The sequence below is a fragment of the Haliotis rubra genome, unplaced genomic scaffold (genome assembly GCF_003918875.1).
Source record: "Haliotis rubra isolate DU_JTF1 unplaced genomic scaffold, ASM391887v1 Scf109, whole genome shotgun sequence".
In the NCBI taxonomy this organism is placed as follows: domain Eukaryota; kingdom Metazoa; phylum Mollusca; class Gastropoda; order Lepetellida; family Haliotidae; genus Haliotis; species Haliotis rubra.
The window spans coordinates 622,580-694,668 of record NW_025764992.1 but is presented as its reverse complement, the minus strand read 5'-3'; the positions used below and the strand labels follow the sequence as shown (position 1 = coordinate 694,668).

At 39.7% G+C, this 72,089-nt stretch overlaps 4 protein-coding genes across 4 annotated transcripts; 2 read left to right on the top strand and 2 right to left on the bottom strand.

Moving 5' to 3' along the window:
• Positions 1-15,421: 15,421 nt before the first annotated feature.
• On the top strand, positions 15,422-47,607 carry LOC124282616 (anoctamin-1-like). Its single transcript, XM_046718644.1, has 24 exons — positions 15,422-15,580; positions 16,191-16,286; positions 21,349-21,376; positions 26,413-26,422; positions 28,360-28,387; positions 30,860-31,008; positions 31,914-32,032; positions 32,139-32,194; positions 32,700-32,803; positions 33,354-33,488; positions 33,864-34,024; positions 34,923-35,005; positions 35,144-35,215; positions 35,931-36,008; positions 36,475-36,684; positions 36,827-36,975; positions 37,891-37,945; positions 39,370-39,470; positions 39,563-39,699; positions 40,409-40,561; positions 40,975-41,027; positions 41,488-41,666; positions 42,135-42,243; positions 43,887-47,607. Exons 1-24 carry the CDS (start codon positions 15,422-15,424, stop codon positions 44,178-44,180), a joined length of 2,718 nt encoding a protein of 905 aa, XP_046574600.1. The 3' UTR covers positions 44,181-47,607.
• Positions 47,608-49,179: 1,572 nt separating this feature from the next.
• LOC124283069 (putative protein CRIPAK) lies at positions 49,180-50,025 on the bottom strand. Its single transcript, XM_046719089.1, has one exon. The coding sequence runs from the start codon at positions 50,023-50,025 to the stop codon at positions 49,180-49,182; it is 846 nt and encodes a 281-aa protein (XP_046575045.1).
• Positions 50,026-55,178: 5,153 nt separating this feature from the next.
• Positions 55,179-62,233, top strand: LOC124282607 (lambda-crystallin-like). Its single transcript, XM_046718633.1, has 6 exons — positions 55,179-55,399; positions 58,263-58,497; positions 58,869-59,030; positions 59,650-59,844; positions 61,264-61,369; positions 61,530-62,233. Exons 1-6 carry the CDS (start codon positions 55,359-55,361, stop codon positions 61,739-61,741), a joined length of 951 nt encoding a protein of 316 aa, XP_046574589.1. The 5' UTR covers positions 55,179-55,358; the 3' UTR covers positions 61,742-62,233.
• A 1,036-nt stretch (positions 62,234-63,269) lies between these two features.
• Positions 63,270-70,562, bottom strand: LOC124282598 (lambda-crystallin-like). Its single transcript, XM_046718622.1, has 6 exons — positions 70,494-70,562; positions 68,535-68,769; positions 67,568-67,729; positions 66,850-67,044; positions 64,056-64,161; positions 63,270-63,732 (listed from the first exon to the last, which is right to left on the bottom strand). The coding sequence occupies exons 1-6, from the start codon at positions 70,547-70,549 to the stop codon at positions 63,515-63,517; spliced, it is 972 nt and encodes a 323-aa protein (XP_046574578.1). The 5' UTR covers positions 70,550-70,562; the 3' UTR covers positions 63,270-63,514.
• Between the last annotated feature and the right edge of the window lie 1,527 nt (positions 70,563-72,089).

Below are 72,089 nucleotides of genomic sequence, written 5' to 3'. Positions count from 1 at the left end.
TTATGAATAAAAGACATACCGGGTACATTTCAAATAACCTTAAATTCTCTCTTCTCGTTGACCAACTTAAAAATCCAAAGGTGCATCGGAACAAATTTAAAAGTGTCAGGTGGCACTCTAAAAACTATATATTTTGGTAGCGAATTCCTGGTGTAAGGGCATTTATGCTTTCTTTTTTCAGCATCACAGTTGTATGAAGAGCTGGAAACTAACTGTTGCACATAAAAGGGATTAAGTTTTGGAACAAAAGAGAGAGGACTCATGGCAACGAGAGACGAAGAAATGCGACTACACATGCTTGATCAAGACGGTAAAGACATTTTGTAATAATATAACACTGTCACAAGTTGCAGTCTTTGATGCTTGGTATTTTAGCAGAAAAACCTTGAAGGCGGTTTTACTTGGAAACACCCCCTCTTGTCAAGTTTGTTATTCAACGCCAGATCTTTTTCTTTCTTTCACTGAGCTATCCAAACATGATCTCTGGAGCCGCAAACTATAAGGTTTCAAACAGGTTTATTTAATGTCAGTTTGACATTCAGGAAATGAATGAAATGATCTATGAGTAGGAAAAAAAAATTAAACCTTGAATATTGTGCACTTTTCTAGGGGGAGGGGTGTGTGGTTGATGATGATTTTGATTGAGTAGCATGTACAATGTAAATAACCCACCCTAAAATTTATGTACAATGACCCCCTGCATGTCAAGTACAAAATCAATGACGATAATTTTTAAGCACAGGGGAAATAACTTTAAAATTGCTAGTGTACTCCAGTACAGTGGCACATGTGAAATCACTTGCCCTGAAAATTTTTCCACTATACCGGCCATTTTCTTGTTGAATTTTTTAAATAAACAACATAATTAACATTAGAAAATCAACTGGATGCCGGTACAGTGTGATATACGAATTTGCTTGCCCGACAGAAAGAAACACTGGACTTGGACGTCGGGCAGTGGGTTATTTCCACCCCTGAAGCATAATAATTTAATATTTAATGTACAAAACTGATGACCCCACCTACCTCCCCAGAACAAAGTGGGTGACACCTCCTTCAAATCATCATCATTATCATCACCCCCCAAAACACCCCTCAAGTGCTAGAGAAAAGAACATGTGTTATGTTTACAAACAGATGTATAATCGGCATATAGTCTGGGGGTCAAATACCGAATATATCCGTTATGGAATTTCCTGATTCAGGCGTACTTAGGGCCTTAGTCGTCACTTTCTGAATCGGTCTCGGTGTCGAAATCAGTTGCCAGTCCTACTGCAATTTCCCGTTGTCAGTAGCCATCTTCAATGGTTTTAACATGTTTACAACATTCGGACCATTCCTTGGCACCGATTGCAGACATTCTCTCGTTTATGGCAACTCTTAGCTAAGTTTTTGTGAACTGCAAGTTTTGTTCGGCAACATAATTTTTTACATTGGCCCAAAGCAACTCAATTGGGTTCATATCTGCGTGATAAGGAGGAAGACGTAGTACCAACTGCCAGATGTATTGTGGTGTGAGCTGGCCATCGCGTGGGGTCGGCTTGTGTACGTTTTACATCCAACTGCCAGATGTCTTGTGGTGTGGGGTCGGCTTGTGTACGTTTTACATCCAACTGCCAGATGTATTGTGGTGTGAGCTGGCCATCGCATGGGGTCGGCTTGTGTACGTTTTACATCCAACTGCCAGATGTATTGTGGTGTGGGGTCGGCTTGTGTATGTTTTACATCCAACTGCCAGATGTCTTGTGGTGTGGGGTCGGCTTGCGAAGTTGGGTCGCGGGGGGTCAGCTTATGTGCAAAACATACCATTTGACACTGATTTCAAGGGTCAAGTGAGGGGGTCGGCTTATCTATGGGGTCGGCTTATCTACGGTAATATACGGTACATCATGGCCATGTTGTTTCAACATAGTGTCTACTCTATATAGACAGGGCCCAATTTGTTGGATTTTGCCAAACACAACAGTTCGGCTTTGAGCATTTTATCGTCAAATGCAATATTGTGCCTTTGTAACCAAGCTTTCATGTCATCTTTTCTGTTAGCCGTTGTTGGACATTTGTCCACTTGCTTGCTGTGGTGTGGCGCATTATCCATAACAATGACGGAGTGGGATGGAATGTGTGGGATCAATTTTTCCTGCAGCCATTTGGAAAAATTATCAAAATTCATCTCGTCATGATAATCTGCTGATTTGAGCTTTGAGTCAAATACAAGAAATTCGTTTGGTACAAAACCGTTTTCGGACCCTGCATGAACAACAATAAGCCGAGGTCCGTAACCGAACAGAGGCTGAAACCCCATTTATCACAACCTAACCATCAAGCTGCCAACATTTTGGGACAATGTGGTGTACATGCAACCATGTTTCATCGATAAAGATGATTGTTCGATTTTCATCTCGACATTTTTTTATTGCACGTAAGTATTGCATGCGCTTTGCAACAATGTCTTTTCGTTTCATTAAAACCTTACGATTTGACTGCGTTTTTCGCCACCTAAACCTCATGTCTTTCAGATTTTTTTGAAAACTTTCCTTTGAACCCTGGCTTCTTGCCATATGATATATCATATCTGGAGTAGGCAGTTGCTTTTGTACTCCATATAAACTTTGTACAAATTGATGGACTGCACACCGGTCAAAATCATCAAAGTTTGTGCTTGGAAGTTTGGGGTTGGTGGAACTTGGTTGGACTAATAAAAGTAGGCCTACTCGCACCCCTATCACCTTCCGTCTTTAATACGTTTTATAGTTGCCTTGGAAAGACCAGTAGCAAGGCTACTTTTGGACATAGTGTCTACTTTGGTTGCACACGTCTTTTCCATATAAATAATAACATTGTAGGCTAAGTCCCTTGCCTGAGAATGAACAATTTGCGCATGCTTCCCTATCTTGAACATGTTAAACTAATTAAAATCTGCAAACATTAAAAAATTGACTCGTGTTGAGATGATGTCTTGCTGAACTAAATTGCTCTACAAGACACATGTTAAACAGAAGCGGTATTGAGTTCACGCCACAGTCAGCATGGATTGCACTTGCTTAATCCCCAATCTACCTGTAGCAACCAAGTGTATTCGTCTAGATTCCCTGCCCTGCCTACTTGTCACAAACGTGCGCAGACTCATCTAATACGAGTCAAGCAGTAAGTGTCTCAGTTCATGTGAATTCGACAGAAATCATAGATGTCAAGGAAATGTTTATGAGGTTTGTTTAACGAGTAATTACAAAATTACAAAATGTTATGAGAAACTGTAAAACTGTAAACAATCCTTTTTATTCCATTTTTATCTGATTTTTTTTTTACAAAATGACTTTTTGCTCAACATTATCTTTTGAATGTTATACACTGAAATAGACAGAAATTTCTGGTTAGTAGACAACATATGATATATTTGCAGATATATGCATCACATTTTAATGTTAAATCATTTGTTTTCACAGATTCCTTTTCATAGGTCAGCACACTTTTATGTTGCTATAATGCAAGACAAAAATAGATTCTAGGCGTATATTGCTTTTAGAATTAACCTTATGAGCTGTGCCATAGATTGAAAAGACTTACGTGTTATGTTACACACTGCGAGGAAGTATGCTGGCAGGTTCAACAATGGTGACTGGTCACCTTTTCCTTTTGAGATACGTGATGCTTTCTCTGGATTTGTTGTGGTTTTAGTTTTAAATATTTTAAGTGGACTGTATATTTGCTTTGATGACTATAAAGTATTTACTACATGTTTACAACATTATTTACTGTTTGAATATGTGGTCATGTCAGTAACTTCAGTAATTTTTGTACCTGAGAAATAAGATTAGATTTCACCTTGTTCATAACATATAAAGTATGTAACTATCTGTTGTAAGTGCCCTTTGGCATGTATTTTCTTTCAATTTTGAGAGGTACATAGTTTGGAATTTTTCTCTTTGGACACTGACAACACCAGGTGTCTACCTATCAGTGCACCATATCTTTCAGATTTGAGAGTACATGAGAAAGAATTCTTGTATTTCATGTGATCACGTGACCATTACTTCCAAGAAAACATGTTAAACTCAGTGCATAGTCATTGATAGTAATTGTCTAGTAAATTTAGACTGATAGCGATTGCTTTGCTTATGTACTGGGTAAGGCTTGTGCATTGGTAATATTGATTCTGAATTGTATCACTGAGCATGACAGATGTCACAGAGTACACCCTTACATTCAGTCCAACCTGCCTCTCACGATGAAGGCCATATTCAAAATCGTTGTTGTCAGCTTATATCATGAAAATTCAATTTCAGCAGGGTTTGCATGTGGGATATCTGATGTTTGGGTCTGGGTCTCCACACAATAGTGTTCAGCCTTATTCATGTGGGATATTATTGGTTTGGGTCTTCTTGTCCTCATTATACAGTCAACTTTTGTAGTACATGTGGGATATCTTTAGTTTGGGTCTGATTCTCCTTTCATAAGGGTTCTTATTTATGTACTGCATGTGGGATATCTGTAGTTTAGGTCTGGCTCTCTAATAGAATAAGGATCAGTGTCATTCATGTAGGATATTATTGGATTGCATCTCACTGTCCTCATTATTCAGTCAACTTTAGTACTAGTAGTACATGTGGGATATCTGTAGTTTCGGTCTGACTCGCTTATAATATTGTTCATTTTTAATACATATCACCAGCAGTAACTGCCTATTTTCCTTCCTTAAGTGGCATTTAGAAGCTGGTATGATGAAGTGGAACATTTTTTATGGATAGACAACTTCTTTGTTGCAGTAGTTGCGACGTTTCGGTGAAGATCCTAACACCGTCATCCAGCAAATGACATTGCGTCATTTGCTGGATAACGGTGTTAGGATCTACACCGAAACGTCGCAACTACTGCAACAAAGAAGTTGTCTATCCATAAAAAGTGTTCCACTTTGCCTATTTTCCGTATTTAATCTCATACCTCTTGCTTAAAAGTTGACATTCTCGTCATGCATTTCCAGAAGCGAAGTTACTTTGAAACATATATTCTCGTTCCAAATCAGTTTTAGAAATAGTATCCTCAATGTATCATACATGGCAGCAATATTGGTTCTGCATTTGTGCATCTAAGTAATTCTTTCAAGTAGATTATTTAAATATATCATTGAATTTGTAACAAAATACAATATATTATTGAATATTGATATAATAACAATGAATAAGGAGTTCTTCTGACTTTTGTTATTTGTTACATTTTTCTTTCAAATCTGGTTTGAACATAATCTCTTCTAAACTATCAGTTGGGATGTTATCTAACAAATTCTGACAACCATGTCTCCACCCCTAACCTGTTACAGTGACATTGGGCCATTTTCATAATTTTATTAGGTTTGAAACATTTTCATGTGCTATTACCCTAATTGAAAAAATAAGATATTCAAGAAATTTTGAATGACAGTCAATAGAAGTCTGAGTTATGTGGAATAACCCTCCACACAATAAAAGTACCAAGGTGCCTTTTCACTTTAGTTTGTGCCTTGAAGCATAATCATACTTCTTTTTCTGTTCGTACGTGATGTGGTTACACTCTAGTTAGGACATATATTTGTGCTGTCATGTGTGCTAGCATGGCTAATGTGGGCTTTTCCAAGGTTTCTACAAACAGTGTCATCAGTGTTCAGAGTTACCTACATGCCTGGCATTGTTTGCTACTCACTCGCGTAGGCAGCCAACTCATTGATCTCACCGTTCCACCCTGTGAATTGACTCCACTACCTGTCACGGTCTGAGATTGGAGCAGTCCACTGGCTAATAAAGGGGTAATAGCCAGTTGTGAGGTGTGTTCTGGATGACCTAGTTGTGAGTCTGTCAACATTGTAGCATCAAGACCGGTCATGCGCAGTGGGCACAGCTTCCACTACAGGTAACAGTGAACCGGGGTTTGAATACAGATGTAAAGTTGATACAGATACACTGTCAGACCACACTACATTTATTGTCTTCACGCTTCATGGACCACACAGGTCAGGATATGATGTAACAAAGTGCCAGACACACCACCTGGGAGTGCCACACCCATCTGACTGCATGGTCACTATAGAGTAGTTTCACTGAAACTACTAGACCGACCATTCAGCATGGCCACTGAAGACAACAGTGTCCACCTGCAGAACTTCTCACGGCTTAATGAACCTGCACAGGGAAGATGTGAGTTTACTGAGTGGTATTACCTGCAGAAATCATGGAAATGACACGAGGGGTCAAGTCAGCTTGTCATACTGATCACTTCACTCTGGCGATTGATCATAACATATTAAAAAAGTATCTATAGAATAGTTATATCTTCTTTGAAGACAAAACTTTGTTGAGACATGATATTTTTCTTCTTGTCATTAGTGATGTGATGTATGTAGGAGAAAGAGGTTGAGATACTGCCCTGAGAGTGAGATGTAGATTTGTTTCCGTGTAAACATTCCTTGTGTAACTCTATTATGGGAAAGTATGTCAGATTTGTATACATTATTATTGCAAAAGCTCCACAGCTCTACACGCATGTATGCACTTTAAAGTTTGTACAGTAACACTTCAATTACTGTATTCATATTCATTTTGCTGGCATTGAATGAAAATAAATACATAAAATAGAGCACAGTTTCAAATCTGAACCTAATCAATTACTTCTTCTGTATTTAAAAATAGACTTTCAATTTGTTGTTACCTTGGTTACTGTGTGAAATTGACTGTTCAGTTTGGTTTGAAAATATAGCTGTTTAATTAAGATAATATTGCCACTGAAAATCTGTTACATAATAGATATTCTTTATCCTGTGACCTCGGTGAACTGTCTCAAAATAAACACTATTCATCATGGAATCCTTGTCATAATCCTTAATATGTTACAAGCTGACATCCAAGATTGAAATACTATTGAAAAAACATTATCCCTCATAAATTTCACACTGGTCCTTTCTTTGTGCAATCCTGTTTTTTTACATTATCTGCCTGTACCCACTGTAAAAGCAGTGATATCTTGCAGCTGTGATTATTGTGTTGACCTCGTCACTCCTAGACAATGTCTGACACATTTGGAAATATGTGATAGGACTATCGCTGTCTTGCAATAAACATCAAATGGGGTGCTGTATGCTCATTACTAGACTTGCATAAGTTTGTAAGGTAATGATTAATAATTTAAATGATCATTTCTAAAACATATATAAATAACAGACTGGGCTACTTGTCCGCTTATCTAGACTTACCTCTTTAAAGGATAGAATTACTATACATCCATGGGTTTAGCACTCACTACTGCCTTAGAGCAAGCTCATTCCAACTGCTTCTTTGTAATACCCAACATGGGAAATTAGAATGGCATAATATTTTGCTTTCCCAGAAAGGTGGGTTAGCCTAGTGGTAAAGGCGTTTGCTTGTCCCGTCGAAGGCCCAATTTCGATTCCCCACATGAGCATATTGTGGAAGCCCATTTCTGGTGTCCCTTGCTGTGATATTGCTGGAATATTGCTAAAACGGGGTCAAACTAAACTCACTCACTCACCAAGTTTGCCAAGATTGTGTTTCTAGGTTTGTCATAACCATACCCATGCTTGTGGGTTTTCCACAAAGTTGGAAACATCCGAGACCTGTATGACAGACACTGCTGACATTCACGTTCGTGATCATGTAAACAAGGCGTTGATCGGTTTGATTTTCTGATGTGTGCTTGACTTGTTATACTTAATCTGGTTCAGGTTTTCATTATTTTGAATCAAACTAGAAAGATACACTTTGGGAAGATAAGTTTATTTAAAATAATATTATAGTGTTTTCATACATTGCTCTAATTGCATATGTTTACAGTTATGAAAATGTAATTACTTTTTGCAAAATTCCCTTGTACCTTTGAGACTTGTTTTAGTTTTGTTCTCTTTAGTCCCAGCGACTTCATTTGGTTGAATTTGACTGCATATTGACAAGAAACATTACATTGCAGTTTCTGCTTTGGGACGAGACGGAATGCCCCAGGATGATGATGACGATGATGCTGACGGCCAGTCTGTGGATCCAACACGTCAGAAGCCCAAGGTACAGTATACTGTTTGTCACATCTGCTGGAATAAACCACAAATTTCAAATTAGGGAAGTGCCTTTGTTCTTTCAAAAAAACTTTCTTCTTTTTCTTTTGAAAAGGCAAAAAAATCTTCTAAAAAATGTAAAACTGAAAATGGTTGTGAATGTGCCTGTATAGACCCATGGAATCATAGGAACTTAATTCAGGGTCAGTGATCTGTGCTTTTGTTGATCATTTCATTGATATGTTACATAATCATGATCCTATCCTGTGATCCAAAATAGTTCAGTTTCAGAAAGCTTATGTTAGTTGAAGGTGGATCACATAACCTCTACTATTTGCTGGTTTTCTGTTGAAACCATACAGAACACTTCCTGTTATTTTTTCACGACTGTGTTGCCCATAGCTGCATCACTCTGGACTGTCCTCCCACATAGAGCCAGCACACTATGATGTGACTGAAATAGTGTTCATTAAGCCTGACTCACGGTTGAGTCATTTGTCATTTCGTTGTTGGTTGACACATATCTATCTCTCAAAATAATTATGTGGATGGTTGATATATATTTAATATACATCCCCATTTCTAGTGTTCCCTGCTGTGATATTGCTGGTATATTGCTAAAAGCAGCGTAAAACTAAACTCACTGACTCACTATATATAAATCAGTCTGAATAATTTTGTATTTGAATAGTTCATTTGACCTCTTAAGTATTTTTTATCATGTTACAAGTACGCACATAACTTCATGTGAACTGCAGAGGTTTGGTTAATGCCTTTCATCATAAAACAGTTCATATTGGTTCTTGGCATTAAGTGTGTCATTCAATATATCCGGTGTCCATCACTGATTCAGTAAAGAACCTGTATCTTGGGCAAATAAGTTGTTGTTTAGACTTAATATTGTGTTGATATGAATGCGGGTGTTTAGTGAGAACTTTGACTGTCCAGTGTTTCAGTGAAGAAAGTCTTCCATCTGATGGCACACGTGTAAGATTTTGTCCATGCTGATTAACATTTAAGTCTGTGATGTTAGACACCAGAGTCTAGTAAAATTATGTTTAGTCAGCTCAATTAATAATAGTAGATATTATAACACTTTATATATATTCACGAAAATGATGTGAATAGCAGATTTTGGGCTTGTAGTCTCAAACTATTTTGGCACAGACAGGCTTTATTAAACAGTTCTTCCCAGATTGGGGTATAATTGGGCAACTTAGGTTTTCCTTAATGAACAGCATTAGCCTAATGGTTAAAGCATTAGATGATTCGTCATGACGAAGACCCTGGTTCAATTCCCCACATGGATACAATGTGTGACGCCCATTTCTGGTGTCACCTGCCATAATATTGTTGGAATATTGCTAAAACAAAATTCACTCACTCATTCACTCACTTAAATGAACAGTAGTCAAGCTACATTTTTTGTAACTTAGGGTCAATGATTACTGTATTGATTTCCTTGCCGATTGAATCCCCTGGCATATGTAGTGAGAATGATTGCTTGTTGTCTTTGCTTGAATACCCAAACAGTCTGTAACTCTAGCCATTAGTTCGAAGCCACAGTTTAGTAAACGTTTTTCTGGTTTAGCTAGCTTGGCACGAGAGTGACAAAATGATGCATTTCAGTAAATGTTTTCGGAATGTACATATGATATATATGTTTCTGAATCATACAGAATATGATGTCGGTAAAGATTTAGGAAGTGATGCTTTGATACCCTGTGTTGTGTCTGAATTAGTATCCCCTATGTTAGAACAGGGCGGTGGGGTAGCCTAGTGGTTCGCTCGCCATGCTGAAGACCTGGGTTTGATTCCCCACATGGGTACAATGTGTGAAGCCCATTTCTGGTGTCCCCTGCCGTGATATTGCTTGAATATTGCTAAAAGTGGTGTAAAACCAAACTCTCCACTCCTGTGTTGTGTCTGAATATTAGTATCACCTATGTTTGCTGTTTTTTTTCACAGACATACCTGGAAGTAAGTAGTGTTTCCTGGGGATTTGGTCTGTGGCCTGGCGTGTGTGTGTTTGTCCTCTCGCAATGAGAACAGTTTGAATGTGATATAAAGCATGTTCTGTATGATCAGGACTAATGAGGTGCAGCTTGCATTCAGCTCATATCTTTGTTTTCAGGCATATTGACAGTTTTGTCATTGTACTATGACTGTGATTGTTAGTCCAGGAAATGAACAGGCAATTTAATACACAGTTGAGGTCTTACTGGTTTCACCTGGGTGAACAAATGTCATATATGAGGGGTGACTTAAACGTTCTGAAAGTATGACATTGGCGGATCCAGGTGGTTCAGGGGGTTCGACCCCCTCCCCTTGATGAAATGACTAAAGACCACATTGAAGTTAATGTTTTGCATTGGCAGAGCCAATGGGATCCGGGCACACCTGAAATTGTTGGTCAAAATGTGTGGACCTTGAGGGAATATTATTGAGCAGTGATTAAGAACACCGTCATTGAAGTTCATCAAAGATAGGCTCAGAACTTTTTGCTATCCCTCACATGTTTTGAGGATCAGAGTGCTTTTTCTTTGTGTTTTGCAGATCAGTTTTCCTTCTAATCCCCATTTGTCAGTGTCCATTCATTGTGATGGCAGTCAGCAACCTTAATTACTAGTTTTAAGCGCATACCAAAATATCAGGCCTAACTGAAAATGATGTTAGTGATATTAGATAATAAGTATAACTATAATTTGTGAGATTTCATACTAATGTATTTTCAGTGCACTGCACCATTATTAGTTTGTTACAAAATATCAGTTTTTTCACGAATGCTATTCTCAGCTCCCGAACTAGACTAATGCTTACCGGTAGTCTCTGAATATATATAAGTTCAATAATAACAAACATGCCCATTTAAATTGAAAAGGAGCCCCAGGGAGACCCAGTGTTCACGAATAGCGTCTGACCCTCTGACAAATCCAGCAGATTTGCCAACGGTCTGATAGAACTGTACAACCCGCCGGCCCCAGTGTCTGACTGTATATTTCACAATGACTTTGACTGAAGTTGTTATATGTGACATGTGACACTTGTTTGCTGTTAATAAATCTTATGTTTGTTAATAATTTCAATGCCAATTATAAGAAATGTTAAATCTGAAATGTGTGTTTAATTTTATTCTGTGGGTCCTGTGAATTTTCAATGGGTCAGACAGACATCTGAAACTTACAGGACCCAATGTCCTGTTACCTTGAAACACCATTCGTGAACACTGGAGACCAGAGATTCAGAACCTGAACCTGGGGAAATCTAGACCTGCTTTATTGAGGGCTTTAGCATTGCAGAGAGGGCTAGGCAGTAGGGAAAATAATGTGGTTCAGGGACTGTGAGACAGACTACTCCCGAACGAGTATACAGGTATATGATGTTCAACATTTCAGGGCTAACAGATAAGCTTGGTTAATATCTTTTAACATTGCTTGCAGACTGAAACTGTCACTGATGTCCATATTAATTATCATAAACAGCTTTGGAACATATCAAGAAAGCATCATGGGCCACTCAGGCTAGTAGTAGAAAACATGATAAACATGAATAGCCTTTCCTTAATTGTTCGTAACTCCTAGTTGTTACAAGTACCGTACTTGTAAAGTATAAATTGAAATGTATGAACAGAAAAGATATATATTGCATCCCGATGTATGCATAGTAATACTCACTGTACCTAATTCTTGACAAAAAAATATAAAGTTCCTGTTATAAATGTTACTTTTACACCTTTCAATATGGTATACTATGTCATTCCATCACAGTACCCATGAAGGTCTGGGTCAGAATTGATGTTCAGTAACCGATGCTTGTTGAAAGAGGCAACTAACGGGATTGGGTGGTCAGGCTCACTGACTTGGTCGACGCATGTCATCGTATCCCAATTGCGTAGATCGATCACTGTATTGTCTGGTCCAGACTCGATTATTTACAGACCCTCGCCATAAAGCTGGAATATTGCTGAGTGCGGCGTAAAACTAAACTCACTCGCTCATTACTTCTCAGCACAGTTGTACTATGAGTACCCTTTAATTTAGTACTGGGTAAATAGAGGCCCTCTTCATCCCAAGTTTTGTAGGACAAGATAAAACCATCCAATTGTGTTTATTGACCTAGGACTTAAACACATTATGGATGGGCAAGTGGCTCTCAACATTCCACTAGTCTTGAACCTTTGACAAGCCCACTTACTAGCAGGCAAGCGTGAAGTCTAGTTTAATGGGTACTAGGACAAATGGGACTGCTCACTCAAACACGAGGTATTGAATAAATCTGTGGGAGAAAATAGGCTTCAGTTTAGTCACTTCTTGCATTGAAGGAGACAAGTTTCCACATTTTGTAATAATTAGACATTAAGACATTTTTTCCTGTTCTCATCTTTTGCTTCCAAGGCCATGTCAGAGCACATTGCTCTGTAGAGTGCAGGAAGGAAAATATTACTTCATGTTTATGTGCCTCCTACATATTCCATGCAGTGTATTATCACATGTTGATTTGAGATATAAGTGAAATGTTGCTGTTCTACATACGTCAGGTCACAGGTACCTGACAGATAATTGGCTGATAGTGAATATGTCTTAACTTACATATCCAATAGTTAGTCACGTCATTTATCCTTCTAAACAGTTGTCACTAAACAGAACAGATGCTGTGAACTCAGTTGGTTTCATAAATACGAAAAGAACCTGACCCAGATGGCACACAGGAAATAAACATATGAAACATGTATACTTTTCTTCATCTTTTCATAATCACATGCTACAAAGCCTTGCATACAAGATTACCATCACGTAATGATGTGAGGAATTGTCTGTGACATTTTAGACGTGACATTGAATTGTCATGACATAGAATTATTTTTTCAAGCCTTATCTAGGAAGGTACATCCATATCCTACATACATAATGTCGTTTCACAATTATATGTGACCAGTTCTAGGTGCCTTTGGCTTCCTGGGCCCTGTCATATAAAACGCTCCTGACCCATGTACCAGTAGGCTGTCGAGAGCAAAGTAAAGAAAAGAGCTTCACATCAACAGCTTTATAAGTACATACTTCATATATTTTATGACATGTAAGTAGATACAACACTGTTCTACATATACAGTGGTATTTCATGATACATGATGTTTGATATGACAAATCTGCTGGAGCCAGGTTGGACTGCACACGTTACATTAGGTGACTGAGGTAACGTTTGGAGTAGAAAGGGAAAATGGCCTCAGTTAAACATTAGGTATGTGTTTTAAGCAGTGTCTTTTCACATTTCAGATTTAGGAATATATAGCATTGTTCTTTCATGAAACATTTTATAGTGAGATTCATATTTATGAGATTATTTCTGACATTGACTGCCCAGGCCAAGGGCATTGTATACTTGCACTATGGCCCAGTAATTTTGAGAATCCTCACCAACATGTTTGTGAAATAGGTGACATATTGTTACCTTCTATTCTAAACTGAGGTACACAAATATGACCCTACTGTTACATTTAGCTTCATAAGCTCTACATGACAAAAGTAACAGAAAAATGAGCCATGGAACTAGTCTATTGTTTTGAAAATGGTACTGTGACATATATCCACTTGTGACATATTTGAGTAACCAAATCATTGTATTAAAAATATCTGTAAATTTATGTGAGACTGAACAGTTATGCAGCCTTTCTAATGGTAAAGTACCATTCTTATCAGAGATATTTTGTTAAAACACTACTTGTATTTATGTGTAGAAATTCCATACACATAATTAACAATCAATATGGATACTCAGTGTGCTTGTGACATCAGTCTTCCAACTGTGATTGAATGTAAGCAGTTGTGTGCATCATGTACTTAAGTGTTTTAACATCTGACATGTAATATTGTTTCCACTAGTGCCAAACCTGACAACACCCTATTACTGCTACATGTTCTGTGATTCGATCATGTATTAATCGGACATGGAATCTGTATGACTCCAGTGGTAAAAACTGTTAGGAAATTGGATGTGGCATGCCAGCAAGTCCTACAGCTTGTGTATTTTATTATTGGCCTTGGGTCTCCAACAAACCAGTTCTTGTCATGTGAGACAAATAATGGCATCAGGAGGTCAGACTTGCCGACCTGGGTGATGCATGTTATTACATCCCAGTTGTATAAATCGATGCTCAGCATGTCAATCTTTGGATTGTCACTGCCACTTGATCATGTTGATTATTTATGAGAAACAGTCACAAGAACTGGAATATTGAAGTGCAGCATTAAAGAATGAACAAGCATTTCATAACACTCAGGAATTCCATAGCAATAAATGTTCACAGTACCTTGATTTTCAAATATTTTGAAGTAATTTTCTGCCGAACATGTACCGGGTAGTTATTAAATGTAGATTGCAAATTTGTCATTTTATTCATCTAATCAAATCTTGAACCAAACACACCAGTCTGCTACTATAGTCACTTGTGAGTCTTGAAATAACGTTCTGTTGAGTATGCTCAGCTATTACCAATATGTTTAACGCTGAATACAATACAATAATTTATGATAAAACTAAAAGACTGGGTCTGGCAGGTAGACTCACAATGATGTTGTACTGCCTGTGTTAGTTGGTCAGCATTAGGGAGTTCTCTTTATTCTATATTTATATTTTGGGTAGATAAATAATGAAATGTAATGCTTGACCATAATAAGTGCCAGAAGAAATTTTATTTTCTTGAGATAGACATTTTACCTTAATTTTGTTGCACTCAAAGTTTTTGTATCTTTTGACATATTATGTTTTATGCTTTAAAGAATAGTTTGGGTAAGCTGCCAGCTTACAGAATGCACCTTGCTTGTTTTTGTCTATCCGTATTTATGATATAAAATTTGCTCACACAGTAAGATAATATACAGAATCGTCGGGTTCATGTTGATTGATTGTTTTCACTCCAGTTTGTTCAAGACTTGTCTGCATGGTGTGTGTGTTTTGTTTGATCTTGTTTACATTTTTCTCACCTCTTGCACGTTTTTAAATCTACAGCATGATTGATTCTTTAGATAATAAATTCTGATTATGATTTTATTCATAAGGCTATGTTTCATTTAATTTTGTTTGTTTGACAAGAAAATGCTTCGTAGGTTACATTAGCACATGTATTTATACATGTAGTTGTGGTTATTCAGTTCAAAACTATGTTTTGTTATGTGATGTTATGGCTGTGAAGGTCTAGCTACAGTGATAGTTGAACTTTGTTCAAAGCTTTGTCATGACACTGTTGTCTATGATCTTGATGAAATATGTGGCTTTACAAGAGGTTGTTAGTACATTTAATTAAAAATGGCAACAATTCTGGATACATTCGTGTGGAATTTTTGTCAGGTGTATTGTTTCCCTAATTAATGTTAAGCTTTTTCTGATGTTTCAACCATGCAGGTACGCAACATGTTCTTTCAAGATGGGGACCGTCAAATCGACTTTGTCCTTGCTTGGAAGGTCAAGGTTAAGAAACAGGAAGAGGCTGAGGAATCAAGAAAGATCTTTGAGAATAACCTACGTGATGAAGGCCTTGAACTGGAGTATGATAAGGTGAGACTAGCCCCCATCATGTCCATGCTCTGCATGAATATAATGTTTTATTCTTGTATTTATGTGTTGTTCTTCTCATGAAATTTAATTCATAGATTAAAAAAACACATTTAACATAATGATCAAAAAAGATCATCGGTTCCATATAAACATTTTACTTTTATAGGTGTAATATATTTGAGGGAATATCTGACTTCTTCAGGGCCTCGATCCACAAAGGCGATTGTAGTGCTATGACTGTCGTAAGTCTATGTTAAAGTATAGGAGTTACGCTTGTCTTAGGGTTACGATCACTTTGAGGAACAGGACCCTGGGTCACAGGTGACTTATGTGATACAGTTTACCGGTACTTTGCATTTGGATTCCCCTGGTTTTCCCGTTCCTGTTTGTAGAGTTGTCAGCACCCTATGCATGTAGATTTCAAAGTGGCCAACGTCCTTTGTCAATTCAGGCTTTCCTACAAAATGAAGTTGACATTCTGCGATATATCAGGAATACTGTTCAAAATCAATGTTTAACCCAACACACTGTCTTATCTCTTAATTATATAAGCATGTAGCTTCAAAAACCACAGTATAGTCTGTATTTCTAGGATTTGTTCCAATTGTAGAGGAATGGCGAGACACACTTCATGAAGATCCATGCTCCTTATAAGGTGTTGGAGAGATATGCTGACATCCTCAAGATCCGTATGCCAATGAAGGAGGTATGTGTGAGATTGTAACCCAGGGTGCATTGAGGTTTTAGTGGTTAGTAGTTGTGTATGATATAAATCCAGGAATGAGCAGGAACCTTAGTGGGTAGTTGGTGGTTTGGGTCCCCCAGTGTAAAAACTAACTGGTGACAGGAGATGAAATTCATTAATGTCAGGAAGTTTGAATCATTTTATATTTTAATCATCATACATGGACTCTTCCAACTGTGGGCTAGGCCGGAGCTGTCTTATCTGAAGTACTGTAAGTTTTCGAGAAAGTTGCCTCCCTTAGCTGTCAGGATCCTCTAATTGTGGGATCTATAGATTTACTTGGTTTATCAGAAAATGAAATACTTGTTTGTTTCACTGACGTGAAAAAACATAAACCTCTGCCTTCCCTCAACATTGAACAGTCATGCCAAAATATGACTATAAATACTGTTAGAAGTGACCTAAGCCTGTACTCCCAGGTCCAGGTGGGCTTACATCATATCACAGAATCTGCCGACTGCCTTTTGCACAGATTTTTATGTTGTAAATAGAGAGATCTTTGTTGTTTTAACTTTGTATGTAATCACACATAAGTAGGCATGATGTCTGAAGCATAACCCGGTTGATTCCTCTCTTCTGTGTGAGTTGAGGTAAGTATATGGTGGGTGAATGACATCACATTAAGTAATGAGGATTCAGATATTTCAAAAGTGCCTAAGAATATTATTTTTTCAGTATCAGTTGTTTGTTTTTCTCATTTTCCTTAAGAATAAAGTCTATAGTCAACCCCATTTTAAGTCCGGTGTACCTCCATACTTGTTATTGTAAACAATTGTAACTGAAATCAGTGGGTGACAATGGTTCCTTAAGTTGGTTACACAACGTATGGGTAACCATCTGGGACTAATACTGTCCCCATGTAGGTCTTGGTAAACTTAGGCTGTGTATTATTCGTTAGACTATACTGAGAGTCTAACAAACCCTAGTAGAAGGTTGTGTCAGCTAACCTTTTGAATTGACCAATCAGAACACAGCTTACCAAATTGCGAAAGTTAACATGCACACATACCGTTTGAACTTTTACCTCAAAAATGAAAAATCCCAAATCCATTTTGTAAGTCCCGCAGAACCCTAAAATAGTAGCCGTTGTCTGATTGGTTAAATCTGTTTGGTTGTATCGCGTGTGATTGGACAGTCATAGGTCACTCAAAGGTTAGCTGACGCGACCTTTTACTGGGGTTTGTTAGATTCAGTATAGCAGTGTAACGAATAATACTGAGCCTAAATTTACTTAGACTGGTCCCCATGCCTAAAGACAATTTATTTGCCTGCTGCTCCCCAAGTATACGTTGAAAGCTACTGTGATGTTTATGTACAATTGTTGACTGTGATATAGTTGCCAAATACATTCACTATTAAGTAAAGGATTTTTGTTTATTCCATGAAAAGATATGCTTTTTTCCATATCCTTATGCAGGAATCGAATCAATATCTGAGTGAAAGAAAGATAACAAGTCTTGTATTGGAGGAGGTGATTTGAGCCAGCGTGAACTACCAATCATCTTTATTACAATAATTACTAAACAATTAGAATTTTTAACTTTTTTAATCAGTGTGCTTACTGCCAATAGCTACATACTCTGTAGCATAACATAAGGAAGCGAGACATGCAGTTGATCTGCCTACAGGTTGTAGCATAACCATGACAACAGCTGTAGCAAATCTGATCCACCTACAGAGGTGAGCTGTAGGTATTGAGACTGATCTTCATACTCTGGTGTAATTCTATCGCAATACCAAACCAGGCTTTTAGTGTTACAGCAGGTAGAGAAACTAATCTGCCAACCAACTGCAGCACTCACGTTAGCCTGATCTGACAACAGATTTGAGTGTTTCAGTAGGTAGTAGGTAATTACACATACAAACCCATACAGCAGAGTAAACAGGTAGCAAAATGTGACACTGATCTGCCAATAAACTGTGCCATAAGACTGGGTAGAAGAGACTGACCTGCCCACAAACTGTAGTGTAACAGAAGGTTTAGCCGAATGTCACCTGTCTACATACATGAGTAAAACAGCAGGTTGTGAAATGAGACTGATTGCCCACAAACCCTAGTATATATGCATAACACTGATTGGAAAACATAACATTCATATGACATGTTGGAGTCCTTGGTTCCTTGAAAGAAGTTTTGTGACATGCATTAGGTGACATGATATAGGTGTCCAGGTATGTGACTTGCAGGAGACATGTGACATGTGACATGCTGGGGTGCTGAGTAACGATGTTCTTATGGAGTTAGCCAAGTAGATTGACATGTGAGAAGCCATGTTGGAGATGAATACATAACACGTTATGGATAACAATTTCTTTTTTATTCTTTACATGATGTTTCAGAGCTAATTCTTGCTCCTTGATCAGGTTTCACTGATGAAGTAGCAAGAATTAGCTCTGAAACGTCTTGTAAAGAATTCATGTTCATCCAACTTCTAAATGCCTTTCAAAAACTTTATGTTGGAGATACTCATATATGATACGATTTCATGATGAAGAGTTCAGGTTGTGTATCTTTAACTTGATGATGAGTGAAGGGCCAAAACAATTTATCCATATGATGACTGAGCTTTTTATTTCCTTTTTGGGATGACAGCATGTATACAAGAGAAGCTGGCATAGGAAGGTATTTAATTATGATATTGGAAGAATGAGCATGTTTTGTTGTCAGCATCTAACTTGCTACAATACTGGCAGAATCCATGTGTTAACTATTAAAAAATGTTTTGTCTTAAACACAGTCAAGCAGTGTTGTGTGGAACTGTAAAGAACTTACGTAAATACTCAAGTCATCCAAGTTATGATGCAACTAATGAATGAAGTTGGCGTACATTTACCAACTGGCTAAATAATGAATAGCAGGAAACATATGCGACAAATAACAAGAAAATGAAATGAATGTCCAATATAACTTTTCTTGCTGATCGTTATTGGCAATAATGGCATAGTAGTTAATTGAATCACTGATGTACAAAGTATGTATAAATTCCTGTTGCTAACAGTAACTGTAGTGAATTGTTATTTTGTAACACCAGTGAAACAAAACAACTGTTTGACTGTATTTAAACACAAATATTTTCAAGAGAAAAAACAATAAACACAATTCATGATCATGCTCGAAAGAAAGTTAGAAGAACAGGTTTTTCATATTGGGTGTCAGTGCCATGAACTGTCAGTTTTGGGACTTTTGCTGTTGCTCAGTCTGGGAGTTATCCATGTTTGTGACATGTTCAAAACAGGAGGTAGATGTCACTTCTTCATCAATTTGTTTAACTGTCACATGTCCAACATGCAATGTACATCTTGCATGTCCATCATTGGATTTACTTGTCATGTGTCCATCATTGGGATTTAACTGTCCATCATTGTCACATGTCCATTTAACAGACATGGGGTTTGCCTGTCAATGTCCATATCACATGTCCATCATTGTTTGCCTGTCACATGTCCAACATGACATGTCCAACATGGGGTTTAACAGTCACATGTGAATCATTGGGGTTTAGTTCTCACATGTCCATCATGGGGTTTAACTGTCATGTCCATTATTGGGGTTTACCTGTCACATGTCCAACATGGGGTTTGCCTGTCACATGTCCATCATTGGGGTTTAACTGTCACATATCCATTATTGGGGTTTACCTGTCACATGTGCATCATTAGGGTTTACCTGTCACATGTCCAGCATGGGGTTTGGCTGTCACATGTCTCAGATGCAATTTACTTGTCACATGTCCAGTACTTTAAAAACTGTCACATTTCTAGAAAGGCATATTATTGTCAAATTTCGAAAACATGCTTTAGCAGTCACATGTCAACATGGCTCACATGTCTAATCTGTGCAATAGCTGTCTCATGCTATCTTTGTGTTATGGGTTTTCAGAGGATTAAGATCATCCATTGTTATCTTGATGATCACATGAACAATTGTAAAACATGCCACTAACCTATTAAAGACGTCTTTATCTTAAACACAAGCCATAATCAAGTATTTGCAATGTCTGTGTAACACAACCCGCCATGTTATAGTGCAAGTAAACACTGCCACCTGAAAACATGTGACATCCTAAAACCTGTGATCTGACAATAAGAGTTGATAAGCCTCAGGATAAGTAAAATATATCTTGTTTTCATTCCCAATATGGAAAGATGTTACAAGACTATAAGTTTGCCATTTTAGCTACTTGTCCAGCATCCAAGTTGAGTAAAGTTCCATCCACTAATAAAATCTACTGAAAATGATGTCAAGAGCCATGTTTGTCCTTCAAACTCATGTTTGTGGCATAGTCTCACTCTGTATCATCATATCCACTTCACCATCTTCCATTTCACTTGACACCCATTCCAGTTAGGCACATCAGTTTGTTGATTGGTCAGCATGTCTCATTCCAGTTAGGCACACTAGTTTGTTGATTGGTTAGCATGTCTCATTCCAGTTGTAGTGCACCAATCTGTGTGTTGGTAGTGACAGTGTTTGACACTTACACTGATGCTCTGGTCCAAATCAAGTATATGAGTGAAATAAATACTGGTCTGGTGGCCTAGTAATACTTTTGATATAATTCATCGATAAATTCTAAACTACTAGCAAAATCAGTAACCATGATAACATAACCCTGAAACAGTGGTTACCTTCTTGGCTGGTTTCTCATTCATATTACACAAGAAAGTAATACATTTTAAACTCTTTTTTTGGTCAGGGGCATTGGTTTTATTAGATATCTAACAGGACCAGTAGATTTTTCTATGTGCTGGTGCTTTGAATCACTGACAAAGTTTGGTCTGTGTCAAACACTGTAGTCACACATTTTTACTGTTTCATTGAATCAAACTAACATCTAATGTGTTTTAGCTAACATGTGTTTGCATTTTTTCTTATTCTCCGCTTTGTGTTTTTTTCTTCCTTCCACTTGTTACTTTCCACCCAACTGGGTGTCGTGTGCCACCACTGTGCTGACTTGATCTACTGTGCGCGTTGCTGTTGATGCTGTTACTGATGTTGCCATGTGGGCTGCTTGGCTTATAGGCGGTGGTCTTACATAACATGGCCGATATTTTTCCTTATCCTGACTCATGCTCTTTTGCTTGTCTTCTTCTTCTTGCGAACATAGTGGAACACTTGTATCTCCTTATTTGAAGCTCCCTTCAAAATAAAATCACTAATTGGTACTCACCACGAGTTGCTCCCCTTTGTCTCCCCTGGCGGGAAAAGGTGTCGCCACCCTCTGGCCATGTGCTTCACTCTCTCCTTCTTCGCCCAGTGAGCAGGATGTGAGAGCGCCTTGTGTCTCCTTACACACATATCCTTTGATAATCTCTTAGTTTTTACCTCTCATAGGTTACTATAGAGGTATAGCTAGTATCCTTTACTATTTGTATTGATTAATTATCGTATTTCTACTGTTTATTCACGTGTATTCGTGATTGTTCAGCTAGCTTTACGTTCATGAAAATCTGTACGATTTGTAGATTACGTTTTTCTGCCTCCGATCCACATGTAATATGCCCTAGTTGTTCTACGCCGTGTGCGTTTAATTCACGTTGCAGTTACTGCATTAATTTATCTCATTCTGCATTTAATAAATATCATCTTTGCGTCTTAAGACGTGCTGCAGATAGATCACGCAAACAAGGGCAAAACATGGCAGAGAGTCCAGATATTCCTTCCAGTCAGCTGCTAGCGATCGACCCTCTCCCGTCTGGTGTTCTGCTAGAGACCCCTGCGGCAGAGGAACGTGGGACGCAGTCCGTTACCTCGAAGAAACGACCGGCCTCCCCAGACATCCCGTCATTGCAGACTAAGTCTAAGAGGGCCTCATCGTCGTCTCAACGCAGATTGAGGACACCCAGGGCAGCGCAGACTTCCAAAGGGAAATCTACGAAGACAGCAAGAACTTTCTCAGCCGAGATCGTTCCAGCAGCAGAGTTGGGCCTCTACGATGATCAGCCGATAATCATCCCCGACTTACGGCAGAAGAAGCGACCGGTGTCAGCGACTGTGACTTCTGCAGAGATCTCCATGCAGCCTGATGCCTCTACACCGACGTCAGACGTCATTGATGTGAACCCCATCGCAGAAAAGGCGCCCGGCGACTTCGTCTGAGATCATCCCAGAAGACATGATGCGGCAGATTATGAACATCATGGAGGACCACTACAAACTGCGCTAGCAGGGTCCGAGCGAACCGAAGAAGGCTCCAGCGTAGACAGCACCCCAGAGGCACCCCCCGTCAACGTAGCAGCCAAGACGATGTCACCTTCGCGAAGGAAGTCCCGCACCACCTTGACGAAGGACCTAGATGTACAGCCTTCGCGAAGGCCTTCGCGAAGGCGGGAGAGATCATCACCATCTTCGATTTCATCTCTAGATATGGACTCAGACCATCAGACATCACGGAAGCCTTCGCGAAGGTCATATCATCGATCCCCCGGACCGGACGCAAATGAAGCTTCGCGAAGGCATTCGCGAAGGACATATGATTCCAGATCTTCATCGTCTAGAAGAACATCGAGGGACTGCCGAAGAGCTTCGCGAAGCTATCAACATTCACCTCACAAGTCTCCGAGAAGATCATCCCATAGACGATCTCCACTCCGTTCATCACCAGGTCGATCACCCATCAGATCTCCACATAGAGCGGCGCACAAGTCAACTAGATCGCCACAAACCTCATCAGATATACAGACAGCTACACGCAGTCCCGAAGAGCATCTACAATTTATTAATGATGATGGTTTTGAGGATGATGGAGGAATCATATTTTCTGATGCAGAGATACGGTATTGGATGGTCAATAACCTAGATCTCACATCACCATCTAAAAGTGGCAATACAGCTCAGACGTATTTGATGAAGGAAGATGATCCAGATGCAATCACTCTACCCCGATCGACCTCGATTGCGGAAGTGCCACAGAATCTAGATGCAGCTTTCCAGAAAGCTACGAAAGTTCAGATACCACATCTACCCAACTTTCAAGCCAAGAAGTTCTCCACGATAACATGGACTCCTTCTACAAGGCCCAGGACATCGATGAGAACTATAAGATCATCAGCGATGTAAAGAACAAGATTTACAAGATGGATGATCGCAGTTGGCTCATATAGAAACCATGACGAGACGATGTTCTTTGGGTTAAATAGATCTAGGACTATCAATGAGACTCTTATTACTAGATTCCGGGATTCCACGACGGAAGATGATAGAATGATTTATTCTGCCTTACTTATGCAAAAGAAAGATCAGCAGTTTTAACGGATCATCTTACATCTGTTTCAGCAGCATTGACCTTAGCTCTCGTCGTCAAGGCCTCCTCGCCTCCTGTAATTGGGGAGAACTTTACAGCCCACTTTATACAGCCCGTGGTGGTCGACAACATCCATCTTTGACGGAGAAATCGACAAGGTCGCCAAGGAAGTCTCTAAGGATTCCAGGGAAGTCCTTATGATTAGATCGATGGACACACTAGCCAGCCGTCCATTCGTCAGACTTCACAAAGATACTCAGGCAGATCTAAGTTCACGGGCCTACAAAGAGCAAGAGACAGGAAGATAGCCAGCTCTAGAGGTAAAGATTCTTTTCGCTCCATATGGCAACTATAGAGGAGGATCAGGAAGAGGCAGGACACCCAGAGGTTCCCGCAATTATAGACGCTGAAACACAGGTTCGGGACGACTGGAGTCTTCCACCCCCAGCCGTTCCAGTACAACCAGCTCAAGTGGGTGGACGCCTCCAACTACACTGGGAAAACTGGGGAATACTGCAAGATCCTTACGTCTCCAACATTATTCAACACGGATTTCGTATCCCTCTACAGGACAAGCCTCCGCTGACAATCAAACCCCCCAAGTTCGATTTACAAGCGCAACAACTACCAAAGATAAAAGAGGCTGTCTCATCACTCCTATCCAAACAGGCCATAGAAGTAATAGATCAAGCAAACGTCGAACCAGGTTTCTACTCCCCCAGTTTTCCTAGTTCCCAAGAAAAACTCCACGGAGAAATACAGACTCATCTACAACATGAGCTTTTTCAACAAGAACTATCTCGCACGAAAACCACCGGGTTTCGCGCGATGATACATTTACCTCAGTTACGCCAGATGATTCGGTCCTATGGACTACATGGGCAGCATAGATCTACAGGATGCCTACTTGCACATCCCCATTCATCCCGATTCCAGGAAATACCTACGATTTACTCTAGAAGGGCTACATTACCAGTGGAAAGTACTCCCATTCGGAATATCATCAGCCCCCTGGCTATTCACGAGGATAACGAAAACCGATATCAAATTTCTACATCGTCAAGGGCTACGCGAGTCGCTTTACCCCCGACTATGACGGGATACAAGTAGATCAAGATCCACTGGCGCCTCAAACTACAGTTAATTTACATCATAAAGCTACTAACACAACTAGGGTTGGTTAGTAAACTTACGCTAAGTCGGACCTAGTACCATCGCAAAGACCTACAGTTCCTAGGTATTCGATTCATCACAAATCGCGAACCGTATTATGGTACCAGAAGACCGTTGGCTCAAGATACAACAGACCATTCCACCAGCTCTACTCTCTCCGCTACCACTCGCGACAATGGCAGAGCCTACTAGGTCTTCTCACATCAGCCCAAGACATGACTGTCACAGGCAGATTACAGTTACGCCCCCTACAGGTCTCATCAACGACATCTCAACGATGTACAACCATTCAGTCTACCGAAACATCTCAGACCACATCTACTATGGTGGACCAAGAAATCGAATGTCTGCGAAGGGATTTGTTTAGCAGAGCAGGAATACAAAACCCATCTGTATGTAGATCGCGTCACTCCAAGGTTGGGGAGCTCATCTCACCAACCACGATATCAGGGTTATGGAATCAGCAAGAATGCAAACTCCATATAAACAGTCTAGAAATGAAAGCTGTAATCAACGCCATTCTACATTGGAGCACATTTCTACAAAATGCCCCTAATGATCCATACAGACACCGACAGTGGCGTTCTACATAAACAAGCAAGGCTCAACGATCGATGAACCTTTTGAACCTAAGCTTTCAACTGTTCGATTTAATACAAGATCTAAATCTACATGTCAGAGCAGTGCACATTCCGGAGCCAGAAATATACTAGCAGACGCTCTCGGCCTCATCTACCATCACCGACAGAGTGGATGATCAACCGAAATTTTTGCACAGATAATCAAGCAATTAGGAGCCGCTAATAGACCTATTCACCACGCCGCGTTTCAACAATCAGCTACCGACATTCGTGGTCACCAGTCCCAGACCCCCAAGCTTGGGCAACGGACGTTTAAGTCTATCATGGGAAGGCCTCAATGCGCACGCCGTTTCCGCCGCCAGCAATAATACCTCAAGTATTACAGAAAATCAGACAAACACAGAGCCTACCAACTCACTTTGGTCGCCTCTACTGGCCGACCAGAACGTGGTTTCCCATACTAATTCAAGAAATCGGTCAACCAACACTGGAGCTACCCAAGCGCCGCGAAACCTGTTAATTCATCCTCACACCAAACAAGTGCACGGAAACCCAGCAATGTTCCAACTACACGTATGGACTGTATACAAATGTGTTTAAACAAGAGAGGATATTCTGCCAGGGCGGCAAAAGCAGTCACGCTTGCCTTACGCTACTCAACTCGTAACTTGTACGACGACAAGTGGCACAGTTTCGAAAATTATGCAACAAAGAAAGGGTTTACAGCAAGAGAGGCTTCACAACCTCAAGTGGCAGACTATTTGTGTTACCTACGCCAAAACAAACATTTAAAGGGTTCAACGATATCAACATATCTTGCGGCAGCTTTAGCTCTGTAATCACCATGAGAACGGGTGTCAAATTGACAAGATCTCCAGAGTTACTGGCCTTACTCACGAAGCTTTCGATTGAGGACCAAAGCTGAAGTTCCACGCCCAGCTTGGGATCTGAATGTAGTGTTACAACACCTCACGAAAGTGAGGTCTATGAACCCTTGGAATCGACAAACTTTGAATTTCTCTCACAGAAAACATTGTTTCTGCTATCGCTAGCCACAGCAGCAAGAATGTCTGAAATTCACGCTTCTGGATTACGAGGATACAGTTTGATGACAATCATAACACAGCACCTCGGATTAAGATGGGATTTCATTGCAAAGAATCAACTGCCAGGTCAACCAGACAGATTATTCCACATCCCGGGCGCTTATCCTCTATTCTCGATCACAAGATACACAAGACCTATCACTGTGTCCGGTAAGAGCCAAAGTTTATTTTACTGACGCATCCAAAACAAGGAGAAGATTTCTCAAACGCTTATTCATCCCATTATCGCCACTTAATCAAACAGAAGTGTCACGGACCACAATATCTATTTGGATAAGGACTGTCATTCTCCGTGCCTACAAGGCAGCAGGCTTGGACCCACCAACAGCATCAAATCCACATGAGATCAGGGCACTGGCCTCTACCCTCGCCTACTACACGTAACTGTTCCTTGAACACGCGATTATGGAAGGATGCTATTGGAAATCTAACATGGTATTTGCTAATCACTACCTAAGAGACATCACTACAGAAGATGTCTCTGGCATTCACCATTTCGACCACTGGTCCTCGCCAGCAACTGACAGTCCCTCGTGAGGGCTTAAAAATATTAGCCTCACAAGATTAATATGTATTTTATACATACTCATCTAGCTTATAACTCTAAGGAGTTTTAGGGCTATGTATATATGTTCAGCTTAAGTATTCTACCTTAAGCATATACTTGGATATAGTCAATTTCAGTGCCTCTATCAGAGTCACCTATATATATATATATATAATTTATATGTATTGTTCAATATATTCATAATGTAATTCCCCTTTAATGGCTTTATATAACCTATGGTTTTTTTATACAGGAAACATCCCAAATCTAAGGCTTCATGAAGTTCCCGTGGGGGGATATTACAGTATATCTATACAAAATCACTAATTATAAATCCAAAGTATTCTGTTACCCACCTCCGTTCCGTAGGATGCTACAAGCAAAAAGAGCATGAGTCAGGATAAGGAAAAAATATGTAATTTTTAGAGTAAAATTGATATTTTATACTTATCCTGACTCATGAGGTTAGCTCCTCCCATCCTCCCCACATAACACTTTGGATTTCCTGTAAATTCAAGTGTTGGGCTCAAGCTAAATCAGGAGAGAGTGGAGCACATGGCCAGAGGGTGGCGACACCTTTTCCCGCCAGGGGAGACAAAGGGGAGCAACTCGTGGTGAGTACCAATTAGTGATTTTATTTTGAAGGGAGCTTCAAATAAGGAGATACAAGTGTTCCACTATGTTCGCAAGAAGAAGAAGACAAGCAAAAGAGCATGAGTCAGGATAAGTATAAAATATCAATTTTACTCTAAAAATTACATATTTATTATGTATATTGCACACACCGGTTTCGGAGTTAACTGATTATGAAAAAAAAGCCTTGCCAGATTGTCATTACTCTGGGATTGGTATACAAGTGTCCCTGTCTAACCCAGATATAGACTACTCCAAAGAAGTTAAAAAAACACCAAGTTATTATCATGTGGCTATAGTTAATATGATATGGTGGATTATATGATCATATGAAAAGAACTGGGTGTTTTGTAAATTCTTTGGAGGAGTAAATATGTGTATCATATATGTTAGCTTATGCAGTAGATGGAACATGTGCGGTGTTGCTATGGTGTTCTTGAGGTATGTTTTCATATTTTTTTTAACACATTATGATGCTGTGGTTGATGGTAAAGGTAAGGATATTAACAGTAAATGTTCATGCAGGACACACGGTGAAGAGTAGATACATTGGATTAAACCGTTTTCCTCTAAACTGCATATATCAACAAGGAATTTATTTTGAGCTAGGAAACATTTTTAAATAGCTATGTCTTCCTTTTTTTCACCCCTTACTCAGAAATCTATTATTTTTTATGTGTTTTGGTAAATGGATTCTGCTCCAACTCTTACTGTCATATCTAGCTCTGGTTTACATGAACATATTTGTCCCTTTCAGGTTTACAGCGTTATGAATAAAGTGAGACGTATTCCCTGTTCCCTAACTAGTGTTGCCCGTGTCATTGTAATACTTCCCACATTGTCCCACGATTCCACTCTCACAGCACTATAGCCCTGTTTGAGGCTACGATGGGACACAACTACTGTGTCAAACAACACTGTAACAACTAATCGGAAACTCATCTAAATCTTAATGATCATATCTAGATGACTTATTCATCACAATGATACCCATAGCCTTATAACTTAATAAACGTGTCTGGGGTCGGTGGGGTAGCCTAGTGGTTAAAGCGTTGGCTCGTCACGCCGAAGACCCGGTTCGATTCCCATAGCCTTGTAAGCCCATTTCTGTGTCCCCCACCGTGATATTGCTGGAATATTGCTAAAAGCGGCGTAAAACTAAACTCAGTCAGTAATAAACGTGTCCGTAAACAAAATGATTGTTACAGTGTATGCATGGGTGTTACTGAAGTGACTGTTTTATAGAAAAAGATGAGCCATTCATTGATACAATTTAAACCAACAAACTAAAAAGTACAACTTCTCAATTCTTTTTTCTATTGAATGCCACTATTCTTTTTGCATTATTGATATTGCCTGCACTTCTTTCCAGTAATGCATATCTTTTGTAAATCTGTGGAATTATATTGTTTGTTCATTGAAAATTATCTTAAGAGGTAATTAAATTTACCTCATTTTTTTAGTAAATTCAATAAAGAAGTAGGAATAAGGTTGAAGTTGAATTTTCCCTATTTGCCAATTAAAATAAAGATGAAAACCTGGCTGCATTTGTATTGTAATAGAAATTTTGAAGGAAATGTCTGTGGTATTTGATGTTTGATATCATTGTAATACCACTAATATTATGAATAATGAATGTGATGCATGCTTAAAAGACAATGTTGTACTTACAGTGGTACAAGTGAAAGAAAATAACACTAATACCATCAAAGATACTTACGTGGGGATATGAATTAACGACATATGCATTGACATGAACATTAGAACACCTGCTGATAACACAAGCAATGATTTCACCATGAACTTGATAACAGTTGTTAGCATCTACACCTAAACATAGATGTGGTTTAAACATATTTATATTCAACTACAATTGAATAGGGATCGGTGAACAAGCTATAACCTTATATGAACACCTTTCCCTAATGTAGATGTCACCTTAGTGACAAAAGTAAATGTATATCCATAAAAATTGTTCCCCCTCATCATACCAGCTTCTAAATGCCACTTAGAGATGCAACATACACTAGCAGTGATTTCAACACTGGGTCATGCTCTAACATTAATAGTGGTATCAACATTGGGACATGCACGAACTACACCAGCAGTGTTGTCAACATTACAGCATGCACCAGCTACACCAGCGATAATACAAATCAACATAGGGGCATGCCTGTCAATCTGATAAATATGAATCCTTGATAATCTTGTGTATTTTATCTCCAGCAAATGTTAAATATTGTTGACCCATCCACTAACATTGCTTGAGAAGCTTTGTCTTAATCTTTCTCATGCATGGACAAATATTTCTAAAAATGTTGCTTTGAATCAGGCTCTGAACATAATTTTGATAATGAACTGGTTGACTGTATTTATCATACTTAAAAGGAGACATAATAAACTTGATAATCAGGGATGCAGATATGTTGTGATCTTAGTTTAATGAACCAGACAAAGAAACTGATTGCCCCAGCCAAACATTTAGAACATTCCCTATTTCATAGTTGCCGTCAGCTACAAACTGTCCACCAAATGATGTGACGACATAGTCTCATGTATTCAACAAGAATTATTCAAGACCCAGAATTGTAAACCACATTAAATTGACATATCTGTCAGATTTCCTTTCAGTCCAATATCACAATGGTGATGGTGATCAATGATGTCAATTCCTGGTCTTTTCACGCTATTTGTGTTTGGTGACCTGAATGCATGTCTGTCTGTCTGTCTTCCTAACTCTGTCTGTCTAACTGTATATCTGTGTGGGTTTTGGTAATTAAGGAACCTGCATGTTGACCTGCCTGTGTGCTTGTCAACTTATGGTCCCCCCAACCTGGTCTATCATCAATCATCCATCACCTAGCAGCATCCCATCCAAGAGACTTGAATTAACCCAAAAAAGTGACATTAACACTCTGCTATGTATTTCTCCTCTAGAGTAATACAGTTATGTTGGTTTGCATCGTGATTACTGGAGATTTCTCCCATAGCATGTAGAAGCTTCTCTAGTTCTCTACCATTTAGCGTTTGACAGTTTTGCTGCTTCGATGTTTATAGATGTGGTTTCTTCATAAACAATACTGTCATGATATCACTGATATCTTCTTCAGAGTTTTCTAGACATTTGTGAAATTGGACAAGTAAAATAACAATAATTTCAATATCAGTGAATTTCTCATTATGAAAAAGTTTTAACTGTTGTTCCAAATACATCTTCATTATTAACATGCCTGTGTCTAATGTATTCTAGAGTCCCGTGCAGGCTGTGTCAACGAGAATATGGAGCTCGGTCACTGGCTTCTTCAAGCGCTTCCTCTCCCCGTTCCAAATAGACCCAAATGTCATGCCCCCTGTAAGGAGACGCTACACCTGCCCCTACAGTCGGAACAAGAAATATTTGTAAGTGTACATACCACATTGTGATTTGTCGTATCTGTCATTGATCTTCAGGATGTTGTTTCGTTGTCTGATAACTCTTTGTAATACACAGTTTTCCGTTTAACAACTAACGTCACCTTTTTGATGAACCTGCTTTGGTCTGAGGTTTTAGGTACTGTATGTTTTGTCCTGAGATTACATTTGAAACTGAATGTAACAACGGACTTTGTAATGTTTGATCTTTAGGTTTATTGTAAATGATAAAATTTCTCAATGTGAAAATACATATTTGTAATTCAGATTTACCATGACAGGATTGATCATGATGTTTTAGAGTCTAGCAAACAAAGATATTGGCTGTTTGAGATAAAATAAAGTGAAAGTCATCTTTTAGCAATGCAGTTGTTTGAACAAAACACAAGATATTGTGATTTGAAATTTCTTATTGGATATCAAGAGACCTACTGGCAAACAAAATAAGTTGGACCGGCGCAGAGAATGCGTTTACAAGAAATAGGCGGTGCACGGCAATGAGCAAACCCATTTGGTTTGTGAAAGATAGAGCAGATGTAGTGCACGTGCATTGCATGACGATGAAATTGATTCCTCGCGTAGCTGAACACGCCTTGCTCATAAGACTCACGTCGGTGTAGCAAGCCACACTACACTTGATCGTGGACGACCTGGGGCCCCTTCGCTAGCAATGGCAAGCGCCAGTGGTTGGCACTCATTCATGCTAATACGGGTCAATTGTCAGGTTGGTGCTCAACTTATCCTTGTTTGCCAGTATGTATTTTGCATTGCACAGTTTAAGTACTGATAAACCTTATTGCATCCATAGTTATAGTGTTTACACAGATTTCAAGAATTCAGAAGGAGCATTGATGTCAGTTAAGCTCACCTGATGACATGTTTTGTTTTGGCAGGTTTGAGATGGATGACAATAAACAGCTTAAATTTACAAATTCTGTGAGAAGCTGGATCGTGGATTACATTTTGAGAAGGAAAGCCTTCAAGAAAGATGAGGGAAAAGCATTTTCATTTGGTAAGTTATAACCAATGATCAAGACTCTTTCTATGCCAAATCCCAAACCTAGTTTATTATGAATAAAGGTACTTGATACAAGTAAAATGTTTGTAATCCTTTGCAGGTCTGAAGAAGATGATGGCTGATGGATTCTATGATGCTGCTTACCCCATGCATGAGGTGAGTACATGCTGAGGTCACCAGTATGACCCCAGTAAGGATGTAAAGTTATGCTGAACATTTGTGTACTTATAAGTGAGTGCACCATATGATCCTATGACCACAATGGCTGCTTGGTACATTAAGATAGTGGCCCTTAAGGTAGACCTGGCAAACATGCAGTAAATCACATATTTTCTGGTTTGAAAAAGGATTCATAAATTTTTCTGATGCCCAATAGTGCATCTATTATTCTTGACACATGCCATGGAATAATATGATTTGAATATTGGTTGTTTAGCTTGTTGTTTAATGCTGCACTCAGCAATATTCCAGCTATATGGCGTTGGTCTGTAAATAATCAAGTCTGGGTCAGACAATCCAGTGATCAACAGCAAGAGCATTCATCTACGCAACTGGGATACAATGACATGTTATATGAATATTACTGATTCACATTAGCCATGAATATTGTACTATAAGATCCAGCAATATCTGAGACACAAGGTGATGTACGTCATTTCAGGGTCACTGGAAGCCGGGGTCTGCCAAGAACCCACGCAAACTGCTCTACGACTACTGGGCAGGATGGAGGAGCTTCCTCAAGTTTCAACCACATGACTACATCAGGTACGCATTCACAGCTACATCAGGTTGTTCCATTCCAAACACAGCAGAACTATATCAGCAGTGTGCTACATTAAGTGTGTGTGTGTGCGTGCGTGTGTGCGTTCGTTGCTGGTATATATTACTCTCCTTGTGTTTTTTAAATGTCAGGATTATTACGAGGACCTTTTGCTTTTTAACTCTTAGTCCCTTACTTAGTGTCCCAGTCTAAGATGCTGCAATTTGTTGTAAAGACTCATGTCCCTTTAACGCATCAGAAACCTGAATCTCAGTTTGAATATGGTTCAACTTTATCATGTTTCTAGGTTTGTCAGCACCATCCCCATACTTATGACTTTAATCAAAGTGGTAAAGGTGTAAATACTTCATTTCCGACATTCCTCCCACATTAAGCTCACACAACATGATATGACTGGAATGCCCTAAAAACAGTGTTAAACCACACTCACTCACTCACTCCATTCCCTATTTTGATTGTATTTTGTGTCCCTAATTATAGCAATGATGTCCATGCAATCACACATTTGATCTTGTGGATATTTTTGTATTTCAGAAATTATTTTGGTGAGAAGATTGCCATATACTTTGCCTGGCTTGGTTTCTACACAACAATGCTGGTTCCTGCCTCGATAGTTGGTCTGATTGTGTTCATCTATGGCTGTGTTATCATGTACACAAATGACGTCACGTAAGTTGGTCCTGTCAAAACATACTATTTATATAATCTAATAAAAGGGTGATAGTCAGGACTTTGAGTAATGGTAAGAGTGAATATTCTGTGTCACAGGAGTATAGATATGCTGATAAGGTGTCTCTCCTTGCTTGATGAGATGCTGCTAGAATGTTGCTGGGTGCTGAATAAACAGCTTCCACTCCCTCATGGATCTCTCACTTTCTGAGGGTATCAAGCTTGATGACTATCATGCCTACACTTCATATCATATCATAGAAGACACAGAAATTGTTATTCAAACAATGCACATCAGAACATTTTATTGAATGAATTATTACATCAGTAGTATGTCTCCAATATAAGCATATGCTGGTGTTTGTTTCCCTACAGGGCTGAGCTGTGTGATCCCAACAACAACATCACCATGTGTCCCTTGTGTGACCAGCAGTGTCCCTACTGGAAACTAAATGAGGCATGTACTCATGTATCTGTCAGCAGGATATTTGACAATGGTGCTACAGTCTTCTTTGCCATCTTTATGTCACTGTGGGGTGAGTCTACCATTCAGTTTATGGCCATTTATTATATACCAATGAAAACTTAGTAGTAATACAGGGGTGCAATACGAATGACGTCAAATTCTGTATTGCACCCCAGATTCCGTATTGAACCCCTACTGCTACACTATGGGTTGTTTTATTAAGTAACAGATTAATGCAAGATAAGAGGGTATATAATAAATATAGAATGTCATACTAGTGCATTTGGATGTTTTGTATTGAATTCGAAGATGTCATGGGAGCTGAGAAACAACTCAATCTTCGAACAAATTTCTCTGCTCCCATGACATCTTCGAGTTCAATACAAAACATCCAGATGCACTAGTATGATGTTCTATAGATGTACTGGACTTATCATCCACCTTCAGCATCAGGTTTTCATGGTTGGTTTCAGGAAAAGAATTTACGTCAAAACAGTTTTTGAGTGTATTCATGAAATCTTCACAATAGTATGTGTACATGTTCCATTCTACTTTTAGTAAGTATTCATGATCATCTTACCACAGATTTGTCTGATGTTAAGGGTTTGCAAGATTTGGGTAATGTCCCTTAACAGAACCAGGATCAGCTGGTAGTGGTTTGAATCACAGATATTTAATGATCCCAGTTCTGTCAGCTTTAAAACAAAGCTTGTAGCCTCTTCCATCGGTAGTCTTTGTATTACCTGCATCAATATGAGCCTTCCGCTCCAGAACTAAAACAGACAGATACAACTGTACAAAGCAACATTGGACACAACTCACTTTCTCATTCGTGTCAAAGAGATAACTTCAAACAATCAGATAACAATATATCTTTCTCTTGCCTGGTCCCCAACATCCATGATTTTGACTTTGTTGCATTATTGCTTCAGAAAAAAATGTGATATAACTTTTCATATTATTTGCAGGTACTCTGTTTCTTGAGTTTTGGAAACGTCGAGAGGCTACGATCCAGTATAAGTGGGACCTTACGAACTTCGTTTCTGAAGAGGTATGTTAACAGATTAGTATATTTTCATTTCTATCTATCAAAATATTTGTTACCTCATGTTTAGTAGCTGAAAGATGCCCCTTATCTGAATTGTACTGGAAAAGGTATTTGTCATGAACATAAAGCATTGTTTTACAGGAACCTCCAAGGCCTGAGTACTTGTCCCAGTTGGAGGGTTGGCACACACTGAAAATCAACCCTGTTACAGGGGTGAGTATCTGTCTGAGTGACACAAAAAATAGATTTTATTCAAGGTTTGTATTCTTTGTCAGGGGTATTTTGCTCAAATTGAAATGTTCACTGCAATGTCCCAAGTATTCTATCATTGTGAGAAAAAGAACGTGAAAATGGTTACATTTTATACGGAGCATGGAGAGTTATTGGATTGGTGCTCAAACATCATACTCTGTGACCTACAAACAGTGACACACTTATAGCTATGCTTATCACACTACATTCATATGTCTTAAGACTGAGTTGATGGCACTTATGCTCACGGCATCATTTCAACTGTTTTGTTGGTCTAGTGGATAGTCTGTCCAGGGCATTGAATATTATTACCCTCGTCTTATAAAAGAATATACCTGAGTTGGGATTCCATTTTAAACTGCGACATGAAAGAGCAGTAGGTTAGACTAGTGGTTAGCGTTCGCTCGTTACACTGAAGACCTGGGTTCGATTCCCCACATGGGTACAATGTGTGAAACCCTTTTCTGGTGTCCCCCTGACGTGATGTGGCTAGAATACTGCTAAAAGTGGCGTAAAACTAAACTCACTCACTCACTCACTCACTCACTCACTCACTGACAATGAAAGGACAATAATTTTAAATGGGAAATACAGCCTCGCTGCACTTCATCTTACTACTGCCTCGTACATGTTTTGTAAGTTGTTCACTCATTATCTTGCTTTGCTTCTGTTTCAGATCAAAGAACCCCACCTCCCATTCTGGAGGCGACGTTTCCCAATTTTTCTGTGCTCCTATACAGTCATGATAGTACTGGTAAGTTCTGTAATTTGAAATGGATGTTTCCTTTTAGTGCACTTGTGAGTCTTCTCTCCTTCAACATTTGACCTGTGACAATCCAGTCTAGAATTGGTCTTCAGCAACCCATGCTTGTTATAAGAAGTGCGTAACGGGATCAAGTGGTCAGGCTCGCTGAGTTGACACATGTTATCTTATCCCAATTGCGTGATCAATGCATGATTATCGTCTGATCCTGATTATTTACAGACCTTGCCATATGGCAGGAATATTGCTGAGTGTTAGAAGTTAAACAGAAAAACAAACCCAAAACAAACAAATGGTCCTTCAACAGTTTTTCAGACCATATCAAAAGACAGACCAATGCAAGGTCATTAACAATGAACATTATTAATGAAGAGAATATTCATTTCCATTTGAAATAACTAGAGACTTGACATTGGCAGACAGCCTTACGCCTTTACTTTTGTTCATTGGTTTTCAGGCTCTCATGGCAGTAGGTGCAGTGATTGGAGTGATAGCTTACAGGGTGTCTATGTTGGCTGCATTACAACTGATCAGGAAACAGGAAATATTCACTAACAGCAGTGACGTCACCACCAAAACTGTGAATCTAATTTACCAGAATGCCAGTCTTTTGACAACAGTGACAGCTGCCTTGATCAACCTGGCTATCATTCTACTGCTGAACTTTGTAAGTACCAGTCCCAAATGTCTGATCTAGAACCTGTTTTGGCAACGATAGTTGAGTTAACTGACAATAGTTTGTAATGTTTGTGTGATAGCATTTCGCAGGTACCTCAGGTAAATTCATTCCAATAATTGTTTGTGTACAGGTGTATGGGTACCTGGCTTTCTGGCTGACAGACTGGGAGTGCTTGCGCACACAGAGCGAGTATGACAGCAGCATTACTCTCAAATTGTTTGCGCTGCAGTTCGTCAACTACTTTTCTTCCATCATGTATATTGCATTTTTCAAGGGCAGGTGAGTACATCCTTGTAATGTAACAAATACAGAATACTTAACGAGTCATCGTTTACTCCGTTTATTGAAACAGGTGAATCAGTGTGAAATTGTTGTAAAAGAATGGATTACTTTAAGCATGTGGTATTTCATATTTATCCCACATGAATAATACTGATACATCTATACCAAGCTCCACATGAATATTGAAAAGACCAATAATAGGCACTGCTACTGTTTCACCTCAAAGGCATTGACTTACCGTTTCTTAGATTATGTGAGTAAACATGTTAAGAAGACAGAAATTCCATTTTAGAATGTGAATATTCATGACATTCTAACCACTGGCAGCAGTGAGTCCTTGTTTGCTTTTTGTAATATCATGGTTATCTGAAAATGATTTTTGAAATGGAGGGTTGAACCAACAGAACTAATGTGTGATGTACAGATTTAGTTCACTGTAAACTCTTCACACAAATACTCATGAGATGGGGAAGAGATAGAGTAGGAAGAGGAAGTTTTTATTGCATAGAAACCAAAGTCACAGCCAGATTTAATGGACATTAAGACATCCCTTCCATCAAAATAAGTTTTGACTGTTTACTTTTTCGATGTTAGGCAGTTTTTCAATTTTTTAGTTTACTTTCCCGTAACTTGATTATAAGCAATTTGACAGGTCGCCATGGTGTGTATATTGCCAACCAAACAGTGTTACAGTGAGACTCTCATTCTGAACCTTATTCATTGGATCAAGCAGCGCAGCCAATCAAATTTGCAAATGAAAATCAAGGGCGGTAATTTGTGATTGTGACAACCACAGGAATGGATCCAGGTACTTAGGGTAGTTATAACAAAATGCATATCCTGGAGGTTTCGAGGATGGAATTGCCTCAGCAGACATCAAACTGTGTCCTGACATGTCATCTGTGTTCGCAGGTTTGTTGGACGCCCTGGGAAGTACAGGACTGTGTTTGGAGGACGTCAGGAAGAGGTGAGAACAGATGTGGTTGTCATTCCTGTTGGAAGAGATTGTTGCTTTATGTACAGGGATGAGAATTTTCAGTGCATTTCGTTACGTCTGAGGTAACTTTTGTTATACATGCTGTTGCAAGTTCCACATAATTCATATAGTCTCACTGATCTCCAGCTTGCCTTCAGTGTGACTAAGAAGCCTTGAAATTATTCTATTTTGCAGCATTTGCATTGTTTTGAACTATGACCAGACCCGTGAAGGTCAGGGTTAGAATATTGATCTTCAGTAACACATGTTTGCCTTAAGAGGCGACTAACGGCATCGGGTGGTCAGGCTCGCTGACTTGGTTGACACGTCATCAGTTCCCAATTGCGCAGATCGATACCCATGCTGTTGATCACTGGATTGTCTGGTCCATACTCGATTATATACAGACTGCCGCCATATAGCTGGAATATTGCTGAGTGCGGCTTAAAGCTAAACTCACTCACTCACTCACTCAATCACTCACTATGACAAACTTGTATATTTCAGTGTGAGGCCGGAGGCTGTTTAATAGAGCTATGTATTCAGTTAGCAATCATCATGATTGGGAAACAGCTGATACAAGAACAACTTTTAATGGAGATAGTGCTGCAGTAAGTACTCTTCATTTTATTTTGAGAAAAAAATAGTGATTGCTCTGTAGAGGTGAACATTAGTACAGTAGAGAGAGATTGTTATGGTATGCTGCTTGTGGTTGCAGGAAACTTATCAAGTTCATCAAAAAGAAATGTGCAAAGGAGACTAGAGAGCAGAAACTAGCAAAGAGCAGCAGGAGAAAGACTATAAGATGACAGCTGCACAGACCACAGTTTTTGTTCTATGAGTACTTGGAGATGGGTAAAGTTGCATCTGAAGTCAGTTCGAACTAATCGAGACTGATGTGAGAGTCAAAGCCAAAGAGAAATTTGACTACCGGTAGACAAAACTTGAGGGCAGTGAACATGATTATATTTCATATACCATTTAAGCAAATTATTGAGAACTATTTACCTTCCTTGACTATGTGATCCAGGTAATGAAATAATACTTATGATGTAAACTTTGTTTGAGCTGAAAAATGTATTTTTAATGTGCAGTACAGTAAATTTGCCTGTGTATGGCTCAGGTACCTGGGGGCCCTATTGTATGGAGATGTTTGCATAATCTCAGCAGGATGTCATGTATACTGTCGAGCATTGATACTTTTATGCTCAATATCACTCAGAATGTTTTGGAAATGACATGGTTCCCAATTGCGCAGATCGATACCCATGCTGTTGATCACTGGATTGTCTGGTCCATACTCAATTATTTACAAACTGCCGCCATATATCTGGAATATTTCTGAGTGCGGCGTAAAAGTAAACTCACTCACTCACTCACTTACTCACTCACTATGACAAACTTGTATATTTCAGTGTGAGGCCGGAGGCTGTTTAATAGAGCTATGTATTCAGTTAGCAATCATCATGATTGGGAAACAGCTGATACAGAACAACTTTGTGGAGATAGTGCTGCCGTAAGTACTCCTTATTTTATTTTGAGAAAATGAATGCTATGAGGTGAACATTAGTACAGTAGAGTTTGTTATGATGCTGCATGTGGTTGCAGGAAACTTATCAAGTTCATCAAAAAGAAATGTGCAAAGGAGACTCGAGAGCAGAAACTTGCAAAGACTCCTTGGGAGAAAGACTATAAGATGACAGCTGCACAGACCACAGTTTTGTTCTATGAGTACTTGGAGATGGGTAAGTTGCATCTGAAGTCAGTTTGAACTAATCTGGCTAATGTGAGAGTCAAAAGCCAAAAGAAATTTGACTACCGGTAAACAAAACTTGAGGCAGTGAACATGATTATATTTCATATAACATTTAAGCAAATTATTGAAAACTATTTACCTTCCTTGACTATGTGATCCAGGTAATGAAATAATACTTATCATGTAAACTTTGTTTGAGCTGAAAAATGTATTTTAATGTGCAGTAAATTTGCCTGTGTATGGCTCAGGTACCTGGGGGCCTATTGTATGGAGATGTTTACATAATCTCAGCAGGATGTCATGTATACTGTCGACATTGATACTTTATGCTCAATATCACTAAAGTTTTGGAAAAATTTTTGTACAGACATTGTTATGAACAGTTCTAATACTTGTAAAGAATATTTTTGTGATGATATGAAATACATAATGATGATGGAGGTTGTTAGCTCTTTGACAACTTTTAAATCAAGTTACAAATAGTAATCGTTGCCTGTTATCAAAAACCGTCCAGGGGCTCCTTTCACGAGGCAACCTTTACTAAGGTTAACCTAACTCCCATTCTTTAACATTGCACTAAGGCTACCTTAGTGACTTACGATCACCTTAGTGCTTTGTGAAAGGAGGCCCAGGACAGTTACATGCTGTCTACTACAATAATGAAGGCTTTTTGATGACTGTATTCCTTTTCCTTTCAGCTTTACAATTTGGGTTCCTGACATTATTTTGTGCTGCCTTTCCACTCGCTCCTATTTTCTGTCTGCTTAATAACATCATTGAGATCCGCTGTGATGCAGCCAAGTTTATAACACAACTTCGCAGACCAGTGGCAGATCGTGCTGCCAATATTGGTAAGATAATTCTTGTTAATTAACAGAAAAGAAGGTCAGTTGTTGAATAATGCACAGACTGGGATTACTCACCTTAATCCAGGTATCAGCATTTCAAACTTGTTGACAAAGCTTATTCAGAAGAAACAATAAAAATGTATCTGCCTGTTCCTGAAAATTTTCCATGGATTTTCCACATCACTGTAAACAGCTGGTATGGTTAACTCAAAGGGACCACTACTTTTAGTTTGTTCATTATGTATACACATTTCAACTACAATTTACAGCAAGTGGCAAGTATCAGAAAAAAGCACTTTGTGTTTGTCACTTCATTATAAGCATATTCATTAAAATGATGGTTTACTGTAGTTTATTGCATGATCGAACCAGCTGTCTGTGGCTGTTTGTAACCATCCTAATTATGTGTGTTGCAGGTATTTGGTACAGTGTCCTTTATGGTCTCTCCAGGATTGCTATCATCACCAATGTAAGTCTTCTTGTACTAATACAGGGTTTACAAAATTACAGGGTACACAAATATTGTATTCAAAGGGAAACCTGGCTCCTGACATTTTTGTCTTATCATGATCCTCTCGTGGATGCAAAGAATTTGAAAGTACACAAACATTGTATCCCAAAGGAAATCTAATTATTACATTTCTAGCATAGCATAAACCAATTTGTACACTAACATAATTCATTTTACTTGTTTATTTTTAGGTATGTGTACTTTTTTCCATAATGGGATGTTATTGCCATACAAGGTGGACCATGTGTTAATTTCCATCTGAGTTTGTGACACCATGGACCCTATCCACAAAATGTTCTTAGCACTATACAATTGGTAATCGTGTAATAAAGTATAGAGTTAGGCTAGGTTGTAAGGTTACCAACGCTTTGTGGATGGGGACCCAGATTCATTGACTGTTCCTTGTTCTGTTTGCCAGGCATTTGTGATCTCACTCACGTCTGACTTCATCCCTCGGCTGGTCTACAGTTTGCTCTACAGTGATGATGGAAGCCTCAAAGGTTACGTCAACTACACCCTAGCATATTTCAACACCAGTGACTTTGAGGAGGACCACCGACCATCTGACAGCATTATTGGTAACGAAGCAATCTGCAGGTAAGTGGTTTCTACCCAGTTTGTTCAAATTAGAATCAAGACAAATGATTAATATTTATAGTGGGTGAGCGAGTTCAGTTTTACTCCGCACTCAGCAATATTCCAACTATATGGCGGAGGTCTGTAAATAATCGAGACAATCCAGTGATCATCAGCATGAGCATCAATCTACTCAATTGGGATATGATGGCATGTGTCGAACCAAGTCAGTGAGCCTGACCACCCAATCCCGTTAGTCACCTCTTATGACAAGCATATGTTACTAAAGATCAATTCTAACCCAGATCTTCATGGGTCATTAATATTTATAAACCTCATAGCTAGAATGTTCTGGAAAATGGCTGAATTTATATTCAGAATTGAAATGATATTGTTGAGAAGTAAATGTAATCATGGTACAACAAAAATTATATTAATATCCTTCTATATTTAAGTTATTTTGAATAAAGTATTACTCATTGTTTTCAGATACAAAGATTTCCGTAACCCACCTTGGCACTATGACAGAGAGTATCGCCGGTCAGAAGTGTTCTGGCATATTCTTGCTGCACAGTTAGCATTTGTGGTCGTCTTTGAGGTAAGTACAAAGAGTATTGGCCTGGAAAGTCGATGGCATTGATTTGGTTAAGTTCACTGTGACGTATATGATTTGCTGAATGCAGTGTTTGAAATAAAACATGAACACTGAAGAGTGTTGATGTTGTAGCCTAATGTAAATGTCAGGGTAGAGATTACGATCTGGTAGGATCGGAGTCTTTTCCAGTAGAGATTGCTATCGGAGTCTCTTCCAGTAGAGATTGCAATCGGAGTCTCTACTGGTGGAATCTCCAATCCTACAAGTAGAGATTGCAATCGGAGTCTCTACCAGTAGAGACTCTGATTATATAGAATAACCTATACAATCGTAATCTCTACCAGTAGAAGCTCAAATCTGATCCTACTAGTAGAGATTGCAATCTAAGTGAATATTTTGAAAAACAAAATTTATTTTCGTATATTGTCGAATGACATCTTCCATTGAAAAGTGCACACTGTTTGTCCAACTTGATGTTTACAAACAAAATGAAAATAAAACATTGTTACTCTGTTTTCATTTATGATTGTTATTGTAAATAAATATAACTCTAACCCAAATATATATCTGGCCGGTCATTTCCCCACCTTCCTGTTTTTTTGTTGTTATTTCATTCAAATATAGGAATGAATGAACAGAAGAGTGAATGAACAAGAAGTAGTGTAAAATACATTTCAATCTTTAATATTCAGGTCCCATCTGACAAAGTTCTTCTTGGTATAGCATTTTGTTTTCATGTATCCATTATGACAGAGCTTGAAATCACCACGGTTCTTGATAAGAACCATCTGTGTTATTTCTGTTATTGGTTGCTGACGACATCGCAGTGTATAGTACAGTTATGGGATTACAAAAAAGGCTCGATGAGTAAAGTAATTATTGTGATAAATGGCAGCTAAAGGTAAATATAGAAAAAACTAAGGTATTCGGCTATGTATGGGTTAATCAAGATGTAGGTTGTATTAACAGTTTTATTTCAAGTTTTAAGGAAAGGTATATTGGTATTGATAACCAGTGTTTCTTTAAAAGTATATCAAGTTATTCCAAACTTCGGTTATATAAATCTGTTAAAGGTGAAATCAAATGTGAGGATTATTTATTGCTAATTAGTGTACCAGTTTACCGTATTGCACTTTGTAAGCTCCGATGCTCTAATCATCAACTTCTAATCGAGAAAAGACGAAAGATCGGCCGAGCACGGAGCGAAAGATTATGCCCTTTTGCATTGCATTATTGAGTCTGAATATCACTTCTGCTTAGAATATAATATTTATAATTATCTTCGTCAGGCCCTGCTCCCAAAGTATTATTACACTTCTCCATCTCTCCATAAATTTGTACAATTGTTGTCATCTTTGTTGTTTGCCACAGATCGATCAGAGATTCTACCATTTGAATTGGAAATGGTACTGGTAGAATCTCTGATTGTCCCAGTAGAGACTCAGATCGCAATCTCTACTGGTAGAGACTCCGATCGCAATCTCTACTGGTAGAATGTCCAATTCTACCAGATCGCAATCTCTACCCTGAAATAAAAATTTGAATGATGTATTAATTAATGGGAGCTAACCTCATGGACCTCAGGTCACCCCTACTGTGAAACACTGCAAAAGGTATCCTATCTCACTTGACTTTGTGTGTTGCAGAATGTGGTGGTTGTGGTGACAAGTCTAGTAGCATGGATGATACCTGACGTTCCATCCGAGCTGAAAGAACAGATCCGACGCGAGGCGTACGTGACAAATGAGATAGTGTTGAAGACCGAGCTGATGCGAGCTCAGGGCCAAGAAATCACCGCATCAACAGTTGCTCTTGTTATGTCTGATGATGAGTCAGGCCGGTATTCCCCCCGACTCAGCGAAGAGTTTGATGAACCAAAGTTGATCCACAGGGGAGCAAACAACCGTGTTGAATCAGAAGACTCAAAGACTTATGTCTAGCACAAACTGACAGCTGGTCAACTCAGACACAGCATCAGGTCAAGGAGGCTAAAGTCTAGTAGTAGCTGGCTGCCTGTCAACAGCAGGCAGTAGAGGAGACTATCATCAAGAAGTTTGATTTAGAATTTAGGCCCAGAACAGATATTAACTGCAGTAGGTTTTGTGAGTGTTTTGTGCTGATTACTTGAACATATGAAACCTCTGCCTACTAACATGAACTATATTCCTTCCATAACTATGATCGCAACTCCATCTCCCTCCATTATATTGTCTTCATGCATGATAATAGGGTTGTTGAATATATTACAGTTTTCTATCAGATTATTCTGTGATGTGAAAGAGTATGTGATGGTTGTGATGCAAGACTATTTCATGCATGCATTGTGACAAGTGTCAAGTGTCAAGTGCCTTTTACTTCAGTCAGACCTGATCTGTCTGTGATGTTTCAAATCAGTACAACACCAGCACTTGTATTTTGTTGTTAGCGTAACTTGTATTGTTGGCAACACTTGTATACAATGTACAATAGTTTGGTAGTTATGGTAAATGTAATATAACAAGGAAACACCACATTTGCTAAGGTAATGTAACATTGTACATTGTGTTGATGAAGGTAATGCATCACTTGCAGTCTGTGTTCAAACTGCTGATCTGCACTTCTCACTTGACTTGATTTTCAGTATCGGCTTTTATTAGCACAGCTTACTGGAGTGAAAGAAAATTTACTTGCTCTTCGGACTTGTGGCTAAAGGCACAGACTGCAATAGATACAAGTGAAGGTACATGTACACTGTAGTTTCTCTAAGTGTGATGCTGTATGCTAACTCATAGGGAGTTGTGTAAGTACCTTAGGAAGTCTTTACAAATACGTATATCCACTGAACAAAGAGTTGTGCAGTCTTACAGATGATTATGTTTTTGTGTTGCATAATCAGCTTGGCAGCTTGTGGTAATTTGTTGTTGATATTGTAAATCCTTGAAACACTTTTGTTGTCAAGGCTGTTTAGTATTTATGAGCTAATGCATTTGAAAATAGATTTCTACAGTTATATTTTACATAGCAATATTGTTATCTTCTATGGTACATACATATGGTAGATTATCATGTCTTTGCTACATATCACCCAGTTTATTCACTGAGTTTATACATGACGCAGTGCATTCTTTTTCTATATTTGTATGTACACTGTTCTTTGTTTATGTTGTGTTTTCCAGTATTAATGCTGTACAGGCTAAGTGACATTTGTTAGTCCATGTTTTACTGGTATCATTTCATGTTGGTGATGTTTGTGATGCTATTTTCTCAAGCATATTTTAGCGCTTTTTATAAAGGTTTTAATAACAAGGTAGAAATCTGTTTCTATTAGGTGCTCAGTCTGTGCTAAACTCATTTGAGTCAGTAACCAGAAGTTGGTTATCAGCGTCAATTTCTGTAGATTTTGATTCTATTAATAGACTATAATTATCTAAGCTTACTCAATCTAACAATTTTCTAGGACTCAGTCTTTGGAATTTGGGCTTTAGATGAGTGATTAATGTTACAGATAGGATACTTCTTGAGGATGTCCAGTTAGGGGAGTTGAGACGAACAATATTATGTGTGACAAAATGTGCCTTCATGTTGACGACGGGGGCTGGCACTGAAAAGTTACAAACTTAAACTTTTTATACAAATGCTCATTTTAAAAATTGTTTGTATATCCGTTACGAAATTAACAATCAATTTATGTTGGTGTGTGTTTACAAAATGGTTACTAGTATGCCAGTACATGCACACATGTCCACGGCAGTGAAGGCTGTAAGTATCGCAGAAAGGATGATCTGCTTTGTTATGAGGTTGACCTGGCTTGCAGATCTGATATGCATAATACTCAGTAACAAAGATGGTTTCAGCTTAGTGAGGCTGTATTATTGATGGAGATGGGACAGTACACTGTACTTCATCATCCACTTTCTATGTAAATACTCAAGCAATTCAGAAACCTTTCAAAAGAAAGTTAAATCAACGGCATATTTTTTAGATCTGAAGTGTCTTTTACAATTTCTTGAATAACCTCTTTCAAAACCTGAATATTCTTTCAAATTTGTTTGATCTTAGAGCTTGGCAAATTACTGGGTAAATGTTCATTTTATTCATTGCATTGCTTACATACAAATATGAATTAGCTGAAATCTTTTGTACCATACATTATTTTCATTTGCAACACAGACACCCATCCTCTCTAACACAAATGCTCAATATAGCTTTTTCGAGAACAAATTAGAGTTTCTTTCAAATTCCTTTGCAAACTGTTAATGATGCATAGGTTTGGGTCAGAAAACGTGTATACACCAAGTCTCTCAAATAGTAAAGGAAGGAAGATGGTAGCATTATATAAGAAAGGTATAGGTATCTGAAACTTAAGCTTAAGTGATGGTGAAACTGCAACAGTGAAATATCATTTATAAACCTTGCACTTTGCATCTTGCAATAGTAGAATGGAGAGTTTATTCTGCCTTCATGTCTTTGTGAATCTCAGAAGTTGGTTGTATTATACTCAGGGTCTGTGTCTTTCTATGCTGGTAGTTTAGCCAAATGTTTTTATGTTTTTTTGTGAATTGTTGAAAGGGTATGTGCGTCAAGCAAAGTGTACCAGGTTGGAAATTGAATGAAGGGCTGGGAGAAGGAGGGATATTTTTATTTTGCTACAACAAAGCACCATCAAACATTGGCACTATATTTGTTTTTAGTTCACCTGCACCAGAGATCTGGGCGATTTAATTTTATACTGTGTCGTTGTTGACCTTCCATAAACTTTTATGACATATTCAACTCCTCAGAAGACATTGTAGATAATTACTGACAGCCAAATATCATTAAACTAATTCTGTACTCACTGAATGCACTCTGAAAATACAGTTATTACAAGCACTGCAGTTTAGATCATCTTAAAAAATACTCACCAATTATTGTACCCGGTTTTGAATGTAAACTTCAATGGTACAAGTTTTATGTCATCAGAAAGCTCAGTTCTTACGAAAAGTAACATAGTAAAATGTGTTACTGATGACTATGTTAATACAGCAGTAAGCAGTGTTATTCAGCTGTAACTTTGATGTAAAGCATGTCATCCATGGTCGGTGTCAGTTGAACTACAGTGTCTTGTGATGCTATTGTGGAACACATAGGTCATATCTGAATGCATCTTTATGAAACCACAGAACTATTTATACTTTTGCTTGTGCTTTAGCTATTCTCCCAAATGTCTTGCCCTCCCCATGTATTTTTATATTGCTACATATCACGCAGGCTATTGAATGTTAAGGTTATGATGCATGTATTTTATACCAAGGATGTGAAGTGCCCATATCTAAGGAGCACTGTCTTAGTGTGAAATATCCATACCCATGTTCATATTCACAGAAATAAAATATTGCCATACCTAAAGAAGTTTTGTGTATTTTCCTCCAGCTCTGAGGGTGCCGCCCATTTTGGGTGTCCTCAGCAGTGATTTTGCTGGAATATTCCTAGAAGTGGTGTAAAACCAAACTTACTCACTCACTCTGAGGATGCCATCCCTGCCTCAAGGTATCAGGCATAACACTAAATATGCAACCAAAGTATTTGTGAGTCAACACAGTGAACACAGTAGTGAACACAGTAAACTAACAACTAGTCTTTGTAATGAACATATTTTACAGAAAAAAGCACATGAACCCTGAGACTTTCTTCATTTTTCACTGAAAAATCTTGACTTGCCACATTTTCTAGACTTCGACTCTTGGATATGTTTGCTTCAGGGTCTGTAACAAGACTATGAACACAGCTACAGACTGGGATTGAAATGGATGTCCAGCATGCCCTAAGACTTTCTTCATTTTGCAAAGAAGAATATATTTCAACTTTGAAATATTGTCATCTGTAATCACATCTTAAATGATCTGATGGACTGTCATCCATTTTCTGAAATCTGTGTTCCATGATCTTTCTGTTATGAAAGGTCAAGCTTATGTCAAGGCCTATTTCTGTTATAAAATATGCCTGGAGTAAATGATGGAAGACTTACCATCATACATTCATTGTCAATTCCTATACTTGCACAAAACATTGCATTTTCCTTCTTCTCTTCCTTCATATACGTGAGTGAGTTTCGTTTTACTCAGCGATATTCCAGCTATACGGCTGCGGTCTGTAAATAATTGAGTCTGAACCAGACAATCCAGTGATCAACAACATGAGCATCAATCTACGCAACTGGGATATGATGACCTGTGTCAACCAAGTCAGCGAGCCTGACCACCCGATCCTGTCTATCGCCTCTTAGGACAAGCATGGGTTACTAAAGATCAATTCTAACGCGGGTCTCCATATACTATTCCAAACCAGTCGGGGACATCCAGGGAAAAGGTGTCACCACTATGAATAATAATTCATGTATTTAATGAGAAAAATATAGTTCAACGGTGTAACAGACATCTGTTGGAAATTTGAATTAGTCGTCGAAGGTCAGGTGAAGTTGAAATTTGTTCGATGATTAGCCAAAGGGACCTGCTGTCCAAAGTCATATACCATGAGAAGTCTATCTCATTAATAGCGTGTGGAATTAATATCAGTTGGAAGAATATATCTACAATACTAGGAATCCTGTTCGGCGTGGCTGATTTCATTTCCATGGGGTTCTGATCTTGATTAGCTATTTCCATTTTTTATCGGTTAAAAAATACCAGCCACATAGAGAAACTGTGCACACAGAAAATTCATTTAGAATTGGAATACAACACAGCAAAGGTGAAATGCAGCCTGGTTCAGTGTCGGAGCGTTAGCACAGGCGCAACAGACCCAGGGAACCAGGCTGACACTTTATTAGCTGAAGTATCGGACCACAGCAAAATGTAAAAAGAACATGAACAATATCCGTAACGATGACGTCAGAAGTTCAAAATCGAGTAGGGGGTCAGCAGTGCATCGACGACGCATAGAGGCTACCAAATGAGCATGGAAGGCCTGGGGAATGGCCTGTCATATTCTCTCCAAATCTCGTGCCAAGTCACGAACGTTATCTGGAGGATGTGGAAGACGGCATAGACGGTGCTCCATTTCATCCCACACGTCTTCTATTGGGGTGAGGATCCAGTGAATTTGCAGGCCAGGGCAGTAACATGGCATTGTTCTGGTGGAGGGGCAGGGCAGTAACATGGCATTGTTCTGGTGGAGGGGCAGGGCAGTAACATGGCATTGTTCTGGTGGAGGGGCAGGGCAGTAACATGGCATTGTTCTGGTGGAGGGGCAGGGCAGTAACATGGCATTGTTCTGGTGGGAGGGCAGGCATTGCAGTAACATAGCATTGTTCTGGTGGAGGGCATGGCAGTGGATGGCATTGTTCTGGTGGAGGGACAGGGCAGGTAACATGGCATTGTTCTGGTGGAGGGACAGGGCAGTAACATGGCATTGTTCTGGTGGAGGGCAGGGCAGTAACATAGCATTGTTCTGGTGGAGGGACAGGGCAGTAACATAGCATTGTTCTGGTGGAGGGGCAGGGCAGTAACATGGCATTGTTCTGGTGGAGGGGCAGGGCAGTAACATGGCATTGTTCTGGTGGAGGGGCAGGGCAGCACGTAATTGTTCTGGTGGAGGGGCAGGGCAGTAACATGGCATTGTTCTGGTGGAGGGGCAGGGCAGTAACATGGCATTGTTCTGGTGGAGGGGCAGGGCAGTAACATGGCATTGTTCTGGTGGAGGGGCAGGGCAGGGCAGTAACATGGCATTGTTCTGGTGGAGGGGCAGGGCAGTAACATGGCATTGTGACATTGTTCTGGTGGAGGGGCAGGGCAGTAACATGGCATTGTTCTGGTGGAGAAAATCCATTGCAACCCTAGCGACGAGCGTTGTCTTGTTGAAATGTTATCCTGGTCCATGACGTTGCAGAAAAGGAACTGCCACAGGCTTCATAATCTGATCCTTGTAGCCAACACCGGTGAGATTGCCCTGAACAATCACTAGAGGGGTTCTGTGGCGTGCTGTTATCCCACCCCAAATCATGACAGAGCCATCTCCAAAACGATTCCTCTCCACGATACAGTTGCGTGCATAACGTTCCCCTAAACGCCGGTAGACACGTTGGCGCCCGTCACTATGGGAAATGTTGAACCTCGATTCATCTGTAAACACAACATTCCTCCACCATATTCGAGGCTGGCGAACATGATTTCGACACCATCTTTGACGGTTGTCTCGATGACGTTGTGTCAGAATGGGTCGTATGGCAGGGCGTCGTGGTCGAATCCCATACTGACGTAAACGATTCCTGACAGTGTTGGGATGGATACGGCGCAGTCCTGGAATGGTCTGGGACGTGGTCACTGCCGTCTGGAACCTGTGTCTGAGATGAGTCACCCGAATCCATTCGTTCTGTCTTGGCGTTGTTACGTCAAGGACGCCCAGAACGTGGGTGGTCGGCGACGTCATTACTGTTTCAATAACGCCTGACCATGCAGACATTGTGTTACGATGGCATTGGAAATGTGCTGCCATCTGTTGTTGGCTCATTCTTGCTCGAACCATTCCAGTGGGTTCATGACGTTGTGCAGCTGTTAATCTTGGCTTGATGTGCATGTGACTTTTGTGAGCGTTTGAATGACCAAAGATTAAGCTTTCGACAGTGACAGCAATTTGAGTTTCAAATGCTGTGTGCAGCTCAACGTGCAGTAACACATTGCAAGTCCATGGGCCACCATCAATGACGTCACGTCGCCTGGCACGTGCATGAGCGTTTGATTGTCTCCAGTATTTGCAGTGTTTACAACTGTATTTACGTATACAGATGCTGTGTGCCTATTTATATTTTCTGTATGTACAGTTTCTTTATGTGGCTTGTATATTCAATTTCGTCAACTGCTTATGAACTGAGCACATTTGAAGTTTTTACTTCGATTTCGGCATTAATAGAATTTCTTTCAACATCTTAAAAAATCATGTGCACAACAGTGAGGTTACATTTTTCAAGTCTGAAGAATCACGTTATTTGAGCACTACACTGTTTATTGATGAAATCGTCAAACTATCAGACTTACTTTGTGAAGGAACAAAATTAGTCCAGGTTCCTGTCCAAACGACTTATCGATGGCATTACGTCGAAAGTACCAATCGAATGGTAGCTAATTAATTGAACACAAGTTCTCGCGCAATGCGATATTGATATCAAATTGTCTTTAAATCCATTGTTTTGCTTGAACATATTTTATTCAATGTTGAAAGGGATTGGGCACAAGTAATGTAACTTATTACCGTCCGATCCCGTCAGAAACATGGACAATAATGAATGGACGTAATGGATGGACGTAATAATATAAAGACATATTATTCATTAATCGAAGCGCTTACTTCGTACAATGCATTTATGCACATGTCTAAAGATATTTTCATTAATAGTATTTGGCAGAGCAGGGTTGCCGTAAAGAATGGTATGTCTGAGTGAACTTTTGATAGTTCAAAGTCTTGCTTCAAATCAAAACGGCAGCTCACAAATTTTGGACATTATTAAAAGAATCTTCCACCGGAGCACCACAATTACAAGCTTTACTCACTGATAAATTAACACGAAAACGATCTGCATGTAATGAACTACACGAATGTCTTAACTTCGTGTGTAGTATATTTATCTTTATTTCACCAAATAGAAAATAATGAACTTTTGTCATTTTTTCAGATCACTTTGATTTAAACGATGATAATGAATTTGTATATTTTGTTGTAGAGGAGAGATCATTCAATAAACTTGCAGAATCATAAATAAATGACTTTTGGAGAATTGAGGTGCGAAATTTAGGAATAGCCAAATCTGATTTGTTATGCAAGTTGTATCCGGAAATGGTTTCAGTAAAAGGTGGAAGTAAATCTATCAGGTAATCAGGCGCTTGCACATTAACAATTTTGTAGAATGTACACAGTTGTCTTTGTGCTCGTCTAACTTTCAATGGTAACCAACCAGTTTCACTGTATATACTATATCTTGAAGCGCATTTAGGCAGTCCGGTTACAATTCTTGCTGCTTCAAGTTGTAATATGTGCCTGACTCTGAGCGTGTTGGTTCGAATCCCGGATGGGACTCAACCCAACAAAAGTACATGTACTAGAATCTGTACTTTACTAAGAAAGTGTAATCCCAAATATAACATATTATATGTTACATTTGACCACTTTCTAAATGGCATTGTGTATTCATACGAGTCAGCAGTTACCAGTGTCATTACAAGATATAGACACAAGATCATGATACAATAAACTGCTGATCGCCATCATGGCCACAATGTGTGGACAGTGTTCGGAATATATTGTTAGTTAATTTGTTACGTGATTGTTTTGTGTGTTTTCGGATTTCCACTTTTTTGGTTACATTTCCATCCATTTCAAAACATCAATGCATGATTTTGCATATATATGTGCATAAAGATGTACACAAGATTATGTTTTCATTTAGATGCTCTATCTAAAACATTACACGGGGTTGCTGAAAAGCATATGTAGAGACGACCAAAAGGCATGAAAGCTTGCTTGTTTACAGTCTGAGAATGCTGTGAATTTTGTTGTTTGATAATATCTATATATTTCTTGTTGTAAAGGTTTGAAATTTGGTTTGATTTTCTTAATAGTACATCTGTAAAGCATAGATTTTGTTATAAGAATAATTGCATTCAAAGGGTTATTATTCATACCCTTAAATCCAAATGATATATTCTCTTCATTGAATTCGATGTTTCCTTCATCATACTTTGTAAGCCATTCTGAAAGTTGTCTCCATATGATTTTAGCATATTGACAGGTATATATAAACATGTACAATGGTTTCATGTGAATCATTACATAGAGAACATGCTGGGGATTCAACGTATCCCATCTTAAATAACAAGTTATTGATACTCAGTATATTATGAATGATTTTAAATTGAAACCATCTTAATTCACTACTTTGTGTACATCGTTTTGCCATAAGATTAATATTCTTCCACTCTGTATCAGTGTACTCTTTTGTAAATAATCTTCCCATGTCAACAGTGTTTTGAACGGTTACAGGCCGGGAGAGCCACATTTCCGAAACAGATAGCCTAAATTGATGTGGCTCTCCCGGCAATAGTTACGGCTGCGTGAACATGGAATGTGGCTCTCCCGGCTATGCTGTCAAAACATGCTAAGTGATTCAAACACGTTACCGTATTTAACAAAACAAGACATGTTTCCTTATAATTTTATTCAGATCACAACAGGTTTTGTTTCTGTAATTAGCACAATATAATATACTTATAGGTATATTACATATAATAAAAATATCACGTAATAATAATAAATCTTAATCTGTAAAACATAATAATAATGATAATGGTTTAGTTGACATGTGTACAAACAGATACAATGGCATAAGATCACAAGACATTCTTTTTTACACCACCTACTGCAGATGAAGGAGTGAGTGAGTTTACGCCGCACTCAGCAATGTTCCAGCTATATGGCGGCGGTCTGTAAATAATCGAGTCTGGACCAGACAATCCAGTGATCAACAGCATGAGCATCGATCTACGCAATTGGGAACCGATGACATGTGTCAACCAAGTCAGCAAGCCTGACCACTCGATCGCCTCTTACGATAAGCATATTCGCCTTTTGTGGCAAGCATGGGTTGCTGAAGACCTATTCTACCCCGGATCTGCACGGGGTTGCAAATGAAGGAGGTCACCCACATGATCCGAACAGTTAACTGGGGATGAATTCCATTATATCTTTAGATGTTCATATTTTAGCCAACAACGCATCACTCACCTAGAAAATAGCTCTTGTTCCTCCCTTATCTCTCTACATATAAGAAATTAATGTCAAGTACTAAAATTTCAACAATCAAACACCTATCTAAATTTATCAAATGTATATGTTCTAGTTTTCAGTAATCATTGCGTATATTCCCTGTCACCATCTTGTATACTTTGTATATTCTGCATTCCATGCATTTTGTGTACTCATGTACCACCGGAGGTGGTTCCATTTTGAGTAATAAACTCTGAGTGAAGAAGCTAAACACCGCGCTTGCGTTTCTTGTGAAAACAATATTATACATGGGGACACTCTTTTACCGGTTACGGTAATCCATTAATTAATTAATCTATTGGAAATGTTGCTTTACCGGCTACGGCCATGTGGCCTTCCCGGCAATAGTCATGTTGAAATGTGGCTTTCCCGTCCTGTCACCGTTTTGAACTTTGTAAAAGTTGAATGTAATAAACTCATTAGACTAACAGCTAATCTTTGAAATGAACATATTTTACAGAAAATAAAAGTTTTTAAATTAAAATTGTAAATACCATAAAAAGGAGCCCAGTAACAGCTAGTCTCTGAAATGAACATATTTTACAGAAAATAAAAGTTTTTAAATTAAAATTGTACATACCATAAAAAGGAGCCCAGTAACAGCTAGTCTCTGAAATGAACATATTTTACAGAAAATAAAAGTTTTTAAATTAAAATTGTAAATACCATAAAAAGGAGCCCAGGAACAGCTAGTCTCTGAAATGAACATATTTTACAGAAAATAAAAGTTTTTAAATAAAATTGTAAATACAAAAAAAAGGAGCCTAGGAACAGCTAGTCTCTGAAATGAACATATTTTACAGAAAATAAAAGTTTTTAAATTAAAATTGTGAATAGAATAAAAAGGAGCCCAGGGACTTTCTTCATTTTCAGCCTGAAGCTGTGGAAATCTAGACTTGCCACACTGTCTAGACTTGCATGGGCTTTCTTGGATATATTTGCTTCAGGGTCTGTACGACAGACTATAAACTCATATATAATGCTGAACAGCCTCGTTTATTGTTTATTTTTGACATGTTATAAGGCAGAATGGGATTACATGATTGTTATTCCTATGATAATAACCTACACATGTCACAACGGTACATACTTGTCTCTGTTTTTATTGATCAAATTCATTCTCTTGAGGCTGAGTTCATTATTATAGAGGTAGGACAGCACTTGCATGACGTGCAGTGGTGCATACATTTGTTTTGATAAGAGTGCAGGCGGAACGAGGAGTGGGCGAAATAAGGACAAGCCAAGGCCGCACGGCACGCAACAAACAGGTCAACTGACTGGCTCTGCTTATCTCCTCACAACACCGGCTTCTGGTCACTGTAACCCAGTGACACGTATTGCCCACAATGGCAGACAAGGACAGCAGAAAGATCGCTATAGTTGGGAGGTAAGTCACGGAGGCAACTGTAGGTGCTGTGGGTAGATGATATCCCAATAGTGGACATAGGGCCAGTCGGGTTCAGCCGCGGCGATTCGAGGTGATATTCCACGTGTTTACAACAATGTTGGCCAACATGCCACGCGCTTGAAGCATTCGTGACCAACTCGTGTTATTCCGGGACAAGCCGAATAGCGAGTTACGGAAAGAGGCGAGTGGTGACAAATGGCGCTTGAAGAAGAACGGCAACTCTGTTTCCCGAGTCTTTGTATTTCAACTCTCTCGCTGTCAGAGGGGAGATCGAATCGGGGAGTACGTTATCTTCATTTGTGCATTCGTACATATGGAAATTAATTCTAACGTAGAACACGTTATATATGTAATTACTATTGATTTTAGTTTTACGCTATGAAATCTCGATTTAAAAACAACAACAAAAGAAACAAAAACAACTGATATGACGTTGTTACTACACTTAATAGTGAGTGAGGAGTTTAGTTTTACGCCACACTCAGCACTATTCCAGCTATATGGCGGCGGTCTGTAAATAATCGAGTCTGGACCAGACAATCCAGTGATTAACAGCATGAGCATCGATCTGCGCAATTGGGAACCAATGACATGTGTCAACCGAGCCTGACCACCCGATCCCGACACTTAATAAACTTTATTGGTAATATTACGTCATAGATGACTTATACGGTACGACCTTCTGTATAACGTCCCAAACAGACAGATGGCACCACTAAGTTTTTGTAACAGACAAACACGCTTTCCAAGTCAATCAGGGACGGTGGGGTAGCCTAATGGTTAAAGCGTCCGCTCGTCACGCTGAAGACCCGGGTTCGATTCCCCACATGAGTACAATGTGTGAAGTCCATTTCTGGTGCCCCCCGCCGTGATATTGCTGGAATATTGCTAAAAGCGGCGTAAAGCCATACTCACTCACTCCAAGTCAATCAGCAAATACTTACTGATGCAATTATCTAATCCTTCAGCAATGCTGAATGGATCGTTGTCGACAAGAACATTACAGATGTGAACGACCTTCTCAGTGAAGTCGACACCAAATGCGCAGCAGCCCTGGTTCTTCTAGACCTATCTGGGGCGGTGGGGTAGCCTAGTGGTTGAGGCGTTCGCTCGTCACGCCGAGGCCCGGGTTCGATTCCCTACATGGGTACAATGTGTTAAGCCCATTTCTGGTGTCCCTCGCCGTGATATTGCTGGAATATTGCTAAAAGCGGCGGAAAAACCAAACTCACTCACTCTAGACCTATATTCGGCCTTTGATACCATCGACCATGGTATCCTCCTCTCCCTGCTTGAATCGCGCATTGGCATCTAAGGTAGAGCTCTAACTTGGTTTAAGTCCTACCTCACGGACCGATACCAGGCTGTGATTATACATGGCTCCAAATCAAGCCGTCATCATCTGGAGTACGGAGTTCCTCAAGGTTCAGTCCTTGGACCTCTGTTGTTCACCATATACACTCTGCCAGTTGGAGATATCGCTAGGAGGCACAGTCTATCATTTCATCTGTACGCAGATGATACTCAGATTTATCTTGGATTTAGACCTCTTGTCCCCTCTTCAACCGCAGATGCTTTTCAATCAATCTCAACATGTATTAAGGATATTCGACACTGGATGGCTGAAAATTACTTGAAACTTAATGATGATAAGACAGAACTTCTCATCATCAGCTCCAGAAATATGATTCCTCGGTTACAAACCCCAGGTCTACAAATCGGGAACTGTTTGGTCCAACGAAGTGAAAAAGCTAGGAATCTTGGCGTCATCTTCCAATCTTCGTTAGTTATGGACGAACACACTGACGCTGTATGCAAAACCGCATACTTTCATCTTCGTAACATCGGGCAAATTCGGCGGTATATCGGCACTGAGGCAACAAAGACTCTAATCCATGCATTCGTTACCTCACGCATGGACTACTGCAATTCCTTGCTATATGGTTCCAGTCAACAGTGCTTAGCCAAGCTACAACGAATTCAGAATTCGGCAGCCACACTTATTTGTGGAACTAACAAGCATGAGCATATCACACCAATCTTGCAACAACTTCACTGGATTCCAGTTCAGTACCGCATTCAGTACAAGCTTCTCATGTTTGTGTTCAAAGCCATACATCATCAAGCTCCATCATATCTTGAGGACCTTATCCACAAGTATGAACCAGCCAGATCGTTGAGGTCTTCAGCAACACTTCAACTGACAGTTCCGAGGACGCGGACAGTTCAATTTGGTGACAGAAGTTCCATCAAGGCGGGTCCCACTCTGTGGAATAAGCTTCCGCAGAACTGTCAGACAATCACAGACTTTGAGACGTTTAAGCAAGAGATTAAGACCCTTTTATTCCAACAAGGCTATGGCCTGCGCCTCTGAGCAATTATTGGATTCAGGCGCATTACAAATCTGAACTTTATTATTATTATTATTATTACCCCAGGTACGTTTCTGTGTACTGAAACGTACCAAAGCCAAAATCAGGATACAGAAACGTGCCGTTTCCTTGATCGAAACTGTCATACAGCTGCATTAGATGATTTTCTGTGTACAGAAACGTACCTGGTGTACATATCTGTAGTACCTGTGCCGACAATGAACCCTTCAGCTCTAGTTATCCATCCCTCTGATAAGAGGATCGGTTGGCCAGACTCGGTGACGCGCTTGATATGCGTTATCTCATACGAAATGGTCGTGGATGATAGTCATAATACCAGTCACCGGATTGTTTGGTCGAGACTCCATTGTTTTTAGACCGCTGTCATATGGTTGACATATTCCTGAGTGCGGCGTTAAGACAACTAACCAACAAACAAATATTAACCAATCATTTATGACCTGTTACAGTGGCCTCATTGGACGCATCTGGTCCATGATATTCGCCGGGGCTGGGTACCGGGTGTCTATATACGACATCAGTCCTGAGCAGGTTAAAGGCGCTCTGACCTCTATCCAGGAGTCCTTGGCTCGGTATGAGAAGGAGGGCAGTCTGAGGGGGAAGCTGTCGGCCGCAGAACAAGCCCAGCTGGTGACAGGAAGTAGTGATCTTGCAGAGTGCATGCTGGGTGCCAAACATGTACAGGTACATGTCATGATTTTGAATTATTGTGGGTAGATAAGATATGTGTCACATAATTGAGACCATTTTCAATCCAGCAATATTCCAATGTCAATTCCAAAATGTTTAAAGAACACATTATTGTGCCTGCTGAGGGACTGGTGAGTAGTGTAGTGGTTGAAGTGTTAGTCCCCGCCGTGATCACGCCGAAGGCATACATGGGTACAACTTGTCCATTACTGTCCCCGCCGTGATATTGATATTAAAACGGCGTAAAACCATAGAGTATTGCCCATATTACTAGAGTATTGCCCATTCACTTACTTACCCGAAACATACCAATGGCCCACCAACGTACCTCATTCAGTTCCATGGTGGTTGTAATCTGTTTAAAGGAATGCGTGCCTGAAGATGTCAACCTCAAGAGGAAAGTGTTTGAGCAACTGGACCAACATGCAGGACCAAACATGGTTCTTGCAAGCTCAAGCAGCTGCATCTTGTCTTCCGATTTTGCAGCAAACCTGAAGCACAGAGAGAATGTACTGATTGCTCACCCGGTAAGTGAATATGGCGTAATGACGATTCAACTTACAGAGGCTGGTAGTTCCATTGAATTTAACTTTACATTTGAGTCTTCAGTGATTGATAAGCTATGTTTTGTTAAATAATCAGCTTAAACAGTTTGAGCCGGAAGGGCGAGAGGAACATAAACAAACATCGAGAGTACATCAACCCATGGGCCCCGAGGGACCAGTGAACAACGTATTTATCTTACCGAACACCTTAATTTTAATTTTATATGTTGTTTGAAGCACGGGTAAAAATCTGTTTGTAGCCATCGCTAGATATGGCTGACAAGAAAAACAGATTTAGAGTTATCTCCCTTCCATTGATTTGCATTTGCAAAACATCGGTAATTTCCGTACATCATACGTGATTCAATGTAATTCGAGATAAAGAATTACTACCACGAAGTACCAAATGAGTTGCCATTGACAGCGGGGTACATTGAAATGTTACTCGCTTGTAGTCGCGGGGTACATTGAAAATAATAGAAGAGCTCTCAGCCAATCAGAAAGCGACATTTATGTGTGAGGTAAGATAAATGAACATGTCAAATGCTGACTAGTTTAGTGATCGACTAGACCATGCAAGTGACCACTCTCACTGTTGCAGGTAAATCCCCCCTACTTTATCCCGCTGGTGGAGCTTATCCCAGCCCCCTGGACGTCCCCGGATGTGACCCTGAAGACCCGGGCTCTCATGGAGGAAGTGGGACAGTCGCCCGTCACCCTCAACAAGGAGGTCCCAGGATTTGCCCTCAACCGCATCCAATATGCCATCATCAACGAATGTTGGGACATGGTCAAAGTAAGGCACCTGATGTGGTCTCCAATTTTATCTAGTATGTCACCAGTCAGGGAAAGGCATCGGATGTGGTCTCCAATTTTATCTAGTATGTCACCAGTCAGGGAAAGGCATCGGATGTGGTCTCCAATTTTATCTAGTATGTCACCAGTCAGGGAAAGGCATCGGATGTGGTCTCCAATTTTATCTAGTATGTCACCAGTCAGGGAAAGGCATCGGATGTGGTCTCCAATTTTATCTAGTATGTCACCAGTCAGGGAAAGGCATCGGATGTGGTCTCAATTTTATCTAGTATGTCACCAGTCAGGGGAAAGGCATCGGATGTGGTCTCCAATTTTATCTAGTATGTCACCAGTCAGGGAAAGGCATCGGATGTGGTCTCCAATTTTATCTAGTATGTCACCAGTCAGGGAAAGGCATCGGATGTGGTCTCCAATTTTATCTAGTATGTCACCAGTCAGGGAAAGGCATCGGATGTATGTCACCAGTCTCGGATGTGGTCTCAATTTTATCTAGTATGTCACCAGTCAGGGAAAGGCATCGGATGTGGTCTCCAATTTTATCTAGTATGTCACTAGTCTATGACATAGTTATAGGGAAAGGTATCGGATGTGGTCTCCAATTTTATCTAGTATGTCACCAGTCAGGGAAAGGCATCGGATGTGGTCTTCAATTTGATTAAGTATGTCATCAGTATGAACAAGTATAGACTTGGTCAAGGTCGAAATAAGGGACATTGTGTGATCTGAATTTGTATGCCATACATGGTAAAAGCAGTCAAAAGCGCAAGGGATGTGTGTGCTCCAAATATGGTCATCTAAATATGTCATCAGTATAGAAAGGCAGCCAATGTGGTCTCCAATTTGATCAAGTGTGTCATCAGTCAGGTCAGACAGGCAAAGGGTCTGATGACATCGCCAATTTGATCATGTCACCAGTCAACATAGGTCAGACAGGGTAAAGGGTCTGATGTCTGTCACCAATTTGATCAAGTGTGTCATCAGCATAGGTCATCTTGGTAAAGGGACTGATGGCATCGCCAATTTGATCAAGTGTGTCATCAACATAGGCCAGACAGGGTAAAGGGCCTGATGTCATCGCCAATTTGATCAAGTGTGTCATCAGCATAGGTTAGACAGGGTAAAGGGCCTGATGTCATCGCCAATTTGATCAAGTGTGTCATCAGCATAGGTCAGACAGGGTAAAGGGACTGATGCCATCGCCAATTTGATCAAGTATATCATCAGTATAGTGTATAGGCTAGGATCTGATGCGATTCCTTACTTAATCAAATTTGCCATCATCGTGGGACAAAGAGGAAAGAATCTGATGTGGTCCCAAATATTTCATCCGTATGGGACATAGTGAAGGGTCAAAGATGAGAACCCTGAATATCACTGCAAAGATTCTGTTTCCTTCCAGTCCGGGGTCCTGAGTCCAAGTGACATTGACAGAGTCATGTATGATGGCCTGGGGCCCCGCTATGCCTTCATCGGACCCCTGGAGACAATGCACCTCAATGCTGATGGTAAGTACTTGCACCAGAGTTTACTGAAAATGCCAACCTAGTTTCATGTCTTTTACCTCAGAAGTGAGGGGATGCTTATAGAACTTTATTATTATTTTCATGCCAACATCTGATTACCATTTGTTTTAAACTATTGTTTCCGGTGCACCTGTTTTTGCAGGAATCGTAGACTACTGCCATCGGTATGCCAATGGCGCCTACAAGGTGTGCGAGACGTTCAAACCGCCCCCGGTGTTGTACGACGTCCCCACGGCCGAGACAGTGCAGCAGGAGCTCAGTCAGACAATTCCACTTGAAGCACTCGCTGACAGACGGAGATGGAGAGACGAACGCCTAGCCTCACTGGCCAAACTCAAACGTGATCTGAACTAACACACCTGCCCCTTAACTGTGTGACTTGTTGTGTCGAATATTTGTGCCGTTAAACTGGTTTCCTTTTAAGTGTCACTTGTCGGTTGTCACCGTAAATCATTGCGCATGGGAGAATGGGAACTAGTCTACCTGTGACGTGTACCTGTCTGTATTGATAATTGTCTGTGTTGTACGGCTGTCCATTGTGTGTGTGTCTGTCTACAAGACAATATTACCGTGTGTCTGAGAGCAACGTTGAAAGTGCGGGTCACTGTTCCACTGTTTACGGATATGTACTAAGCTAGTCTATTCTATTGTGTAAGAGAGGAACACATGTCGAGGTTTTGGCAGCACTAGCGGGTGCATCTCTTTAACAAAGAAATCCACAAGGTCAGATATATATACAAGAGGGGGAGGGTGTGAATTCAAATACACCTCATGTCAAAAGATTCAAATCCACTTGATGTCCCAAGATGATAATATGTATTACTCACAAATAAATATTTGATCACCTTTCAATGTGTGGCTTGATGTTTACAAGACGTCTGAAGCGGCACAGCAGTTAACAGGTTGTATATTGGACCAGCTTAGATACAGCTACAAAGTTCGGCCATCACGCCGAACGTCCGAGTTCGACTCTATATACGGTTCAACATGTGGAATCCCCTATTAGTAACCCTGTCATTTATTGGCTGGAATAACACATTCTTCAACACTGATATTGCGATAATGCTGGATGTGTGTCGGCACTATTTCACACCACACTTCTCTAAAATAATATTGCATTTCTCTCAATACTATCAGCCCTCAGGAAAGCTGCCATGTAATTTATTTAAAAAAATACGTATTTAGATTACAATATTAGATTAAAAAGTTCGAATGCATTAATGCAACGTTGCATCAAATCGAATCTCGCGCCCTCTACCAGCCGAACATTATTTCCAGCGAACGCCATAGAGTTATGTCCCTTGGAGCGCTCTTTACGAATATCTTACGCACAACTTGTGATTGAAGCCACACACCACACGCGATAGTTTACGATGTACGGAGCAATTGTTTACATTTCATATATGGTAAGTGTTCTCTGTTTGGAAGCTGTTCGCCTCGAAGTTTCAATTATTAATTTCAGGCAAGTGGTAAGGGATAATAAGTCTTTTATTGCATCAATAGGAAGCTAAAGTGAGTGCATATGCTGCACTATATATATAATATAGTTCAAAATATTGTGTGAAATTGTGCCAAAGAATACCCAATTACTTTTAAATAGTTAATCTGTCGTCGTATAACAGAGTAACTATAATCTGTTTTTCTTTAATACTCCCCGTGGAACAAATAACCAGCAGAGATGTCTGGATACGTGAGCTATGTAACAAAATGTAATATTAGAGCACTGTGTGGTCAAAAGGGTGTGAGAGTAAATATACCGCCCGTTACAAACTTCTAGCCACGGCTGAGTCATGTCATTTCTCAATTACTTTGAAATAAATATGGTGGTTTCGTCGGATGACAAAGTAGCCATATTTGAAAAAGAATGAAGAATAAACACTAAAACCTTTTCTATCATCTATAATAAATATAATATACACCCTGGTTAGTTTCGTGTTTATCCAGAACTGATGCACCCCACACAACGATTTAATGGACATATCCCCAAGCAACTAGTGTATGTCCCAAAGCGACGTGGCTGTCAAGAACTTCATAACGTGATACGCAGGTACTCATAAATTAAACACATGCATAGTTTCTCAAATCCATACATCTGAAGACAGTATCATTTCCTAGAACCTGTTTCTACTATTTCTCGCTCAAGTCCCTCTTCAGTTTGGCCAAGCCAAGAAGTCTCCTATCCCGCCATTGTCGTCTGCTGTCCAGCTCTGACACTGGACCCGCCACTTGCTCCATTTCTGACTGAACGCGTTCCATCGTGTCACCGTCCATCAGTTCCGGGTCACCGGCTGACCTTTGAACTCGATAGATCACGTCCCGGTAACGGTCACAGAAGCTTACAAAACCTGAAAAGTAAAACGGACATCAGTTGTCTGGAGTCTGGATACCAGATTGGGAGATTGATGACAATGTTTGCATTTAAAGTCACGGTTAAGACATGCATGCGACGGTTAATTGTTATGAGTGAGTGTGGTTTTACGTCGCTACCAGACAATCCTCTAGTCATCAGCAGCATGAGCATTGATCTACATAACTGGGATACGATGACATGCGTCAACCAAATCAGCAAGCCTGACCACCTGATCCCGTTAATGTCCTAATACGACAAACATGGGTTGCTGAAGACCAATTCTAACCCGGCTCTTCAGGTGTCCGAATATGTACGTACCATCTGCGTTAAGATACGCTGTCTCGAAGGGTCCAGCAAAGGCGTATCTCACGCCGAGACCGGACGACATGACGCGGTCCAAGTCAGCCACGCTCACAATACCATCCTGTTGAACACACAACAACATTAACCATAACATATTTACCAAGCTGTCCGATAGGCCACACAAAACATTGACCTATAAATATCTCACCATTCCATCCTGTTGAAGGCACAATACAATCTGACCATGCCCCTCTGTAGGCCACGCAAAACATTGACCTATAAATATCTCACCATTCCATCCTGTTGAAGGCACAATACAGTAAACTATCGCAAAGGAAATCTCACCATCAGCTGTAGGGCACGCAAAACATTACCCCACTATGGCGTCTTGTATGATAAACAAAACATTAACCTATAATTGATTGAGTGAGTGAGTCTGGTTTTCGCCACTTTTAGCAATATCCCAGCAATGTCACGGCGGGGGACACCAGAAAAGGGCTTCACACATTGTACCCATGCTGGGATTAACCTATAAGAACCTCACGATGACATCCTGTTGCAGGCTATGGACAAAAAGCAATTGCAAAAGAAATCTGACCATGCCCCTCTGTAGGGCACACAAAACATTACCCCATGGCATTATCACCATGGCTTCCGGTATGATAAACAATTTCGCCTATAACCAAAACACCTCACACACACACACACACACACACACTCTCTCACACACACACACACACACACACACATCTTGTAAGGCACAGAAAGTATTAACCTTCATAATCTCACCATGACATCCAGTAGGATACATACACCAAAAAGTTCCTTATAATCTGTAAGTGTTCATTCATACATAAATCATCAGAAGTCAATGTTTAACCCGACAACAACAGTTTTGTAACGTTTTTAAAGACATCGTTTTACTTCTTGGAGAACGTGTTTCACTGGTACATCATCATTTGCCACGAACACGTTGCATCATGAAGTCACCGTGTACGTTCAACATATCCTGGAGTACAAAATGGTCCACCTGAATTATGTCTATATGTTCATTCATGTATATGGAATTGTATTGCCATCCTCGATAATCTCCAGGGTATACGTTACGATCACTATAGTGGAGAGTGATCGTAACATACCCTGGAGATTATCGAGGATGTTGTTTTGCATGTTCCGCTTGGAACTAGATTTGACTTGGGCTCTTCCATTTGTGTTGTCGCGAACATAACACTGACATTTCGTTTCTATGAATAATGTGCAGCTTTGTCAGTATGATGCTTAACGACCGGCCGTATGATATTCTTGGTATTGCCTCGGATTTTTGTAAATAAATAGACAACATTGAAGGATATAGACGATTTGTTATAAAACAACTAAAAATGTCCAGCATCACCTACGAAGAAAAACAACAACATTGTATGGCTCGTCTCAGTGACTGAAAGAGTATCGTGTTCAGAACAAAACAATGGTTGAGAAACATTTTTATCCTCTTGCTAAAATGTGTTTGGGGATATAATTTTGCCATTGTGACGATATATCTAGGCTATCGCCATATGTATTGCGTAAGGTAACATGTTTACCCTTTCTCCAAAATGTCCATTCTCACGAATTTACCCTATTGTTAACATTTCCATGTTTACGCCTTGTGCTTACCCAATTGTTAACATTTCCATGTTGACTCCATGCATTTGCCCTATTGTTAACATGTCCATGTTGACGGCATGTGTTTACCCTATTGTTAACATTTCCATGTTGACGCCATGTGTTTACCCTATTACTAACATCTCCATGTTGATGCCAAGTGTTTACCCTATTGTTAGCATTAACATGTTGACGGCATGTTTTTACCCTAATGTTAACATTAACATGTTGATGTATTTACCATTGTTATTTACCCATGTATTTACCCTATTGTTAACATTAACATGTGGACGCCATGTGTTTACCCTATTGTTAACATTTCCATGTTGGCTTAGTGCATGTACCCTAATGCTAACATTTGACGGCATGTGTTTACCCTATTGTTAACATTTCCTTGTTGACGACATGTGATTACCCTATTGTTAATATTTCCATGATGATGCCATGTGATTACCCTATTGTTAACATTAACATGTAGACGCCATGTGATTACCCTATTGTTAACATGAACATGTTGAACCCATGTGCTTACCCTATTGTTAACATTTCCATGTTGACGCCATGTGTTTACCCTATTGTTAACATTTCCATGTTGACGCCATGTGTTTACCCTATTGTTAACATCATCATGTTTACGCCATGTGTTTACCCTATTGTTAACATCTCCATGTTGATGCCATGTGATTACCCTATTGTTAACATTAACATGTAGACGCCATGTGATTACCCTATTGTTAACATTAACATGTTGAACCCATGTGCTTACCCTATTGTTAACATTTCCATGTTGACGCCATGTGTTTACCCTATTGTTAACATTTCCATGTTGACGCCATGTGTTTACCCTATTGTTAACATTTCCATGTTGACGGCATCTGTTTACCCTATTACTAACAACTCCATGTTGACGCCATGTTTTTACCCTATTTCCATAGAGATCTTTTTGGAACGTAATATGTTTACCCTTTCGCCAAAATGTCCGCTGTGATGAAACGCGTTGACCATCTTGCCAACCTGTCCATAGTGATGTTACATGGTTATCCTGCTGCTAACATTTAGAAGGCGACGAATGTGCGTAGCTTGGTGCTTACATTTCTGTGGTGAAGAATATGCTATTAAGCGCTAAGAATAAGATGATAAGTACGTAAGTTGACGCGGTGACGTTTACCCTGATAAGACGCCAGCCTTCTCCCAGGATAGCGTAGTGGATACGGTTGAGAACGAAGCCGTCAATCTCCCGGTTGAGAATGATGGTGTCCTGTCCAATGCAGTCCATCAACGTCTTTGCTGTGGGAACGACGTCCTCGGCAGTCCAAGGGGCGGGGATGAGCTCCACCAGTGGGGCGTAGAAAGGTGGGTTGGTCTGCAGGGAACAAAATCTTGTAGAAAAAGATACACCCCAAGTGACTCTTAAAACAATTAATACGTTTAACGATTATTATTTACCTGATCTGATTTGATGAGGCGGGCAGATCCTGCCTTGAAATTTGAGTGTTGCGCTGCACCCAGCAAACTGTCTACTATTTGTTAATAGTAGAATCTGGACCATGCCGGCATCATGAACATCGATCTACGCAATTGGGATACGATGACGTGTCAACCAAGACAGCGAGATTTACCACATGTTTACTCGGTTCAATGCATTGGTGTGTTTCTTGGTAGAATGTCTTCAACTTGTTTAATAGCAGTAATACGAACAAATCTGTTTACTGGTTTGAATAAAGTGAGAAGCGTTACAATGAACATACTAATAACCAAGTGGCTTGCGTAGAAAATGTTCCAATGTGTTTGCGTATTGGGTGAAATACACAGAACATATATCAGCACGTCGCTTGTATATTTTAGTAGGGAGTATTGTAAATGGGTGGGTCAGGTTTATAACATACCGGGTGGACGACGATGAACCTTGATCTGTTAGATAGTTTCTCTGAGATCAGTGATGGTAGCAAGGCGCTGGTGGAGCTCGCCAGGATTACATCACCCGACACCTGGCTGTCTAACTCTGTCCATACTTGCTGTTTGAGCTCAAGTCGCTCCGGGACACATTCCTGTGACAATGGAGACACATGACATACATCAGTTGTTCTTACCCATTTCTTGCAACTAGAGGCGGTGGGATAGCCTAATGGTTAAAGCTTTTGCTCGTCACGCTGAAGACCCCCCGGGTTCGATTCCCCACATGGGTACAATTTCTGGTGTCCCCCGCAGTGATATCGCTGGAATATTGCTAAAAGCGGCGTAAAACCATATTCACTCACTCACTCTTGCAACTATATCTCAGTGTCCATAAACATTCCATTAGAAGCCATATATCGGTTGAGCGTGTCACATATCAATTGTCTTTAAACGTTCCACAAGGGGCCATATACATGTATATAAATTATCCGTGAACATTTCCCCTCATATGTTTCAGTTGCCCTTGCAATTGCTTAGACACAAATTCAGGTGCAAAAGACAGTGTGCCCCCATATATTTGATGGAGTTATTCGATGGTCATGTATTTGTTACGGGTACCGTAGTTTTTTTTCTACATTGAATTTGCAGTTTGTCGACGACTCTCTTGAAAACGTTTCGTTATAATCTTTTTTTTTGTCAAATCAAGTACTTTCTATTGCCCGACAGTTCATATAAGATACTCTTAATCAAAGATTACACGAAACGAACGTTTATATCAGTTGCCAGGTAACTTTACTTGAATGGCACATCACAACTGTACCGGGTCCTGTTTCACAAAGCGATCTTAGCGCTACGACTGTCGTAACTCTATGTTAAAGTATGGGAGCTACGATGGTCGTAGCGCTATGATAGCTTGGAGTAGCCTGAACCAGACGTTGACAGTATTCTCCCACTTACCTGGATGTAGAAGGCGCCCTGAAGACAGTCTTTGACGGAACCCACGGGGGAGATGCGGTCCAGCTGCTGCTGAGCACTAAGAGTACCCCGGGGCAGCCCCTCCTCCTGAAGCTTCTCCAGCTGGGCCCGGATGTCGTCCAGGGCCCGGGACACCTGCTCCGGGTCCACGTCATACAGGCTCACCTTGTAGCCTGCACAGGCGAACAGCATACACCAACTCCGTCCAATCAGGCCACTGTGAACGTGAGTGAGTGAGTGAGTTGGTTTTACGCCTCTTTTAGCAATATTCCAGCAATATCACTTCGGGGAAACCAGAAATGGTCTCCACACATTTACCCATGTGGGAAATCGAACCCTGGTTTTCGGCGTGACGAGCAAACGCTTTAACCACTAGGCTACCCCATCGCCCCATATCTTAAGTGAAAGGAGTATGACAATAGACTATATACCAAACTCTGAGTAATGTGATCCCAAGACTTACAAATCGCTCAGCAACATCAGATGTGTCCGTTTAAAAACACGACACAGATATTGAGCCAAAAGCCTTGGAATGAGAAGTATCACCTGCACTTGACATGGTGCCTGTATGTATGGTTGTTGTATTTGGAGACAGATGGCAGTTGCAGTCTGCTATGTCGATCTTCATCAACACAGCTTACACAGTCACTAAAGTTCCTAATTGTCTCTTTTGTTAAAATACACCCATTAAAGTGATTGTGCGTAATACATGCACACTGTTGAGGGTTTGGGGCTCTGAACCTTTCAGCCACCCCATGCACAATTAAATATGGAATGGATGAGGCGGTTTAACTGTTCATTTATTCCAACTGAACTGTGCCTGAACCCTTGTACAAAAAGTCCTGGAAGTGAAGGGGCAACTCTGATGATTTGTCTCATAATTTTGGACACCCGAATAAAAATCTTGTTTAAACAAACGATCATTATTTTGTTGTCCTTTTCGCTACTTTTTATGAGTGGGTCTGTCGATTTCATGTGACTGTGCAAAGTTTGATTTTGTTGCATTTATTAGATTTTGTGTTAGTGAGCAATTCATCGGTCTCAAATGAAGTCAAACGTACTATAGTATCAGATAAAACAAATTGAAGCGAGAGAATGTGCCGCATGTAACCCTGTCTGTCACTAATGAATGTAACCCTGCGCTCTGCGTTGCATGATCATAATTTAAACCCTGAAGCATTCATTCAGTCATTCAGATAAGTGTTCATCATTAAACTCTTAGTCATTCATTCAGATGTACGTTCATCAATACAACCACCAAACCATTCACTGAGTTAATTAGTTGATATTATTAAAAACTCACGATGCGCAAGTGATGATAATACACACTATGCAGATCTAGATCCGATCACCTGCAGTCGATCTAGGTTATCCGTGTTGGTGTACTCGGAGGACGGACCAAGCAAACACACAACGTGGAGTAATCTATATAGACATTCATGCATCCAGATTTAAACGATCTACAATGTACTAAAATGTTCCATCAAAAAAATAAAAAGTCAGTGGAAGAACTCGCCTACTTCCAACTTTCATAGTGTGTGTTTTACTCATATGTGCATTTAATCACCGTGTTTGGCTACACATCAAAATAGGATGCATATGAAATGTCCTAGTAGGATTTCAGGAACAGAAATCATCACCCAAACGCAACTTAAGCTGTCTTCTAGCCAGCTCTCAATAGAAGAACTCAATAGCATAAAGGACGTCTTGGCCGCAGCATCTGTAAGAAAGTATAATAATTTGTACCTACTTATTTATACATGTATTTGTACCCAGCTGTTGTATTTGTATTTTATTGAATACCGATATCCGAACATGGCCTCTTTCAAATGCGTCACCACACCTTTTTGAACGAATGTACAACTAATAATGTGCAGAGATATAAATACACACTACATCCACAGGACCAGCCAAATTTCCACATACTGCACCTTCACCCACCTGCCAATGACTGCAACTTTCTCCTCACGAACGGGCGTGCTGACGGTGTCGGCCATGATGTGTCGTCTGCTGATGGTAAGCTGCGCTTCACTCACTGCGCATGACACTCCCGGTCGTGACAGGAATGAGATAAACCAGGGATAATCTACGTCTTATATAGTCTCCCTGTAATTTTGTAGACGTGATCAGACACTACAAACATGAAAAGGTATCCTGTTGTGCACCAACATATTTTTACCTTCCAAAGGTTAGGATCTTGTACATACCACTCTTCTGAATCTCTAATAACGGAAATTTTGACTCATTCAACATTAATATATTTCATTAAATCGATGTCAGTAATGCGAGATGACTGGAGTGATATTCCCAAGAAGGGTTTACTCTGTGTTTCGGCAGTAATACCAGAATGAGTAGGTGCATTTGACCTTTCATCTGTGGTTTCCAACCAACACCTTGAGCAAAGGGGCGTTACTCTCATCTGCACGCATTCGTGACCAACTCGTGTTATTCCGGGACAAGCCGAATAGCTTGGAGGTTACGGAAAGGGGCGAGTGGTGTCGAATGATCTGCACGAGCATTTGTGACCAACTCGTGTTATTCCGGGACAAGCCGAATACAGTCTCGTGCCCCTATAGAAGGAATTCAGAATGAACACAACTACTTCCAACATAAACGACAACTCCATTTCTGTTAAATTTAAACAGTAATAAGCATTACTTAAACACTCGAAAACTGCTGCTTTTTAAAGATTTTAAAGTTTGCTTTAAACAATAATACTGATGATGAATGATGATGTTCTAAGTTCTAACGTAATTCTTATCAGGTGCTCACCTTAATTCCAAATGTATATTTCTGAATACGGTTTATGAATCGCAAATGGGATATATTTCATGAATAGGCAATTAATATAATAATCCCCAAGACTGATAATGAATATGTGATGCCAGAATGACGTATCCCTAGTGAAGTGAAATGAAATGTAAGCAAAGTGCTAAAGATTAAGGCGATAAACAATTATTAATACATCGCTTATATACTCGTATAGTCCGCTTGGGTTCAAATGAGAACGACAAATGATTAAATAACTCGAAATTGGGATAAGTGCACGAAACATATATAAGACACATGGTCCTGAAAGCTCTGTACCCAACAGGATCTGAAATATAGCTAGAATATTGCTGAACGTGGCGTAAAACTAGACTCACTCACTCATTTATAAGACATTTGTTCGCGAGTCCTGCGAAGGATCAAAGGTTGCTACACGTAACTGACATAACAAAATAATATATTGCATGTTGGTGGGAAAGACGCGCATTTCAAGATGTATGGCATGTTTTGTATGAGTCTGTGACTATGGTTTCACCCCGCTTTGTTGCAGTATTCCAGTAATATCAAGGCGGGTTGGCATTAGAAATGGTCGCCACACAACGTACACATGTGGGCAATAGAACACGGTTTCTGGGCGTGGCGAGCGAACACCCCAACACCCCAACACCCACTCGTGTTATTCCGGGGCAAGCCGAATACAGTCTCGTGCCCCTCTAGAAGAAATAGATCTAGTACATGTGTAACACATACCTGGTTAATTCAACCATG

Excerpts from the sequence above, each read along its gene's own strand:
- LOC124282598 (XM_046718622.1), bottom strand. The coding sequence starts at position 70,549 with ATGGCCGACACCGTCAGCACGCCCGTTCGTGAGGAGAAAGTTGCAGTC. Across the intron at positions 68,770-70,493 it reads AAAGTTGCAGTCATTGGCAG|TGGCCTGATTGGACGGAGTT; the intron begins GTGGGTGAAGGT and ends TCACGTTCACAG. Across the intron at positions 64,162-66,849 it reads AAGGCTGGCGTCTTATCAGG|GATGGTATTGTGAGCGTGGC; the intron begins GTAAACGTCACC and ends TGTGTTCAACAG.
- LOC124283069 (XM_046719089.1), bottom strand. The coding sequence starts at position 50,025 with ATGGATTTTCTCCACCAGAACAATGCCATGTTACTGCCCTGCCCCTCC.
- LOC124282616 (XM_046718644.1), top strand. The coding sequence starts at position 15,422 with ATGCAGGTACGCAACATGTTCTTTCAAGATGGGGACCGTCAAATCGAC. Across the intron at positions 16,287-21,348 it reads TCCGTATGCCAATGAAGGAG|GCGGTGGTCTTACATAACAT; the intron begins GTATGTGTGAGA and ends CTTGGCTTATAG. Across the intron at positions 31,009-31,913 it reads AGTCGGAACAAGAAATATTT|GTTTGAGATGGATGACAATA; the intron begins GTAAGTGTACAT and ends TTGTTTTGGCAG.
- LOC124282607 (XM_046718633.1), top strand. The coding sequence starts at position 55,359 with ATGGCAGACAAGGACAGCAGAAAGATCGCTATAGTTGGGAG. Across the intron at positions 59,031-59,649 it reads ATGTACTGATTGCTCACCCG|GTAAATCCCCCCTACTTTAT; the intron begins GTAAGTGAATAT and ends TCACTGTTGCAG. Across the intron at positions 59,845-61,263 it reads AATGTTGGGACATGGTCAAA|TCCGGGGTCCTGAGTCCAAG; the intron begins GTAAGGCACCTG and ends GTTTCCTTCCAG.